We start from the raw sequence: 60,948 nt of genomic DNA on the forward strand, positions 1-60,948 counted from the left end.
GTAACTGAATTGTACTTCATACTCTTTCCACCAGTAGCATTGTCAAAATGAGTATTGTGTCATAGAGACGTTATTGCACCATTGTTCTGTCAGGTTACCCAGTGCGTGCTTGTGTCAGGCCCGACTAACATGGCTCTACACCCAGACCCTGAGGCTGCAGTGAGAGGAGGAGAGTGGCAGATTGTAAGGTAAGGCATCACTCAGCCTTCGGACTGGGAGAAATCTACTCTCTTATGGGACCAAGGTGAATGTGCTAACTGCTAGCACCTGTGATTTGGAGCCTTATCCAGTGTAAACATGCCTTGGGCTAGCACACGCGTTCTTTGGTTTTGTGTGCGAGTGTGGCAGGTTATATGTTAATGTGTCCACCGTTTCTCCCCACAAGCTATTATTAACTGAGCATGTTGGTCTGCAGGGCTTCGCCAGTGTCCGTATGTGGGCAATTATTACCACTATCCTGTGATGTAGACCCTGAAGCGTCCCTTGGGCCACGTTCAACGCCATTGTGTTTTTCTCTGCGCGTACAAAACAGCTCTGCAATCGAGTGCTGTCTTCACCTCCCCAGGTACTTCTCAATGCTCAGTCCACCTGCCCTCTTTGCCACTGCCTGTAATTTTGTCCCTGTTGGTCAAAATAGACGACAAATCTATGGGTAATTACACTCTATGGCTGTGTCTCTAAATCATCTCCAGGGAGAACAGTTTCATTTGAACTGATTCGCTCACTCATAAAACTTTCAATTTACAAAGTGAACTGGGTGGCACCAATATTTCTATATGTAAAAAGATCTCAAGAGACACATCAGGAAATGCTGACTGTGTTATTAAAGTGGCTGTAGATGACTTTTCTCCATGTAGTTGAGCAAAATGTGTCTTGCCTGAGAACAGATATATTCTTGAGACTAGTCCAGATGAAACTGCCATGGTGTGTTTGCATCTCAGCATTTCATTGTCTAAGAATCTGGAAGCACGTCGTTAGCATGCTATTTATTTTTAGCTTTAAGATGGCAGTTAAACTGTGCTCTTGCCTTCTGAAAGTTTGAATACTGTAAAAATCAAGCATAGCATTTAAAGCTACCATCTGTATTTTGATTGGCTGACCCGTCCCTGACCCCGGGCACAGACTGGAGTGGTGCAGCTCTGATGCAGCAGTCGCAAGTATTCTGCATAATTAAGAGTAGCTAAGGCAATCTCAAACCGCATGCTGTGCAGTCCAGTGGTGCTGGCGAAGGTGCTGCTGCTCTCTGGTCCAGTTCAATTACAGGATACTGTGTTGTTTACAGTGGTCATGTTATTACCTAAATAATTGCTGTCTTTGAGATATGATGGAACCAACTCAGATCACTATTTGCATTTGATTGCAATATACTGTGCAGTGCTAATGTCCAGTATAAGTGGCTATTAAGAAGTGTCAGTAAAAACTTAGGAGCCTAGTTGGTATAGTTGGTAGTGGCGATTTTGAGGAAATCAGCTATGTAAAATAAGTACACAAACGGGAAGTTGTTATTTTTTTTATTTTTTCTCTACACACACCTACACACCACTCTGCTCCTTCTGGCGGGGCCCATAGGATTTTCACAGCCTCCATCTGGCTTGGTGATCTTTGGCCCGCTAAGCTCCCTGCGAGCTGGGAATCGACACTTCCTGCCAGTCAAGACAGTGCCTAAACTATATGCATTTAGCCGATAACTTGTCAATTTGTGGACTTAAGAGTTGTGCAATTTGCAGTGTTTTTTAAAGTAAAAGAAGTGAAGAATACAGATAACTGCAGCCTTGTGGTAACTTATTAAACCAAAGCCAAATCAGACTCATTAGACACAATGCCAAAGAACCAGATAAATGATGAAGACCCACTCTCTCAGTGAATATTGTTGTAGCCATGGGCAAGATGTGAAAAATGAATGTAAAGGAAGCGTGGAGCCTTGGAACACAAACAAATAAAGTGTCTTTGTGAGCTAATGGCTTTTACTGTATGCTGAGTGACAATATTTCAAACATGATATGGGGATTAGCTCAGTGCATTTCTTTTTTCTTTTAGTTTGAATCAATGTTCATGTGGGATGGAAGTCTAACAAATAATTTATTATAAAGCATGAATTTATGAATAATACAATAAATGAATCAATCACATTTTTTTCAACACGCAACACAGTGCTCAACAACAAATGCAGTATTTTTCACTTAAAATGAATGACAAAAGTAAGCCTATGCCCTGTGGCTGGCACACGTGAAACTGGGTTGCGCTATTCTGAAGATTAAGGAGGTATAGACCTGGAGATGACTGCTTTAAATGGATGAGTAATGTTCATCCATACCTGTTGAAGTGCCCTTGGAAAGCCAACCAACCCTCAATCACTGCAATTGAGCTGCTCAGTGTCCAGAAATCCAAAAGCAGGTTCACACTGGGCATATACCAAATGAGTTTGTGTGAGAGAGTACCCAGGGCCAGCACCCAAAAGCTGCCTCATCTGGCTCCCTGGTGTACAGCGAATTAGTCTGGTTTGCCAGTCACTTTGGCAACCATTCACCCATGGACTTGGAGAAAGGGGGTGTATTTACTGAAAATCAAGCTGGCTAGCAAACAAAAGCTAGTAATTTGATGTCTATTTCTGGAATTATTTATTGGTTTCAGTACTTAATTAAATACTGTTGGAATAAACAGATTTTCTCCAATGCACACACCGAAACACACAAGGTGCTATCCTCAGAATAATAAATATAAAGTAGGAAGTACTAGCAGGAGAACAACTGCACTTGCTGATTTAGATACTTCTGCTACAAGCTATAAAAATATTCTGCTCTATAATAAAACATAACTGAATATGCTGACTATAAACGCCATCATGCTAGTGTAACTATTATTCATTGATGATTCTAGTTTTAGTATTGATAAGCATCTGGGTATTTATTTTATTGACAATCCCGAGCAAAACATTCAAGTTGATTTCTCCATTCATCAATGTCTGTTTAGTTGTGTTCCCATCTGCTTTTCACTTGTTGAGAGCGTAATGCATTTTCTACAAGTTAAGCGTCCCAGTTCTGGAGGGTCAAATTCACTCAGAGCCTTTATTATACTGCATATAATTTATGGAGGAGCTATTACTAAAGATCAATAGCACTTAAACTACTCCATTGATATTGAAACCTGCTCTGATTTACAAGCAGATAGGCCTCTGTGCATAACTACACACACACACACACACACACACACCTCACACACGCATACACACAAGCATACACACATACACACATACACACAAGCACTCACTGTTTGTGATTGGTCTCTCACAGTACTAAATGTAAAAGCTATTCCCTGTTTATTTTCCTCTAACAGAGACTGCAAACGCATGCCGGCATATAAAGACACAAGCAGTGCTCCAGCAGTGAGCAGTAGCAAGAGAAAGGATATACAACTAATGCAAAAATGTATCTCTGTATCCCTTGCCCAAAAAGTCATAAAAATTCTATATACAGCCAGTCATAAATAGTGGACTTAAATAAGCCAGTTGGAGAAAACCACCATTAGTGCTACTGTATGCCCTCTAGGGACATGTCCGGTATATCTTTCCAGGATCACATTCAAGAAGCATCAAAAGCAGATGCTAGAGTTATCTCTGTTGATATAGAGGAGCAGCAGCTCTAGCATGAGCCCCCCTCCTCTTTATGATGGAACTCCTCTTTCTCTTGGAGAATGGGGGTTGCCAACAGCCTGATTCATCAGACGATTTCACTCCGTGGAAACCATCAGACCTTGCAGCATTAGGATTTGTTTGCTTGAAGGTCGCTGTGTACTTTTTTTTATTTAACCAATTGCTGCTATTTGGTCGAGATGTATGTAAAGTGGTGTCCAAGTAATTGCTGGCTTCACAGCTCTTCACTGAATGGCCGGTGCACGGTCTACAACTTTCACTGGAGAGAAATGAAATTGAATGGCAGCACTAGGTGACGCCAGCTTGGCTAGGTTGCCAATGGGGAGAAAACTAATTTAGATCACTTTTATATGTAAACCTGCCCAGTTATGTCTAGACTTCTCACAATAACAAATTTAGAAGCATGATATATTGCTACAGTGATATCCTGCGATAAACAGTAATATTGGAACTTTTGCCACTGAAAACAATAATGCAAGATAACCCCAGTAAACCATTTAAAAATAGAAAGTATCATTAAGTGACATGAGCTGCAAGAAATAAATATCAGAATGAAACATATATGTAGCTACAGAAGTTACCTTTTCAACCCTCTACTGCTCATATCTTATCATATTACAACAGAAATACTCAAACTTTCTCATATTAGTCGATATAGTAATTCCTGTGACGGGCCTCGTTATGACCCAGAGCTCTAAACGCTATACGCACTAGAACAGAGACTGTAAAATGTTGTCTCTTTATTTTAAAGTACAGGAGCCTAAATGCTGCCAAAAGGAAGAACACATCAATACTGCCACATTTCCAGAGGTCAAGTTCAGTGGCCAACAGTTATGGTCATTTTTAAATTAAAATGTCAATATCTATCTGAGGAAGCTGCAAGGAGCGGTCCAAGTCAAAGTCAATTATGGATGCTTGTATGGGCACAACTGCACTGGGGTCCTTCTTCCTCCAAAACAGCATCACATTAAATTGTATTTGAAATGTCAAATCCATGGGTCTCGACGATTTGCTGATTTATGTAATTGGTATTTTTCAAGACTGTCTCAGCCTTTTTTGCTCGAGGGTCCGCCATCTGCTTGAGTCTCTGTGGGTGTTATTGTTTTTTCCTGGTATGTTCTACAGTGTGTTACTTAATAGAATTATCTCCACACATTACCACATCACCAGGCCAATTTACAGGTCAGAGCTGTGGAGAAGTGGGCCCGCTCACAGTCAAAATGCATGTCTTTCTGGTAGTTTTGAGAAATGAATAAGTACAATATATATTTGTTCAGTGTGGAACAATGTGGAACATACCACGCAAAGCAATAACATCACCATGAGACAAGCAGATGGCAGACCCTCCACTAGTAAAGTTACGCAGTGCACCTTTAAGGTTATACAGCTGGGTGACGGTGTGCATTATATTTGAAAAACGAATGCAGTATAGTGTGTAATAGATTTATGTAGCAGTGCTCTCACAGTTCTTATGTGCAGTGATGGTGAGTGGGCAACCTCAATAGTGTTCAGTAAGGGCTCTTCATGAATCACAATAAACTAGCAATTTCAATATTCTGCGTATCTATAGAAAGCAGTGACTTTTTGAATGTGTAATTCAAAGCGGAATTTTTTTCTTTTTAGTTTTATTTTATACCTGGTCATCTAGATTTAAAAAAAAGAAAGACAAATATTTGAAAACTGAAATTAACAAGTTCTTTTTTATATTCTTTTCTGCTTCTGAACCAGCACTGATTCAGTAGGTAAATCATGATGAGTCGCAATCACTCTAAAATACTGGCTAATCCACTTTTAGTAGTTTATGAATAAAAGTACAAAAATGAAAATGAGTATAATCAAGTACTTTTCTTTTCAAATAAGATTCATGCTTGAATTTGTTAAACCTTTTTTTTTTTTTTTTTTTTTTTAAATTAACTATGCAAAATAATAAGATACCAAGGACCACTACTACTAAATAGGGAAAATATAAAGAGAATCACTTAAGTGCACTATACCATAATAATTAACTTTTCTGGAGGAGAATTCGCTAACTGCTTGTTTCCATAGAGATATTACTGCTTTGAAGTGAACTATTTTGCATTTATAGTTACCGCTTTTAATGCACTAAAATACATTTAAAAACACGCATTCTTACTGAACATGGGCTGCCCTCTCCACAGATCTGACCTGTAACTTGGTCCGGCAGTGTCACCTGCTTGCCTCTGTGGTAATAAGTTAAGTTTAAATTTGTGGAGCATTCCTGGCAGAGCAAAACCATCTCCAAGGAGGCAAGCAGGTGTGGGCCCTCCACCAGAAAAGTTACACAGTGCAGCTTTAAAAAGTAAAAAGTAAGCATTCAGTTGAGCAAATACAAGGGTAAGCATATACCATTGTCTTTAGGAAAATAACTAAAGGTTAGATTTTCTACAGATGTCCTCCAAAGATACTGGTGCTGGGGTTTGTGGAGCCATAAGATTTTGAGCAGGTGGGAGCAAAAGTAATGTAAGAGTTCTAGGATACTATGAACAGCGACCATGATGCCTCTGCAGAAAGAGAGTCACCAAAACATGCTGAGAGCTGAAAGGTCTAATGGGACATCATAGCAGCCCTATCTTCACTTTCCCGTTGGACCTAACAGTAGCCAACCCGTTGCATTGCTTTTCTGTCTATCAAACGTCCCGCTGCAACCCGCCAGCACTGCTCCCCTCTTCACCACCATAACAACACTTTAAGCGAAGGGACCAGATTGAAATTCACTTCACGCTACTGGCACGAACCCCGCGTTTTTTGTTTTTTTTTATTCCCCAGTCGACACAGAGACGCATGCAGAGCGGGGGAGGCAGAGAAAATGTGCTTTTATTAGGGGCTTAAATCGCCGCGCAGCCATCAGCAGCTCGTCCAGACAAGAAGCTGTCTCTTTGGTTTTATCCGCTGTCAGACCACCCAGCCACCCGTCTACCCGTCAGAGAATCCAAAGTCCTGCGTCTTACCTTGAGAGCTTCTATATCCAAAGATGTGGAGCGGTCCATGACAGTGGCCGAGAGTGGTGGTCAAAAGTCCAGTGAAATCAGTCACGTAATCACAAGTCCCACAACAACGGGGAGAAGGAGCAAAGAATGAAGACTGGAGGGGGAAAAGTTGCACACTAGAGTCCAAAAGTCTGCTGCAACATCCCAATTAGGAGTCCAATATTTTAGCAATATTCCAACGCAGCATCAGAAGAACTCTCGCACTTTCATCTCTACAGATGTTTTGTAGAATCACGGCTCCATACTGTATAATTGTCTGCTCAAAATGTAAAGCAATAGGCGATGGTGCCGCTTCTTTATGCGGCTTTTTACGCACCAGACCTATCCAAACGTTCTGTCTAAATCAATTTGTGAAATACTGCATCTTGTTGAAATGACAGACTTTCCTATGGAGACAGTAAGCAAAAATGCAATATTATCCAATGGGCTACCCGGTGTGGCTGTCAGCGGGAGGAAATCTGGACCGGTATCCGGAGTCACACAGAAGATATTCTTCCAGCCGAGCCTGAGCGAGTTCCATGCGGCAAACCGCCAGAGATACAAGCTTCCCCGAAAAGAAGGGAAGACAGAGAACCGAGAGAGGGGAAAAGCGAGGGAGACCTTGTGAGAGAGAGAGGTGGTGCTGAGGAGAAAGAGTGAGAGGACGCGGGGAGAGTTGAGACGATGCGGAGGGAAGGAAGGTTTATGCTGTATATTATCCCCACTGACTGACGCACCGGTATGTGCACGAGGACGGGGAGAGAGAGGCGTGCGCGTGAGTGTGTGTATGGGGTTTGGGCTGGAGGGGGGTGTACAGGAGAGGGGGGTTGCTTACTAATCAAGTAGATGAATGGAGAATGCTGCTCTGCCACTAAGAAGATTTAAACGCATAGATTTTTGGGAAGGTTGTTGCAAGAGCCATTTCTTCGGATGGATTTGTAAGTCATGAATAGTCACTGAGGTGTCACAAGTTATTGACCCCATAACAATTTTTTTTTTTTTCTTGTTTTTTTTCCTCACACGTAACATGTATGATATTTGTATGTATGCTATCCACAATTAGTTTTAATGAGCTGAGCAAACTTTCCTGTGATATCTCTCTGTCCTTCCGTGGCGCAAATTGTCTAGATGGATCTCCTGCATAATGAGGTGTCGCCGCCTGCCGACCAGCAGGGCTCTTTATTATGTGTCACACGGCTCGGGTGAGCAGCTCAAGTGAGCGCTGTGGAGATGAGACTACAGCAGGTAAAGACAGTTTTGCCCATGAAGACAATTCCAGTACATCCAATCCTCCACACTCTCACGGGTTTACTCTCCTGAGTAACCCTCAAGTGATGAGTAAAATCAGAATTATTTTTTACATGTTAAAATGCAAAAGCATTTCAGGAAACGCAAAGAAGCTGCTAAAAGGATAAGATCTGTGGTTCCAAACTGGGAATTAGACTTGGAAACTCTCCAGCCAGGTGAGGTATAAGAAGATTACATTTGAGTTCCCATCCTACAGGCAACACCAACATCCTACAGCATCTGCCAAACCAGGTCAGCCAGTTCCCAGACCGTACAGTTTGGCAAGGTAACTCATATATTTAAATGATATTAAAACTGCAGGTAAGAAATTTGACTGTAAATACATACTTGGGATTTTTTTCTTAACATGACATCATTGCCTCTAAATGCATTGTAAAGGTCTCAACATTTTAACATAGCATGATTTAATTGACTTATTGTTTTGGCCCTGTGGCTTTGTTTTAGCTTAAACCATTTGTAATTGTCTTTTTAGCATACTTGAATAATAGCACACAGTAACACACCAAAATAATGGACATCATATTAATTAATACCAGCTGCTTTTCTCATTTTATCAGACCTTTTACAAAGCCTTTTCTCAGCTCCCATTCTCTCATACACTGAAAAAAATTAAACACTGATTTAACTTACAATTTATATAGAAATCATTTACATCTAAATATTGTAAATTGGTCCAACTATTTTTTTTTTTAATTGTAAGTTAATGAATTATAAATTGGTTCAACAAGAAAACATTCATTACCTCAACACGCAAAAGTTAACCGAGTCAATTTTTAAAAATTCATTAGCATTTATGGGCCAATTTAAAATTTCAGATTAAATCTACCTGAACTTGTTTCTCCTATTTATAGTGGTCCTATAATCTCAATAATTTCACAACACATTGAATTATTTTACTTTTTATTTTTATTTAACAGTGCATAAAAGTGATCACTAAATACAGTGATATGCAAGTAGTTACATAGCAACCGGTACTACTACTAAACAAATATAAGGTAAGCCATCATATGTCCTTTAACTTGTTTTTCAGCTTTTTAAAAAAAAAAACTCTTAACTTGCCTTGGTCCTACAGTGGTACAGTTTGTACAACTGAACAAAAAAAAAAAAAAAAAGTGAGAAGTTCACCTGTGGATTTGCAGAAAATTTCAACCAAGTTTTACCTGTTTTAAAAAAACGTATGAGTGAACAATAAAACTGAAGATACAAAGTTTTGTATGAATAAGTGTGCAAGCTTGAAATATCAACTACTTGTTATGTAGCAAGACACTCAGTTTGTGAACTTTGGGACTTTTTTCCCATCCAGTCCCATAAGAACTTTCTGAATGAACTCAAATGTATGTACACATTTCTTCGGGTACTGCATGTTTAGAGTATATATGAGACTAAACAGCATGACAAAAGCTTGAACCACTGAATTTAGATTAGCCAGGACCTCTTCACCTTCCAACTGCCATTGTCTCCTCCACCACACTGTATTCTTGCTGTACCTGCAAAACATGAGTAGATTAGCACAAAATATAATTTTCAATGCTTATTATCAGTCTGCATGTATGCATCTGTACGCATTCTAAGAATTTGCAAAAGACACTTCATATTCTAAAATGGAGGCCAGAGCACATGGCGCGCATATCACATTCTACTGCTTTATTAGGCAGAGTCAAGTAAGGCTGTTGCCAGTGCTGCCCCCTATGTTAGATGGATTGACTTGGCACAGCGCATGTGCAAGACATGCTCAATGAACAAACATTCATTGGATCAATTAACTATTTAATTACTGTTGATTTGCTTTAGCCAATTAGATGTACGTAGAAAAATTAATACAAACACAAGATTGAATGTGTATTGTTTAAATTGTACCAGCCAATTTCATTTTCTTTCTTTAAGTCAATGGGAAAAAAACATATTGAATGAACAACAGCAATGTTTCACTTTTTTCAGTGTATGTCTGCTTGCTGTTTTTTTGTTAACCATGTGACTTGTCTAAGAGATGGCTAACAGCAAATTTTCAGTAAAAAAAAAAAAATTAATCATGATGCCTTGTGCTTTGGTTTTATTATAGATGATTGTGGTATACTGTGGCCACTTTGCTCATTAGCCATATGCAAACACTGAATGTACTCTAAGGTCAGGCTTTGAGAATAATATATATCATAATTAATTAATAATCCCATATTATGTTTAGTCTCTCTCTTATGGGCAGTAATAGCTGAGAGCTTTATGTATCTGCTCGAATGCAAAGTGCAGCTGTTCTTTAGATGCAGAGTGAGCAAAACCTCTTTGGAAGGTCAGACTTTCCTGACTTTGCTGCTGAAGTCTCCCAGTGTGAATATTTCGCAAGCAGCATTACAGCAAACAAAACAGGAGAAACTAAACAGTATCAGTATTATGCAAAGGAGGCATGTTTTAAATATTTGTTGGGATTATGTAGATTACAGACAATATTATTTACAATCCATAATAAATGTGCTAAAAAGTGCCTGTAAATGTCTTTGTTAGGGTTGAAGTAACACATAAAACATTACACAAAGATTGCATATTATTTTTGCAGCCTTTTACTAGTGTTTTGTGGATATATCATAAACTGCATAAAGTGTGATGTCACCCATAGCGTGGGCTCCCCTCAAATGAAGCTCATGATGCTAAAGGTTACAGGAGCAAATCTGGAGCCAGGCTCTATATTATGAATAGTTTTTTTTTAAATGGACAAAATAGCAAGAAAAAACCCAGGATGACGTAGAGCGGGTTAATACGAATATTTTAAGACCAAAATGACGAGGCTCACTGCAGCAGTCACAGAGAGGGGGGCGACAGTATTCCATTGTAAGTCAGTGGGAGCCAGGGTCAAAAGGAGCCGGGAGAGCCGCATGCAAACTTCTTATTTGTAATGCGGCGGCTATTGTCTAGCTATGTCCATTGTCTATGGGATATACTAAGTTGTAAAAAGCTTTAAAACAAAATTTTCTCCTATCTCTACTTTAAAATGTTATTATTTCGGGCAAAAACATGAAAACATGCATGTTATAAGTTTAACAACATATACAATAAACATAAGTAAATAGCCTGCATAAAAAGTGAAAAAAACTAAAAACAAACAAAATTCAACTTAGTAACAGATTTTAATATCTAAAGAAAGCTATTTCAGTGGGTTTGGGACTTTTTATCTGGGAAACTGCTTTGTCTGAATATGGCTGGTAGCTCCTTTGGGGAGCTCTCTATCAATCTAGACTAGAAGTCTCCAACCTGTAGCTTGGGAGCTACCAGTAGCTCTCCACCCCCTTTCAAGTAGCTCACCAAGGGATTTCTGAATTCTATGTATTGTGGATAAAAAGTAAAATTAAATGCATTACCATTGTAATTGTATCATTTTGATGTCTAACTTGGTGCACCGATAAATGGACAATGGTTCATGTTTAAGCCTCTAACTGTTCCCTTGCTTGCTGTGGCTCTTATATTTACTCAGTTTCTTTGCGACAGCTGAAATTGGTAGCTCTCTGGCATTTTTGTTTTGTAAAGGTAACTTACTGGGGAAAAAAAAAAAAAAAAAGATTGGAGACCCCAGGTCTGGACTGTCCGGTCTGTAGAACTAGAGCAGGACCTGTGTCACTACAGACATTGTCCTGGTTCTGTCAGGACCTCTTCGTTTTTGTTTTTTGTTTTTTTTTTTTATTCTTTGTTTGCTGTTGATACTTTGCAGCTGATGTCATCAACACTGGGATGTGATGCTAACTATAAGCACTGCTCTATCTGAGACTTGTTAGACTTTAATAAAAATAATGAGCTTTATTTAAAATAACTGTGTTATTTATTAATTATTTTAACACAATCTGGCCATAAAGAGCTGACTTATCTGAACTACAACAGGTGAGTTGACTGTGCTGTTAAACAAGTCTCTCTCTAGTAGCATTTCAGTCACATGCTGGTTAGCATTAGCCAACAGTTTTTTGTTCACACTTGAAATCATGAACACTCATATTGATCACAGGCTTCTGAAAATGTGTTGTTAAATCCATTTTGTATTTTGCATATTTGTATTTTGTATTTTTTGACATTTTTTGACAGTGTGTGCGAAAGTGTCCATTGTATCACCATGGTAACTGCTGAACATTCCACCATAGAGATACATGCAGAACACCCAACACACCAGTATCAATAGAGAATGAATGGTAGTTTTTACATGGCTGAGACATGTCCAGATTGTTTCATGGTACATTGACTTTTAGAGTTAATGCGTTTCATTCCCCGTCTGTGCATTATTTGTAAAGGAAATAGAGACCTGGTTGTGTGTGACAAATCCTCATTCATAAATGAATAATATTTCCCCTATAGCTGACTTTTGTTCATTTGTGTGCTTGTCTTATTAAACGTGATACAGCTTTAATGTATTCAAATAGAATCAGTTTTAATTACCTCTGCCATCGAGGTAATGGAAATGCCAGCGTCTGTTTGTTGTTTTATTGTGAGCAGGTCCGACAGCAGGATTACTCTCACTCTACAACACTGATGCGCCTCAAACTGTAATGACACATGAATGAGATATTACAGGGTAGACTGTATTTTGAAAGGAAATCAATATAAAAAGTACACAGCTTTATCTGAAACACATCTCTGAGTGGCAGCTATTTTTAGGAAAGAACTTAGGTACAACACTTTTTCACACAAATCTATTAGACTAATTATTTATGGGTAGTAGATACAGTAGCTTATAGTTGTAGTTTCTCAGTCTAGAAATAGCTGCAGTAGACTACTGTGCATGTTTTAATTTCTTAGGCAGTTTCATGGTATTATCCTAATATTATCCTAAGAAATTCATGATCAAATTAGGCCAAATAGAAGTCAGCACATTTTGTCAGTTACTAAAAAATATATTTAGGCCCATTGTGTTTGTAATATTGTTTAATAATACTGACTATTGCTCCACTGGCATTATCATATAGGCATATATTTACTGCATCAATATTATTTGACCCAGATAAACTACATTACCCATAATCCTCCGCGCTTGGACATTTCTTCTCTGATTGGTCCTATTGCAATCCAATCCCTTCCTCGACCGTGTACTGCAGTTGGAGCATCCTTCCGTCATGGCGTCTGTGTGGGGAAAATCGCTTGCAAACCCAGCGATTTTGAGCACATTTCTTCTTATTTTGCTCTGTCTCCCGCCTGGAGGAGGACAGAAGAAGAAAGAGGTAAGCTCACTTGTCCAGCTTATCGATTGAAAAGCGCTGCTATTCTAAACATTGTCGCAAAGGCTCACTACCGGTGTGTGCGAAGCTGCTGCTGCTACTGACAGATCACAGTCTCTGATCAGGTTTAGGAAGTCATTATAGCTTTATTGAACCCCGCGAATAAAATGTTATATGCAATGACCATAAACCTTTTTATTTAGTTTCCATTACTTTCTTTGATCTCATTGGCTAAACATTGACAGCTAACCAGGATATAACGTAGCCAGCTAAACAAGATGCTAAACACGGATATGCATGCGCGAAATTTAAAGTGCCACTGTGCACTTATTATTTATTTTAGTCTGGGCATTTGACACTGATATTGCGTTAACTCTATCTCAATATTTATTTTGAAATCGATCCTATGAAGTTTTTCTTTGACTGTTGCCTCTTTCAGTTTCAGTAGATGTCATTAATAAAATAGCAATCGCAATTAAAACAGTTGAACATCATTACATTGATTCTTGAGGACTGTTTAGACATATATTTATCTCTTACAATAGGTCTATTCCTCGTCATTACTGTGTGGTGAAGTACAAATAGCTGAACTTGTTAGTTTGAGGAGAGTGATGAGGTAACTCCACCCATCTCTGCTCATAACTATTGTTGGGCCCCTTTTGCCTTACCCTTACCTCACCTATGCCCGCTCGCTTGTGTTTTTCCACCAGTGTCACAGAACATATATTGTGCTTGAGCCTGCTGTATAGTTATAATCTATGACACCCTTGGATCATTGCTATAATCGGCATAGTTTAAAACGTAATATTCATCTAATGACTTAATTAAAGAAACAAGACTGCTGGCTTCCAGGTTAGAAAACTGCTGTGCCCAGTAGGAGCAGATGTAAACATCAGCACAACAAAGAGTCACAAGTCTGATGGATAGCTGCAGATCATGCTAACAAGCAGAAGGTGTTTTTCCTTTGTACCAAAATCACCAAAATCATGATGCCAAATCCTACATGTATCACAATTAAAAAATAGAATTGGAGAAAGAAGTAAGTAGAGAGCAATGGGTGCTGCTGATGGTAGTTCTTGTCAGTGTGGCTTCTTGAATATAAGTGATTGAAGATTGCTCAAACTTGCAACTTCGAGAATGTAAATGAGAAGGGGAAACGACTGGTTAAAAATTCTGAAAATGTCAATTATTACCCAGTATGTTTTAGATCCTATTTTCCAATTGTTCCAAGTGGGTGCTGAATTGCTTCCCCAAAATAGCAGTACTAATTCAAAATGTTTACTTCACAGCCCTTTGTCTTTTCTAGCTAGATTTTTGCAGTGAAACAACACAAGGATAGTTGAGTAAAGTAGTACTGGGTCTATGTGTGCAGTAGGCATGGCACGTCTGTTGAAAATTGCGCAATTAATCTGTTGACTTTGATCTCAAATATCATTGGTGCATCTGGTGTTGTAATTGTTTCATGACTGATCCAGTGTTGTCAAGATACTTACATTTCAATCTTGATTTCAATACTAAGGAATAGACTTGATACTCAATAATGATTCCGATACCAAAATCATAATTAAAACATTGTTTAATCAACAGAATATGTTTTTTTACATTAAATGATAGTACTTTCTTTTATATGACCCCGTGGCCTTATAAATCTGTGTAATCCCTCAATTATCCAGGTAGGTTCTATAGTGGGCGTACACTAGTCTATGTGGTCTTATACTTATGATACAGCTCAAGATCATTCAAAAGCTTCTTTTTTTTTGTCCTGTGAGTGTGAATTACTTTTTTGAATTGATACCTGCTCAAATAATTATCTCATTTCGATGTTAGTTTTAGTAGTGATTAGTATATAATTTTCAATACTTCTGAGAACCTTAGATTGATCTAATGAAAATGGAGGCAAAAATTGACAGTTGAATGTTATTAATATTTCAGTCTGTGTTTATTGGTAAGATGAATACATTAATTAGTAATTAGTCTTCAGCATTTGATTTGACTATTGAATTCTTTGCTTAATGGCATTTTTTTTTTCTTTTCCTGTCTGCTGGAGTTGAAATTTTGAACACCAAATACTGATCATACTAAAATAAAAATAAATCATGTGCTGCATTTGTCGCTACACCCTCGAGTTATACAAGTCCTCCTCTGACTCTTAACTTCGACATTGTTAGTTCCAGTGTCTGATGTGTCTGTGAAAAGTAGATGGCTCTTGGTAATATGGCCGCACACACAGGCGCGCTTTGAATGAGCCACGGGAGGCGTATCGAGAGTTTTAATGTGAGAAATGTACTTTGCCTAGTCTCCAGCCCAGGGCCACTGCAGGGAAGTTAGAGGAAGATGTTATTTAGGTGGCAATGGACAAAATGGTGAAGCAGCACTTTGTATTCACTCCATGACTTGTGCTCTCCGTCTATGCCCTTCATCTCCTTCTCTTTTTTGCCATGATAGCTCTCTGCTCACACCTTTAGCGTCTAGTCCCCACGGCACGACGGTATTTAAATATCAAGTGACCATTACAGCTGTTTCCACTTGCCCATTTCACATCACGGCTGCAGACTTGGACATTTTTTACTTTTATTGCAGATACTTGGAACTGTACAAGATTATTAGGAAATGACTGAAAATATCTACATTTCAGAAGAGAGAGTGAAACTTGCATATGGCATACTGTAGTTTTTTCATATGCATCATTTTGTATTGAGGCCTGTTGTGATAACAAATTCTGATATGCAATATATTGCTGAAGTAAATATCGGTGATAAACAAGAATACTGAAACAAAAATAATTTAGTACCACTGAACCAGTAACTCAAGGGCAGATTTAAACCACAAAAAATATTCTTAATGTTCAATATTGTTCAAAAATCATGACCTAAAAAACAGAAAAAAAAAACAAAACAAAAAAAAAACATTTAGCCAAATGAAACATTTAAGAACTTAGTTTGCATGTATAATGAGTCAAGTTATTAATTTGACCTTTTATGGATTATGTCTTAATGTCTGCCCAAAATATGACCAAAACTGGTAGTAGTGGTGCAAAGTACACATGGTAAATATTGACCATAAAAAATATAGTTCCAGCTTTCATATATTGAACGACAAGTCAATATAGTAATTATTGTGACAGTACTATTTGTATGCATATTTTCAAATGGGAACTAGTTGACAAGTTGATGTATATTTTTTATTAACAAAAGTTAAACTAGCTAGCAGTTGCAAACAACAGTCCTTGTCCTTATCTCGCATTGGTTTACAGAGCAAAGGCAGCTGGACCGGCGTCACACTGGAATCTCACATCAGCACAGCACAGCACAGGTCTTTGCAAAGGTGTGCTGTATTGTTAGAATAGAAAATGATATTAGCCAAAACGCTGATCGGGGCACTTTTATGGAAATGTTATTTTTAACCTATGGAATATGTTGTATGTGCAAAGACTCTGGCTTTCTCTGCAAAAATCAGATTAAATGTAGAGATGGATGAAGGAGTGGAAACGGGCAGTCCGCGGAAGTACGTATTTGATAAAATATAAAAGTTAAATCTTTGAAAAATACCACAGTAACTTCTGTGTACCGTAAAAAAATAAAATCAATAAACAAGGCTCTCCTGGGATCAGAACTCCCATGGAAATTGAGAATGGCTGGTTTAATAAGAGATATAAAAATAAGGCATTTCGAAAAGTCTGAATGGAAATGAGCAAATAAGTAAAACTTTTCAATTATAGATTCTAAATTCTTCTAGACATTGAACTTCTGAGATTGAAATAAGAGAAGACTTTGCATGTCCCTTCATTGTTCATCATTCATGCACTGTTGGAAATTATATGTTGCCAGTGTTGTGATTCTGTCTTAAGGCTGACTGCAGCACAAAGAAACAACTTGTGTAAGCACTTCCTGTTCCCCAGCTTATGGAGTCAGGGGAGCGACCAGAAAAGTCCAGGCCAGCGCGATGGAGAATTATATCAAGTATCCAGAGAGTACTATATCTGTGGAGAAATATAGATTGCAAACTGTGCGGCCATACCCCACCCAGGGACCCGGGACCAGTCAAATAAGTGGATTGGAATAACAAGAGGCTGGCCCCACACACCCAGGCACAATAACCAGCTTAGTCCTTTAGGGCACCTCTGACCACTCGCAACTTCAGAGTCTTATGAAGCTCTGAAGAGGAGCTAAACTGTGTAAGCAATACTTTGGGCTCCAGATTCAACTGAGGACAAAGTGCAATTCAACATCAAGACATTTTTACTGGCTTTGTTCCCATCAAATTATACTAAGACAGGTACAATTAGAATGATGAAGGCTCATCATTAAACTCACCAAAAAAGCAGGGTTATTTAGGTGATGATTTTGTTCCGTCCTTGTAAAGTCCCAGGGATGTTGCTTTTTATGAGGATACACTTGACAAAACATTATAGTGTAATATTCTTCTTTTATTAAAAACAATTTATAAAAAAAAATAAAAATTGCATCTTTCTTAATATGTTAAACTAACATTTACCATGCTAACGGCACACTTCCTGATTCTTTGCCAATGAAATGCTTTATAATTATATGCAGTCAGGACACAGTCGTCTCATTTTTGTCTCATCTGTAATGCAGCAAGACAAATTTAGCTTAAATACTGAGGTAATACAAAGAAGTACTATTTATTCTTATCAAAATTGCTAACACTTGGACAGGAATTTTATACCCTCTGTAATGCCCGTAGACAGTTGTCTGTCTATGCACAATGCTTGGAAAATAATTACTAGAGATGCACCATTATACATTTTTTTCCCAAAACAAGTACGTGCATGAGTACTTCATTTTGATTATGTGAATTCTATAACTTCTATTACACTGGTAAATTAAATTATTTTCATATGATTATTGCCCTCATTTTCACTGGAATACTTTTTTTAGGGTTTTAAATTTCTGTTTAAAATCACTATAGTTAGGTTTAATTCCAAAATAATTTAGAGAAGTTCTTTCGTCTTTGCAGACTGCGCTCTGACTGCAATGGCAAGAAGTCACTTTTAGCATAGCAGTGAATGCTCTCTGATTTTACCACAACCACCCTCTGGATGTGCTATACCTCTTTTAAAAGCTGAACCCCCTCAATTCAGTCACTATATTTGTTTGTCGATTACAATATGTCACAATTCATGCACAAGCTAAGAAGCACCACCACCACTTAGGTACATTAGCCTGCCGCTATGTAAACACAAGCACTGCACTGATATCTTTTGTGAACTGAATAAAACCTTTTAAGAGTCCTAAATATTGTTCATGGGTGGTACTGGGTGGTACCCGATCCTGGTATCTTTGCATCCCCAATAATTACATAAGAACGTTTCACCCATTCACAAACATTCACTTACCCCGCTATACAGGAGACAAGGTTACTGCAAGCATGTGTTCCTCCTCCAATCCCTCACCGCCTCTAAAACCAAATGGAGAGAAAAAAACAGAAATTGATGAATGAATTCATCAAAGTAAATATCACTCATTGTTACCCACCTGTTAACAATTTTCATTTGATTTGAAAGTAATTTTTAAAAACTTTATTTTAGAAAAATGACTGAAAAAGAAAATTTTAGAGCAAACTTTACTTTTCCTCAGTCTGCTTCTCATCCCTCACATTTGGGGCACATATGTTCTTGGAGCAAAAAACAGGATCACAGCAAAACGTCTGGGAGCGAGTAATCAATCAGAGAGGTGTCAAAGGCGTTACCTGCTGCAGTACCATTTGATTTGTCTGCAGCGCTGTCTAACCCAGTCACACATCAGCCCACATCTTTTCTTTCATATCCTTTTTCATGTAGATTTTCTTTTGTTTGTGTCTCGCACTTTTCCTTTCTATATACCTACATTCAATTGCAGTGCATTTAATGATTCTCTCCCTCTCTCTTTTGTGCTTAGTATATTTCCGAGCTCCATTACAGATTGATATAAAGCGCCCCATTTCTTAAACTGCTGCTAAAAGTAGCCATAAAGGGCGGCGTGGTTTGCGTAGTAAGATGTTTCAATGTTCTCCGAAGTGAATTCAGGGGTGATTTGTTTGGATCTCGCTCATTAGCTGTAGTCATCTGAATTATTGATGCGGTGATGTCAGGCCTGCTTTCCCGCTGACGGATGGCCTGTGTTCGTAAGTCATTTTCCCCCCTCCACTAAGTCCCCGGCCCACATTTCTATAACTAATTTTCTGAGTGGCAAAAAGATCTCCATCTCTCACCCGTCATACCACTCCCATCACACCTAACTGCTATCTATTGCAAATGTTCTAAACACCAAAATACAATCACAATATGATAGTAATGTTGTTTTTGCAGTATCAGTTTAATAACCCAGTGTGCAAAAACTTGCCCTTTTTAAATGTGATAATCGTGGTTTAAGATTTGTAATAGACTAAAGACATGGCCTGTACATTGATGAATCAACTAAAAGGAGGGAGCTGACAAAAGATCTCAAAATGACTTTGGTCTGAAACAGACTGCAGCCATTCAGAGAAGTACTAACAACTTGTCATAAGTGAAAAGGCAGATTAAACTGTCCACTCACTCCCAAAACTCCAACCAATTCACTCCATGCTTTTTTTCTGGTCTTAATAAATCGTCTTTTATTTTTACAATTTTTAAAAATTCACTAAGATGCCATCAACCATCAGCTGAATAAGATTACACACAAAAAACAGAAATAACACAGATGTGATATACATACTTATATGTGAGATTACAATTTTGATAAGCTTTTTGATCGCATGTTAAAAGTTGTATCCACTGCACCCACATTTTTCACAGTACCATTGATAATTCAATATATGGCCCAAAACATTTGTGTTTATATGATACTAGCATTATCACAATAATACATTTTCAAACTTTGACTTTAAATAATAGTATTTTTTCATGTAGTCTTCTGTGTGAATTTGACTTTTTTAGTATGAGTACCTGCTCAAATGATATCTATCTGTATATCTACTTTCAGTGCTAGTTTTGTATTGATTCATGTCTGATTTTCATATAGACTTCACTCTTGTCAATAGGGTTTATAAATAAGTAACGGGGTAGCTGAAAAGTATGTCCCTGAATGAAAAAATAAATACATAAATAAATTATTATTATTATTATTATTATTATTATCATTAGCAGTAGTAGTAGTAGTAGTAGTAGCAGCAGTAATGATTTGATTTTGATACATTTTCATAGTTCTTAACCCAAAGCAAAATATTGTTCAATATCTTGACATGAAAATGAAAGTTTGCATAATTTATTCATCTTCATTTTTATATTCAGCCACTATTCTTCAACTATTTTGCTACACTGGTGAGTATAGAGTATAGGTGCTTCTCAGTCTGAACCTGCCTACAGCTACTCTACCAAAGGCACTTGTTTGATACTTCAATGTAACATCATATCTGTATAGTTTGAGCTCAGACTTCTTCAGTACTTTTATCTTGATCACTTGTTTCATCCTATTTTTCACCACACTTGCTGCTGGTGTCTTTCCTCTGCTCCCCCCTGCTGGTCTCCCATCTTCCCCACCAGCCCCACTCTGCCTCCTGCTCTCCAGAGACACTGAATCTGTTTCGCACACTGTGTCCCTGCATGGGCACTTGTGCACTACATTTTAACATCACAACTATCAATATTAAAACTTCAACACAGTCAGTTTGACATTCTGTTGATTGCTGCTAGATTCTTTCGTTTTACTCTGAAAACTGAGTCACAGATGGGGATGTCACAGTATCAGATTTTAGTGGTATGATTATTGTCAGAGGAAACATCACAGTCATGATTATTGGCATCATAACCAACAGCAGCAAAATCCTAATTTTATTTATCTCACTGGCTAATAGATCACCATGACTTTAGTATCTTATAGTAGTATGGCCAAGTAAAGCAAATGGGACATAAACAGCCAGATGATATTTAATATTATGCTTTTATACATAAAAATCCTCAAAAATGGATCAGTCAAAAATGGATTCAGTGGGCCTTTCCCATTAAACAGATTTTTTGCTTCAGTGAAGCAAAAGTCAGAGCCTGAGAGGACTTGGGACTCTGGTCTTGTGTTTGTCCCACTTTCTATCAGGTGCTCAGTCCTGGAGAAACGGCTGTCATATCACCGCCTCAAAGAAAACACTTCTTGTGAGAGGAAGAGTTCTAAGGCAGTCCCCACTTTCCTCGTTTAATCTCCCAAATGAATATCTCGCTCAGACTGAATCCTGTCCACTATGATCAGGTGTTGTGCTGTTGAGGTCATTGCTTTTGAGGTTGCACGTGTAGGACCATGTGTCACGATAACTTTTCCTTTATTAAGGCAAAAGGCTTGCGGTGGGCTCTGGCGCCTGGCAAAAATGTACTCCCAAAGGAATTGATCTGGAGCGCCAGGGCATCTTTGGCGGCACCACCGGACTGCACGCTGTGTGGTCTGAGCTCCTCTCATTACTTTTAATTATTCTGAATACTTGGCCAGAATAGCACCGCATGCAGTCTAAGTCTGTGATGACGCTTATCGACAGTGGGTTTAAGTTGCCAATCAAAATTACTGTGAATTTTTTTGTTTAATTTATAGTTATTCCATAGCTGCTACTGGTCATACATAACTTCTCTGTCTAATACCTCTGAAAAGTAATGGATTTTTGGCAAAAAGTAGGATTTCGGGAGTGGAGGAAATGCCAAAACATTCCTATCATGATTATCTACCTTTAAAAAATCTATATGCCACTTATTTATTGTTTTATTTGATAGGGACAGGTACACCAAAGAACAAGAAGAAATTTGCGGTAGTGTCTGGGCTAATTCTCAACACATAATGCCATTAATTGTAGGTATTTGTTTGTGTTTGGAAAGGCTGCTGGGCTTCCACAGCAGTCCCACGCCTGGCTGCTGTTAGTGTTTGTGTGAGAAGACCAAGTCCAGACTTGTCACACTTTAAAGCTGCAGAATGTCACAGAATAACTCACTTGTTTGGCTTTATTTGTGGGCATATGCATAATAAGTCATCTATCACACTGTCCAAACTGTCACTGTGTGTATATACAACTATTCAACATGGCTGACAGCCTCCTGATTTGCCAAGTTTCAGACTTATGGTCACTTTTCCTGCGCTCTTTCACTGTAGAATGCAATAGATTTTGTGAAATATTATGAACAGCATACAAATAGAAAACGGCTAATTGTAAAATGATATGATGTATCACGTGTTAAAATGAAGACAACAAAAGCCAGAGAATCATTCAGTTCTAATCATTTAGGTAGTCTCACCTTTAATGTTGAGGTTATCTGATAAATAATAATACAGGTAATGATAATAATAAAAAATAAAATAAAAAATTGTGCATTATGTTTATATGCATGTGTACAAGATTCCAAATGAACCACAGCTTTCAGGTTTATTTATTTTAATGTAATCTCTTTTTGGAATCCGAAATGTAATCCAATTTTCTTTAAGGCAGTTTTAATATTGTAACAACAGCGTGTAATCTTGTATATCCCTCTAAGTCCAGTGAGGGCAAATGCCTCCCTAAGCAGAAGCAAATAACTGTGTGAATGGCTCACAGGACTAATAAGCCACCCATAAGGCCCCAGCTATTACACCAGTGTTACCTCCCAGAGGCTAATGAGCCAGCATATTTTGGCCACTTAAACATCTATGTGAATGTGCATTGTAATCATATTCAGCTTTGACCATTAAAATGTAATAAAGCATCCAGATTGGGAATAGGCTGCACAATGAGGTTTTCAAATAGGAAAAGTTTTGATCTGGAGCTTGTGATGTCATGCTCTTCTTTTCAAAAGTCACAACATAAATTATTTACATTTTTCATACAAAACTTTACTCTTAAGCAGCAGATATTGCAGTATTGAAGGACTATATCAGTATGCCTTAGAAAATATTCTATTTGGTTCAGTAACCAATGCAGTTTTGTATCAGTCTTAATCTTTTAGCCTTCAAAACTCACTCATAGACATAGTCTTTGACATCTTTCTTTGAAGTCCTTGAAGTTAATTAAACACATAATTTCTTCCTAATTTGATTTGAAATGATCTGATGGAAGTTGCCTTTTTAGCATTGTGTTTTTATTTTCCATGTAGAAAAAAAAAACATTTAACTCAATCACAAGGTGATTTAATGCCTCCAGTGTTATTTAAATGATGATACCGCAGTGTGTTCAATGCAGGTTACTCAAGTAAGGCTTCTTCCCCTATGTGTTTTTTTCCAAGATCATTCATTCATTTTGTATTCATAATAAAATGTACTGACACAGTTAACATTTTAGTTAGTTTCAAATGCCTGAGTGTATATTCCATTAGTGTTTAGATTTGGACAGAGATGACAGGGGTGAAGTCCTCCCTTTAGACACACAACACACTGCACACGTCAGGCAGAATCTCTGCTTATGCGAAGCCTGACTGCAGCTCATCTGGTCACTGGTGCAGAGTTGAAAGCTGGCGGCTCTTAGTGACTCGACTTTGGAAGTGCCACTGCCTAATGTCATCTTTGCCCTTTGGCGGTGATGATAGAAAAAATGTATCATCATCTACTCTTTAAGTCTATGCTTCATAAAAAGATCCAATTTCCCATCATTTTATATGTATTTTTCTCAAACCGACCCTTCCCTTTTCTGCCTTTATTGCACTGAGGTATATTGTGACCATATGCTCTCTGACTGCTCCCTATGGTGCCTTATAGTTTATATTTTTTAGAGAAGGGATAACCCTGTGCTTGTCCTCCCCCTATTTTTATTGGGATGCCTTTATAACAAAATCAAACGCTGCTGATGCCTCATAAACCCAATTGGAGCGCTGCTCTCCCCTCCAGAGAGCTGGGACTTGCTTGGACAGGGCGGAAAAAGAGAAATAAACTGTGGGGGCAGGTCTGTGCAGAGGTCAAGCACAAGAGGGAAAAAAGCACACTGGAATGCAGAGGTTATTGAAAAAGATGAAATACACTATACAGGAAATGGCACAATGTGAGTATTATGTAAGCCTCCCATTAGCCTGTAAAGACTTCTTTATTTTAAATCTTATAATCACATCTATTGACCTTATTGCATTATCATTACTGTAGGATTATGCAAAGGGCTGTCAACAAATAAATGCATGCTGACTACAATGCTGTTTTCAAGACATCCAGAGTAAGGATGTACTATTGACTCCTTGGAGCACATGGACATTGATCATTTTGCACAAATTAACCGTAATATAATGTTTTAGCTCTATAAAATAATATTTTAGATTTTTTTCTAGTCCTCCATTTAAATGAATGCAGTTCCATCTTAAGCAGAGTAAGCACCTGTAGTCCAAAATGGAAGTGTTGGTTGTTGTCAGCAGAGTGAGGAGGAATAAGGTGCATGATGTCACTGCTTTACCTCGACTGTTCCACATTTATGCATGTTTTTACTGCTCTAATCTCAAATCTGTAATTTGGCCTGGTGGTGTCGCATGCATGTCTTGGAAATATGTTTTAAAGCTTTATTGTGGAACTATCCAGGTAAATTGACTTTCTGAATTGGACAACTCCCAATGAATCAAATGTGAATATAGAAAAGTTAAACAAAGAGACTACTGCAGCCTATGGTTACCAATTGACATTTACTTACTTTGAAAACTTTCTGCACTTGTCATCATAAACTCTGAAACAGAATTGATAGCCCAAGGAGCCTTGTGGAATGGATGAGCTTGACTCTGAAACCGTCAGCCTATAGCCCTTTAGCATTACATTGTTACTTGTCCACGCACACAGTCTCATGTTTTAACAATTATTTTATCATCTGTGGAAGTCGAACCCTTGACTCTTAACAAGACGAGGTGAATATTGAAGTAAAACTGCTCGTGGCTTAGATAGAGAAAGATACGAGGACAATAGCAAGTCAAAATTCATATTACACACTGTTGTTATTGGGTAGATAAGCTGACAAATCTCCCAACTCGACTTGTCACCACTTTGCTGGAAACCTAGATTAAAGGCTGACAAATTTGGAGGTTGTGATATGAAAGTCTGGTTTGATTCATTGGCTGTGAGAGATACAGGAACAATAGTGATGCTCGCGGCAACAGTCAAAGTGAAGGACAGTCACTGAGTTTACATGCCATTATATTGACATTATCTACCAAGGCCTGTTGATCTTTATGTGGATTTGACTGAACCGATGAAGTCAATATTCGGTGCCTTGTTTTTGTCCTAAGATATTTTATATATATTATGCTTTTTTCTGATATTTGAAATTTATTGCTCTATAAAGCTTAATAATAATAGAAACTTGTCTATCGATTTACTGTTCAAAACTGCAAAACTCAGGGCCAGAATTTCATAGTGGCCTTTCACAGTAGCAATCAGTGGATTTTCAACACGTGGCATTTTTAATCCTACATTTACAACCCAATGGGAGACCATTTTTCTTTCTTTTTTTTTTTAACCATTGCAAGTAAATACAGGGTTGCAGGTGGAGATGTGAGGGCACTCAAGCCTTAACTTTGGAACAATCAGGATTTCTCAAACATGCATGAAATAGTCAGCGTTGAAGAAGATAATGTTTATAAGATGTCCATAAAAGTTGATTTTACCTAATACCATTATGGATTTAATATCATGCATGGTCTCACTGTGCAAGTTAAAATAGTGGCCAGTCAATGTCCTAAACACACTTTTTTATTGTTTGGTGGAAATCTTACTTCTTAACTCAAACTCCGCCAGCCAGCTCTTGCCCCAGTGTGTGTAATGTGTGTGCAATAGTGTGTAGTAGTGCATGTGTGAGCTGGGGCTTTGTTGCCGTTATATGAAACCCATTTCCCATAATCCCCTGTTAACAATAGGAGAGTTGGAGGCCGTGTATGCAGCCGTTTAGCCTCAGCAGGACTGGTTCTCAGACACTGGACTGTGTTTAGAGCAAAGACCAGGATTATAGACCCAGCCATTACCATCACAACCTTTTCGTTCGTAGAATGTTCCCAGTTGTCCACTTCAGTTTTTGTATGAAAAAAAAAAACTAAACAAAAAAACCCATAAAAACAAGCAAGTGCACAAGGTGAGTAAGTGTAAGAAGCTGATGGTTCCAAAAATGTTGATCAAGATTATTTTTGTTATACACAGGTATCCATCCCTAGTTTTGAAAGACTGCAATTTTTCCAAGGATCTTCTAAAATATTTTGACCCACTTGTGAAAAAAGTATTGTTCTGATTCATTCATAGTAAAGTGCAGTGATTGGCTTGATGGTCATTTGTGTGGCAGCTGTGAGCCCAGAGCTTCTTTAATAAGAGCTTGACCGCGCTGCTCTTCTCTGACTTATCCTCCTCGACCTTTACACAGGTGTTAATCACTACATGAGTCAGTCCTGCCTCAGACATTTGTCATTTTTTTTCTTCTTAATCTTTTTTATTTTTATGTAATCATCCTATATTTACTTTCCCCCCCAAAATCTTAATGTGTTATTTAAAGTTACACTGTGTAATTTTTCTGGTGTGGTAATCACAGTGAAGACAGTTTTTTATTATTATTTTTTTTTAGCTATAAAACACCTGCAATTGTACAAATGCGAGGGAGATTTGTTTAATTCCCTACTGTGAAACTTTCCAGGTAAAGAAATAACATCTCCAAATATGAAGACACTCAATTTTTTTTACTATGACCCTATGCCCAATATAACTCTTTCAGCCCCTCTCTAGCCCCATCCTTAGATCTTGTTGCCCAATATTTGCCTACCATAATACAGTGTTCACCATTCACAGTTTCCAGGTGGATAAGGAAATGTTATTGCTTAGTTGTTAAAAAGAATTGTAATAAAAGAAAATGTCTAATTGGCTCCATTTTTATTTTATTCTTCGAAGAAAAATTCTAAGGCATCTTAAGTTGGTGTTCAGCAATCTTCACACTTTGTGTGTGTGTGTTTATTTGTGTGTGCGTGTGTGTGCGTGTGTGTGTACATGTGTGTGTGTGTGTGTGTGTGTGTATATGTGTGTACGTGTGTATGTGCAGTTGGCAGAACCAAGTACATCATTAGTGCGTTTGTGATTGGCATCCGGGACTGACAGCTCTCCTTTTGCGCTGAATGCACACTGGAACTAGGCTTGGCAGAAAACACAAATCTAAAGTCAGAGGTGCTGCTCCTGTGGGATTGTCCATGTACAGGTACTTGGGTTTAGTTTGACTACTGTGCTTGAGTAATCCTCTTAATTTAACACGGCCCATTAAAGCAGATGTGTCGTGCTGTCTATCCCTAAAATTGGAGCTCTGGATGGAGTTCTCCCTCTGGACCACTGTGCTGATGGGCTGGTCCGAATGTGTATGTCCTGCCCTGAACACACTCGCAGCTCTACCATGTGCGTTCACTCAAAAATCGTCATATTTTTATTTAGCTTTTACTCTAAAATTCACCAAATGACCAACTTTAAGCATTTATTAATCCTGGTTTAGAAGCTGGATACACAGTTAGAGGTTATATTGTATATTATTGTACTTCGGTAAACCAGTTGCAGGTAGCACAGGATGTAGCCCAGTTAATCCAGTTGCTTGTTGAGTTAGCTGTGACTGTGTAGCAGCTGTGTGGTTTATATATGAGATTTAAGTGATTGTTTTTACCTGGAGTTGGCCTTGCATGGCCATCATCTAGTACCATGGAAAAGAGAAAATGTTGACTCATCTTGGCTGGGTGGAGGATCTGATCTTTATCCTTTTTTCATGGCCATGTTAAGTTCAGCAACAAATACAGAGGTAGAAAAGCAATAAAAAGATAGCTAGATGACAGAAACCATGGTCTTTTAAAAAAGCTTTTGTGGCAAACACACAGGACTTGTCAAACTGTGTGACTGTTCCACAGTAGCCATCCTGCATTGGTTAATATGGGGTATGGATAGGCATAAAAAGACAAAATAGTGATATTGCTATTGGATCTGATAAAGATGGATCAGTGTTTTTATTGCTCTAAATACAATACCTTAAAAACCATGCATTCTTATGAGTGTGAACTCCTTTCCACAGCTCTGACCTCTAACTTTGCCTTAATGTTTTTCCTTTGGTCTATGTCCGCAGCACCACTGACAGATCACTTCAGTGCTAATTAATTCAGGTACTTTCTGGCTAGGTGATGTGGTCATAATCATCATAACCTACTCCATTTTTTCTTTCTTTATCAAACTTCTGATTGTAGTAATTATGAGTATAACTTGCCACTTAGGCAGACCTGCATCTTAACCACATGCACCAATTGTATGACTGTTGAAAACGTCTGTGTTGGCTGCGAGTTTGTTGCTGAATATGAATGGCCTGCTAAATATATATTCCTTCTCCAAATGCTCCTCTCCCTAACTTGCACTGACTAATGCGATGCAAAAATAGCTGTGAATTACAATAAGCCAAGCCATAATTTACAGACAGGAAGAGGCCTGACTCTGCAATTCACAATGGGGAGGTGCATTGTGCAGATGGCAGTCACGCTCGCAGTTGTGTGTGAAATGTGAAAGTGTGTTGATTAAATGGAGTCCCGCTAAGCCAAAAGGTCAGTCTGTGCTAAGGCAAAACTACGCACTGCTATACAAATGCTAACAGTCACAGTGGTAGTGAGTGCCTTTTCAAGACGGAGAGAGCATGATGCAGGAAGTTACGACACATCAAGAATGCTCTAAGCGACCTCATCCCCAGGGTGCCAGAAGAACTTACATTTTGTTTGTTTGTTTTTTAAGTTGTATTTTATCCCTCAGTGGAACTATAAAAGAAGTATTTTAATGTTCCACTTCCGCTGTTACTAATTAATTCATTTTAAAGCATCTTTGTGCAAGATTGCACTGCTCAGTTAGTGACTTCACCTTACCTTGAAATTTGGGCAGCTGAGTACATTTATTACAGTGCTAGTATTACAAACATGTGCCTTGATTATCAAAACAAAAACACACACATCTTGTCACTTTATACCTGTGTCTCTGTGTATGTCCAGAACCTGCTGTCGGAGAAAGTGGAGCAGATGATGGAGTGGTCATCGCGCCGCTCTGTCATCCGGATGAATGGGGACAAGTTTCGGCGCTTTGTGAAGGCCCCTCCCAGAAACTACTCCGTCATCGTGATGTTCACAGCTCTCCAGCCTCAAAGACAGTGCTCTGTGTGCAGGTACTGGAGATCTTTCTTTGTTTCTAATAACTCTAAAGAGGAAGGACAAACTTACTGTTTCAAATCGACACCTATCAAACACAAGGCCGACCACAAAACATTGTGTTGAACAGTGGTGATGAGAGAAGGACTCATAACTGCACTAAAAGGTCAGCACAAGATCAGCTACACCAAACCTGCACACTTTATTAAATGCAATCGGTAAAGTGAAGGTCTGAAACATTTTTCAACTTGCATTTGACGTTCATAAAAGAAAGTCGAATTTTTGTGTCAGGGTCAAATGTACCTCAGTTTAGTGGTAAAAAGAATTCTCTATATGAATCTGCAAACTCCTTTCCTTAGCTGGACCATGATTGATTTCAGCACCACAGAGAGCTCTACAGCAGTTCTTAAAGGCATTTTCCCACAAAGAAGGCAATTTCCAGTCTGAACTGGTCAGGCAAGTTCTAGTGACCATTTTTCTGCGTGTGCTTAGTGTGAATAATGCTATCGGTGCACAGAGGAGCATGGAGGAGGTCGTGGGGGCTGGTTTTTGGAGGATTTGTTTGTAGAATATGTGTCTCCAATGGCTACAGGAGGAGTGCACTTATTGGCCCCATGATCAGTTCTTAAAACTCTAAAATCAAACAACTCTCTGCAAGTATCCTTTATGACTTTACTGCACTACAGTTAGCTTACTTTCATTTTAGTCTTGTGTAAATCCTTTAACCAAAACCTGGAATAATCCAGTTACTGTGTGCTCATTTCGCTTTCAGGACTATGGTTTATTGATAGAATGTTGAAAATTACATTTGTAAAACATGCATTTTGTTCGGTCATTTTGCAGCACTGCAAAACAAGACAAAACAAAACATAGACTACAATCCCATAGATCATGACCGAAAGGGTTTAGGCTGAAGTAGAAGCTTCTACTTATAATACCTAACCTTATTAAACAATGACAGAATTCCAAGAAAAAAAACAGCGTATGAATAGCAAGTTAAAATTTACTATTTCAGTTTTGACTTGCTGTATATATAAGAGACAAAATATAAATTAAAACAAACAAAATTTAATGCATAATTCATTAATTCAGGAGCTCTATATCTTTCAAAACATAACACTTTATACTCTTTTTTTCTTTAAAGGCTTGTACAGTGTTAAACTTTTTTTAAATCATCACTCAGGTTATTCCATAAAGTAAGGTTATACCGACTCTCTCTCTGCTTAAATAACTCCTATAAACAAGGAGGAAGAACATGATTATAGGCCTTGTACATCACTACAGCTGTACTCAGGCCAACAAGATCAAAAAATTAGGTACTTAGTACTAGCTTAACAAAAAGAGGATTTGTTGGTGCACAGTAATTTGCATGATTAATAATCCTAATAACCTTCTTTTGGAGTAGAAAAACATTTATTAATATTTGATTTATAAGTATTCCCCCATATTTTCACACTGTAGTTTAGGTATGGAAGAAATAAACTGTTATAGAGTAAATAAAGGGAATTTTGATTTAAAAGGCTTTACAATAGATAGGGATTCAGTGTAAGATTTTAAAAAAATATAGTGTGCCTTTAATCCCCATTTACAAGTTTGCCGTGACTCACTGCACTGAGTTGGTGAGTTGACCTGCGGCAGTCTGCACATTAAAGCCGATGATCCATATCCCTCGTGTTAAAGTCCAGCTACAGTAGATCATGTAATCAACTTGTGTGCTGTGACCTGCTCTGTAACTATAATCACTCACTCTTCTCCTTCATCAGCCCTCTCATTAGATCCTCTATTTATCACATATGTCAGCCTCCCTGGGCTTCTACCCATGCTCTTCAACTGTCTATATGCACTTGTCTTCCTTATGCATTATGTAATTTTAACTCCCAAGTCTAAGCATAATGTATTCAGGTGCTGTTTATTGCATGACGTTTTGCTCATTAACATCTTTGAAAGTCTCCCATCAGAGGAGAAACGAAAGAGGAAGATGGATGTAATGCAGTGACCTAAAGTAAGCCTAAGAACACTGAAGAGGGGGGTGAGTCACTGGGGTGCTCCATGTCTCATCAGTCTTCTAAACGCCTTTGTTCTACACTTAACTAAATAAAGTATTCTCAAAAAACAGCATGCACTCTTTACAGCAAGTATTACGCTGTTCAGTTGGGTTATGGTTTTGAATGGCAATGTCAGGATGTGGGCAACCAAAATTTACTGCATAGGGTATAAATCTGACATAAAAAATTATTATGCCTTTGATGCAAGTTTGTTTTCCTGCAATTTACTCAAAGATTGTTGCTAAGAAACTGTCGAGCAGAAAACAAGAAACCAAGGTAACAGTGAAAGGAAGCTTAACAAGTTATAACTTTTTATATTATTGATCACTTGTGAAAGAAATATTAGCTTTGCATGACGTTAAACTTTTTTATAAACAGTGGAAGAAATTACAAAATTTTATTAAATATTGCATGGATTAAATATTGTCTGGATCCAGGATTTCACAATTCTGTATTATTGCAATATTATTGTAATATTAACACATGGATTCAATTGGATTCACTTGACATCATAACATGATTGCCTATTGGCATGGGCCACTATAAGTCTATGGGAGAGTCACTGTTTTAAAACTGAAAATAAACATATGTTGAAGCAGAGTATTATTTGTTAGAGTTTCAGCTTCACATATTTGCCATGTTAAATTCCACCTTAGTTTATTTCTGCTGACAGAAAAGACACTAAACTTCAGTTTGTTTTATAGATACCCCAACTTCTTGCATCTCTACTTGCACAGATATTCACCATAAACCACATCAAAATATCTGCATATTTGTTCATTTAATTTAGAAAGCTGTGATGTCATGTCATCACATTTTGTTGAGCTTGTGAGCTTTTGAGAAGGTGAAAAGCCAACTCTGTAGAGTGGGATGATATTGATTTGATTGTCAAATAAGCATTGAGTAAATCCAGACTCACCCTTTCGTTAGCCAATGGAAAAGCTAAAAGTGATTTTTCTTTTCTTAAACTCTACCTGATGTAGCCAAAACAACAAGATAAACACCTTTTTATCACAGTAATTAAAAGTGTATCCACACCTCGACAGTCTGAGAGCCAGTGTAATCCCTGTGTATCTGTTGGCTAAAACTTCAACTTTGTCTCCACTGACTTTTCCAAATGGCAGTCACTTCAAAGGCACTGTGTTTTATCAGTTACCAAGATAACAATGTAAGAGCCATTCTCGTAACAGTAGCTGACGGACAACTGTGTGTAATTAACGTCAGTACAAGGGACTGTTGACATAAAGCACAATGTCACAGCAAGTCGCCACTGACACAAGTCAAAGAACCAGGGGTCCACCAGATAATGGTCTGTTTTCAGCATATACAGTGATGTGATGTAGTTCAGAGAAGACAATGAACCAGATCTATTTCATGTTTTTATTCATTGATTTGTCCGACGTCAAAGCAGAAACCCACAAGGTTCACTGAAGTGTCAAGAAGTCCAAATACTTCACAATGATTTCATATTTTAGTTTGCCTAATCTTTGCTGATCTAATGTTGAGGTTAAAGTGACTGATATATCATTTGGGCGATATATAGGGCAGATATTTGGACTTTTTAGTGCATTTCGTCCTTAAATTTCCATCATAGGCCGATATTTTGTTTTTGGTCAATCTGCTTCCTAAAATTTTCACTCAAAGCTTTATGTTAACATTTTAGTATGAAGATATAGCTACACAAAACATGACTACATTGCTCTCTTATAGGTTTATGGTAGGTGAGTTTGTAGGAAATTTAAATCACATAATTCAGTCAGCCCTAAAATATCAGCAGATCTGTTTTATACCCATACAACATTACAGTTGAGTTTGGATTTCAAAGTTTTGGATTTATTTGCTTATTTGAAATGATTTATTTGTGAAAACTGTATGTGTCATAACAGGCAGGCTAATGAGGAGTACCAGGTGCTGGCTAACTCGTGGCGTTACTCGTCTGCTTTTTCCAATAAGCTCTTCTTCACTGTGGTGGACTATGATGAGGGAGCTGACGTATTCCAGCAAGTGAGCATTTTATACCTTTGTCTCTATGTCTGTACTTGCATTGATATATTATGTGTTTATCAGAGATGACAACTGTTGGGAAATAATGTTCTCTATAGCATCAGAAGTCTAACCCAAAAAGAATATTTCTGTTGTAGCAGCAGTATGAAAATGCAAAAGTAACTTAGAAGTGAACCATGTAACTTTATTGGTAGAGGGTCCACCACCTACTTTGTTTGCCTGGACTACCGTTTAATATGGAATTAAACTCCTCTTCTTGAAGACAAGTAGAAGGCACCATCAGGCGCCATGAAGTTTCTGGTCAAATCTGTGGAGAAGTGACCCCACTCACTGTAAGAATGCTTGTTTATTAAGGTATTTTTTATGAATAAAAATACCTGGAATTAAATTAATGCAAAATGGACAAGTTTAATGGCAAATTGTGGGGCATTCGAAGTAAAGTGCTGACATCTCCACAGAGAAAAGCAGGTGGCTGAGTCTCCACCTGAAAAGTTACATAGTGAACCTTTTAATAACTGCATACATCGACAGCAGGAAATTACTCTCACCGTTGTTATATTATTTGAGGATAGTGATAGTGATAATTACACTGTAGATAAATAAAATGTTATTATTATTATTTTATTATTATTATTTTTTTATCTATATGTCGAGACTAAGCTTTTACTTTACCATACAATATGGGTAAAATCACAACTCTGCCATGTTTATAGCGTAGGGCAGGCCTATTGCATAAAAAGCCATATTTATCTGAAAAGCTCGTAATGAAAGAGGAACTACGCTGTGTTCCATTCTGTCCTTGTTCATTTCGTAGTGTCTTTTTATCCCCCTCTTCTCTATTTATCCGTAGGTATCTGGGGAGAAGCGTAAACCAGTTGACTTATTGTTGAGGATAATTGCGGGGAGCTCTGGGAGGTGCAGCTAAATAGATGTGAAACATGGAAAGAGAAATCAGAAAGGAAGGGACAGAAGATAGATGAAGGAAATTTTTCAAAATGGGATAATCAGCCTGGTTTAAAAATCCCATTCTTTCAGTTACTGCTAATAAGCAGTTGTTTTTTTCTCTGCAAGAAGGGCATTTAATACAAAATAAGGAAGCTATTACTTCTCGTTGTCAGCGTTGAGGTCACATGACTCTTTGTTCTTGTGTGCAGTTAAACATGAACAGTGCTCCGACCTTCATGCATTTCCCAGCCAAAGGAAAACCAAAGAGGGCTGACACTTTTGACCTGCAGAGGATTGGATTCGCCTCAGAGCAGCTGGCCAAGTGGATCGCTGACCGGACAGATGTCCAGGTAGAAAAAACATGTACAAGTTAACCTCATTTTCATATAAACTCAATCTAAAATGTTGTACCAGAGAATTAAATGCTGAAGTGGGACATGCCAGAGTAGTAATCAGTCAACCATATAGTGGAAAAACCCCAAGATTTGCTTTCACTTAATTATTCTTATTATAGTAATTTATACCACAGGGTGCTGTAGGTGTTTTTGTCAGTCACAAGCATGCATGATTATACAGGAATTTATTATAATCTGATATAATAATAATGCCATGATCATATGGTACACATTTTATTCCATGTGCACAGAATCTGTATAATAGTGTGTCTAGGATTCACTGAGTTTAACTTCTAAAATGGATAAACCTTACAATAATAATTAGTTGTTTTTTACTTTAAAGCTCTTAATAGCATGCCTATAAGATAAAAATAGCTGGTGAGTGATAAATCCATTCTGCGGTCCTGTTTCCATATTAGCCCTATTAAAATACTGTTCATAATGGCTTGGTAGTAGTGGTATAAGTAGCATGATTGTCCTTTTTCCATAAGTAATTAACATGTAATTACCTGTACTACAAACACTTGTTTAGTTATTTCTGTTTTATTACCACATTACATAATTACCACAATTCTTCTGTGAATTGGTGCCTAATATTCTATGCTAGAGTTTACACATTCACAATCACCAAATCTGAACTGGGACTAAACCTTGAACTAAATTCGGACTAGAAGAGGACGGACATTTGCTCTCATACTGCTCTCAAACTGCACTCAAACGAGGACCAAAAAGAACCATCAGATGAGCCGACGGATTAACTGAAAAGCTGTCCAGGTGTTAGCATTCATTGTATAGAGGATATATTGGTCCAAACTTTACTAGTCTCGTTTCTGCTAAACATGTCAGAGCCACAGAGGAATGCCAGGCATCTGCTGACATCCTGTTGATTGATCTGGATTCAAATGGCTGCCTTTCAGGAAAGGCGAAAAGGAGCATTTATACTAAGTGCTTGCTTTCAGCCACTTCGATGTGACTGTACCCCATGAACACTGAAGAGAAAAGAACATGGAAAAAGCACCAATACATGATACGGAACAGACAGTGGCGCTCGATGTTGAAGCCTTCTTAGAGTTAGTCATAGAGGCAGACTCGAAGCCATTTGTGGCAAAAGAAATGCTGTTTTGCCATGTCATTGTACACAAGATTATAGCACACATTTATTATATTATATTATTTTATATTATCATTATATTATGATTGTTTTACATAACTTGTTTCCTATTTTTTCCTAATGATGTTCATTTATATCTGACTGAAACTGAACTGGAAACAAGACTGTTTTGTGTTGTAGATTCGTGTCTTCCGTCCTCCCAACTATTCGGGCACTATTGCTCTTGCGCTCCTGGTGTCTCTGGTCGGAGGCCTGCTGTATCTGAGGAGGAACAACCTGGAATTCATTTACAACAAAACTGGATGGGCCATGGCTGCACTGGTAACACATCTTTTTAGATCAGTCCACTGATTAGCTCAATTTAGTGCTTATTTTTCTCTGCTTCTCTGTTTTAGTGTGTGGTGTTCGCCATGACGTCTGGTCAGATGTGGAACCATATCCGAGGCCCTCCCTACGCTCACAAAAACCCACAGAATGGACAAGTGGTATGTTCTAGTGCTGTGTGTGTGCTGTACGCTGTATTGATTCTTTGCTGTGACATCACATGTGGGCCCACATTAGAAAACACAGCCTTATAAGTTTTACTGAAAATTAAAGAAAAATACAAAATAGATATTTTCAGGAACTTGTGATTAGGCTCCCGAGCTAGAACAGATTCTTCCTTCAGCCTGTTTAGAGAAGAGGGAGCAGGGAGCAGTGCAGGTGTGGGGCACCCTGCCTCTCTGTGTTCGATCTCACGCACGTTTGCCTCAGGTTTAGGACGAGCTTTGGCCCTGCACTTTCTCTCTCCTTCTCCTCACCTCATCGCACTTCTGTCCCCTTGCCTGTCTCTCCCCTGCCTTTTCTAGTCTAAATATGATGTTGTGCCTGTTTTTATATTGCTTCCTTGTCATGTTACCTGGTTATACACTTTCATGAGTAATGTGATATGTGAAAACACATTCGAATGCTGTCCTCATCAAAAACATATCAGGAGTTTTGTTTTGTTTCATTTACACATTTAATACACAAATTCTGCCTATTTAAGTTCTTCTCATGTCATGTGGTAATCATAGACTGTATAAAAGAAGTGGACTAAGCGAGTGTGACGTCAGCCATAGCATTCAGCTACACTCAAATGAATCTCCCGATGCTAGCAGTTATAGGAGCGAATTTCGAGCCAGGCTCTAAATTTGGAAATCCGACTGTGAGTATCATAGCAACCACAAGAGCCAATCATGATTGAGGTCGTTAAATGTGCCCGCCCTTCTCACCGGAGAGCAGCAAATAATCTGCTCCGCACCATGCTGCACAAACCGCAGTAGTTTGGTGTTTTTTGTTTTTTTCATCTGAACACAGTGTGATAGTTACATTGGGTTATTATACTACTACACGTCTGTGCAGGTTATTTAACTAATAAATCAATTGCCATCTGTTAATTTTATTTTACTTACCGGAAAAACTGAACTTCGGAGGTCTTCGAAGGTCTATTAGAACAATAAAATCCTTAACAAGCCATGACGAAACGTAAATGAACCTATATCGCTATATTTTTTTAGACTAATAGAACAAATTAAAAAGTACAAGAACCCGAAAAAAAAAAAAAAAAAGTTAAAGAAGTAACAAGTTAAAGTTGTTAAATGCACTCCTTGATGAACAATTAGACCACACAGTTAAATCCACAAACAAAATGACAGGGGTCCACTGATAGTTTTATTAAATACCTTGATCCACTTGTTAAAGGCCCAGAAAAGTCGTACTGTCATTGGATAAATGTATATGTCATTCAAACCGGTCAAAATGGGATGACCCTTCCCAACAGAGGTAGGGGTAAAAAAGCGGGAAGTGGTCTTACTTAGCAACGAAAAGTACTAGCTGTCAGTCAAACCTGTTACTAACGCTAGCGGGAATGACCTCAGGGAATGAAGACATCTGATCGGTCTGTTATTTATGGACAAACTAGTGAAATAAAAAATTCTGGATCATGTAGAGCTGGTTAATACGAACAATTCAAGACCAAAATGACGAGACTCGCAGCAGCAGTTACAGAGAGAAGAGCCACAAGATCCCAATGTAAGTCAATTGGAGCCAGGGTCAGAAGGAGCCGGAAGAGCCCCCTGGCGAACATCCTATCTTGAACGTGGTGGTTAGCGCGTTAGCTATGTTCATTCATATATAGAGTCTATGGTGGTAATACAGGAAGTGCTCCGCTGTGTCTCAATACACCTTGATTAGAATAATTTGGATAATTTCAGCTCAAACAAAACACAACTCCAGGTATGTTTTGGTGAGGTAACAACATTCTAACATAGATTAATATTCTCAAGAGTCAATGTTGCACAATATAGAACCTTTAAACGTTTCATCTATGGCATGCTATTTTTCATATAACACCATTTTGCCATTGACTCACTGTGTGAATAGGTGACTGACCCACCCACTGTGTGCGGCGAACAGGAGGAGGAAGGCAGAGGGAGAGAAGCACGTAACGAGGGTCCTATTTGTAGAGCTCTATCAGGTTTTGGTGCCAGTTCATACAAAAAGCATATTGTACATTGTATCATGTGAGACTGATGTGATAGGCAGAGGAATCTGTATTGACTAATGCATATGATTGTACATACAAGCACAGAAAGATCCGTGGGAGTTGTGTTTCGCTCTTGCTGTGTACAAAAGGGTGAATATGAAGGGCTATTGTGCACATGGAGACTGTAATTTCTACCAAACATGCACATGTACAAATCACTGGGGAACACACACATAAAAGCATTTGTCAAGTGAAAAGGAAAAAGAAATATTCAACACAAACAAAGTGTCAGAGTCTCATCCTGCCCATTCCCGCTCTCCTCTTCCTGTCCCAATCCGCTCCTTTTAAGCGCTGCTTCATTCGTCAGGCTTGGCTGGCGCTGTCATTCTGCTCTCTCTCTGACAACAAATGGCTCCTGCTCTTATCCTTTGTTACTTCATATTGTGGCTCTGAGCTCGGTCCTTGTGTGCTTTGTGTGTGTGTATATATATTTTTTTTTACTAGTTCTTTTTCATGTCTTTTTTCTTTTTTTTTTTCAGTCAAAAACAATAAATTTTATCATCACACAATCAAAGCTGTATTTAGACTAACAAGTTTGTTCATGCAAGTCTTTAACCACAAGATCAAAAGTGGCAGGAGGAAGTACAGAAGGGGGTCTTGCCTAAATGGCTTTTCGCCTGCTCCCATCTATACCTTTTATGTCCCCCTTAAATCCCATTTGCCTCTTTCACAAGTGGAATGGCTAGAACAGGGCGAGGGATATTTGGGATCTTTCTCTTATCTGGCCTGTTTCGCCTTCCCTCTACTCTTTGTGTTACTTCTTCACACCTCCTCTATAATCTCCCTCTATCCCCCTCTTATTCTCAGCGCCTTCCAGACACTGTAATTCCTCTAAAATGATGAGCAAGCGGGGCCAGGTGGACTCTATTGAAGGGATTTGCCAACTGACGAATGGTACAAGCGCACAGATGAAATTGCAGGGAGCATCTCGGTGTGCAGCCAAGGAAAAAGTGCTATGTCATTTTTACCAAGACACACACGGAGAGAGGGTCTAGTGTGGCTTTTTAACATCATGCGGAGTTGTGAAAAGAATGCAGTTTTCTTCTGTTTTATGAAACTCCTAATATGTCTCTATTACTGAAAGAAATATTTGAAAGTTTAATGTTAGTAATGCTGACAGTACTGCAAACACATTTTTCAGTTCAGTACTAAATTGGTTTGCAGTGTGACTATACACAGTAACATTCATTGTCTTTGTGTTTTATTAAGTGGCAATTTATTCATTAGCTAATATTTTATAAGTTATAAGCTGCTAAAGCATACACATCACAATTATTTTAAAGTAACACTGTGGTGGCACATCGCTTGCATTGATTACATAAAAATAGAAAGTTAAAACAGAACTGAACTTCTCTAAGGAGAGAAATGCATTACTTTTTAAAAATTATTTTATAGCCAGTGGAACAAAATTTTCCACGGAGACCAGGCCAACTCAGGGCTGTGGAAATATAAATACGCATTTAAGTTTTTCATTGCAATAATAACACTCAAAATAAAAAAACAAACAAACAAAACAAAACAAAACACATACCTTTATACCTTTAATCCATTTTTTGGCTAAAAAGTTACACAGTGGGGCTTTAAAGGAGCCTGACTTATTCATGTAATATAGTAACATTGTTAACCCCCAGTTATCACGGCTTTGCCTAGTCTTTTCTAGTTTTGTAATTTTGGTGGAGTTTAATCTTATACTTCCTGGTTGGACACAGGCAGTATGCCAAACATAGATGTATGTTACCTAGCAACTATAATACTAACAAGGACCAAAAGATAGATACTTTACTGATCCCAAAAGAAATTCAAACTTGTCAAAATTGAAAAAAAAAAAAAAAAACTTGACTAAATTACACAATAGTTATGCTTTGACAAATTAAAATTTGACAAACAAAAATTTGACAAACAAAAATATGTAATTTGTGTCTTTGTGTATGTATTTATTTAAATGTAGGTCTATCTAAAAATGAAGAGCATGTCTGTTGGTAATGCATTATTTGCAGTCATTACACACAGTTTATTTTCTTCCTCTGATGGCATTTTCACATTTCCAGCAGACTTCACATGCTACTGGCAGAGCCCATCACAGCTTTGCTCCTAACCTTTCACATTTTACATGTTTTTTCACTTTTTCACTGGGCAAATACCCCACTGGCATCTGGGTGACCGTGCACAGTTGGGGAATTATTTTGGACTGGGCCCACTTCCAATCGAAATTTTACCAAGCAGCTAATTTCATGACTGTCCACAACTGTGACCAGATACCAAAACTAGGTGAGGTTGGGAAGACCTTCAGAAGACTTACAGCATAAATCTGTGCCACTCTGAACTATTGGCTTGTAATGGATTGTGCTGGCTCGCTGTTCAAGGCAACAAGTATAGCTCGCCTACCAGTACAGGACCACATGTGCCAACAGTCTGTGTGGTGTTCTGACCCAGTAATACAGGGGATAAAGTAAGCATTATTGAGCAGTTATGACATAGAATATATGTGTGTTGTGCATCTTTAACAAGGTAAACTTAACAGTATTTGTGCCGCTCTCTGATAGAAAAACAGCAAATACAGACATGAACTTTGACCCTTTAAGTAAACAAATGTGTTTACCAAAGCCTGTGAGATTTCTACAGCGGATATTGGGCATGACATACAAAATCTCAATTGAAAAGAGAATGTCATGTTTTTGTGCCCTTAGGCTGCTCGTTTTCTACCACCATAATTCAAAAAAGCATAATTTGTATATTTTCTTGAAGGAATGCATGGTGTCGATCAGAAAGCTAACTGCCACTAAGAACTGGCTGTGAACACTTACACTAATGCATTGTTTTCTAAAGGGACATAATGTAAGGGTTTAATGAACCAAATGATAGATCATTTACTCCATAGTGATGAGGGGCAATTCCCTCTGCCCTCTCTAACTGCTTCATGGAATTTTCATGTATTTATTTTCATGTATTGCAGTGTTCATTATGAGACCCATAAAGGCAAAATGCAAATGAGGTTTGGTTAATTTTACTAAGGCAGTCTCTACTCCAAAAATACATAAACAAAAATAAAAAGACAGGCTTTTAAAAACTGATTTGAAATGGCTTTAATCCACTCCTGTGTAATTAGTCCCAACTCTCTACAGAATGTGTAAACACAGAAGTGCATAAACAGTAAGCCTAATGAGATTTCAAAGCATCACCTGAGTCCCTAAAATAGACCAAAAGAGTGATAAAATATCCCTCATATATGCCCCTACATTATAATATTTTATTTTAACCTCAAAATGATTTTAGTGTTGCATCCATTTTGAGAGACTCACCTTGACCTAACTACAATTTCATTGAGGCATCCCTTATGCACTTTTAAAAAATGACTTCTTGAAAACTACTTTTTTCTTGGTCTGGCGTTCCTAGTCTTACATAACTTAAGCACCTCTCTTGTGTTTTGCTTTTTCATTAGTCCCTGGTCCGGCCGGAGCGCCTCCTGACCTTTAACAAACAAACCCATGTTCTCACACAGAGCTGTTGTGTGATGGAGAGAGATGGAGATCAGTGTTTGGAAAGGTTATCTGGCCCCGGTTACTCCCTGATACCAAAGCAATAGTTTGGTTCACTGTTTGCTCATACAGTGTCTGTCATGGCCCAGCATTCACTTTTGTGCCCATTTAAACTGCCTACATTTAAAAGTATTAAAAGCGACTGAAGGTTTGCATGATCAAAATAAGTCTAAAAGTCATACTTTGATTGATTGACTGTACAAAAACCTGTATTGTTCTGAATGGAGTTGTGTCCTAGTGGTTTAGTAGAACACTGTTTTGCAAGGACAGGCTTATGTGAATAAACTTGTCTTATTTCATTGTAATTTTAGTTCAGAAAAGAGTTTGTGCCTTTTGTTCCATCTGTAAATGTGTGCCACCCGTCCAAATGGATTGAGATGATGCAAACCTCACCTCCGTCTGGTTTATGTCACTTTTTAGGGGATTTTGGGTGGATAGCTCAGTAGCTCAAATATATAAAGTTGAGTTCACAAATTGATAGTGACACCATTGTTTACAAGTGACCAAGTGAATTATTGTTGACAAATTTGTTAAGATTATTACCTGGACTCAAGTTCTAGTTTCAGACTTGGGAAAATTCTTACAGATATGGTCTGGAATGTTGATGTCTGAACTTTTGCCTACTGTGTCACTTCTGTGCATGTACTGAGCATAGTGGTCTTTTGTTTATCCTTTTTGTAAGTGTAAATTCATGACTCATATTTAGTTTCCCTGTAGCATGTTCACATCCCTTCACACTTCACTTCAGAGGCCCCAGGCATTGTGACGATTACTATGTGATCTGTCCATATATTCAGTGTAGTATGTGCCCACTGGTGCAGACATCTGATGGGCTCTGAGCCCTGACAAATTGGCTGCTTTATGCACTAATATAAATACAGCACTTTAATGTCAATATATTCATATGAGGGCATGCACACACGCCTTTTCCCCTTGGTGAGGCAAAGACCTGTTTTAAAATTCAAACACTGATATTTAGGTTTTTGATTGAGTTAACCTTTAAAAATCCATTTCCCAGTGCTTTTGATACAATTGGAGTTTCAGCCCTTTTGTCTGTTTTATTGATTGAATAATGGACAAAATATTTTAATATCTTGGTGATTAAGTAATGCAAAATGATAACACATTAATCAGATTCACTCTGCACCAATTCGATTTGCACAAGTTTTTGTATCGTCACTTTATAATGGAATCTCTGTCTCTCCATTGGCGCTGATTCTCTTATTATTTCTTTCACATTTACATTTTGTTGACTTAGACTTGGGGTGTCCAAAGTATGACGCAGGTGCAGATACTTAGAGCAATATTTGTTGCCCTAAAGGCCATCTGGTAAATTGGCCAAAGTAACTATATAAGTATTACTTTTTCGGCAAGATTAAAAAAAATAAAAATCTGCATCTCCACCACAATCTCAGTAACAAACGTAGTGTGATGCAGATTTAAGTGAAGGTGAGACTTGGTCTGGTCAAGCCTCTGTTTTCTGTCTCTGCTCTTGTGACCCTAACCTTTATTAATAAAAGCATAATCTGAAAAACAAAACTAGAGGTCACATACATTGATGTACATGAGTGGTGTGTGTTAATAACCTATTATGCCATTATGATAACAAACAGAGCCTAAAGTGAAGTTATCCATTGTGAGTTAGCTCCTCCATTCATCTCACATGAGTTTAGCCAGCTGCTATGGACCACCCCTGTGTACATGCACCTAATGAACACACTGTCCTGTGCAGATCCTCTACAAACCTCATTCACAAACACTCTCAGTCCTGTGCACTCCTACTTTTACACACAGTGGCACAGCACACTAATGAATAGAAGCCTGCATTCTAATCCATCAGATTAATTGGAAGTGCCTGGCCTCGGATTGAGAAATTTTTCTTCCCCACTCACTACTCCTACTGCTGCTTTCTCTCCACTGTTCATCTTGTATTTAGCATTATAACAAGCAATATTGGAGAATGTACAAGGGTGCTAGTATGTTTTATTTAAATACTCTATTGGCAATGTTACTTGGCCTCCATATTTTAATTAACTATTTTAGAGTTTTTGGTTGGTTCACATGTGACTGCAGAACTTGTTTCACAAATGTATGTTTAAAATCCTAAAATCCTGACTAAAGAGGGACCCTTATTGCTTATTTTTAATGGTAAGGGGAAATTGCAGACTAAGCAAATTATTCCTAATGATTAATCACAATGTTTAATTGTGATAATTGCCACAATTACTTTAATTATGGAATATATACTTAATATTAAAATTGTAAATACTATCAATCACATTTTAAACTGTAACTAATTTAAATAATTAACGTGATACTAGAATGATTCAGTCTTGTCCCATGTCTTTTCCTCAGTCACGAAATCAAACCTAGGACCTTCTTACTGTGAGCCAGAAGCTTGAACCACTATGGCACCTTATCGCAATGACGGAGCTGCAGCCCACAGAAAGTAGTTTTATGCTAAGAATGGATTCTTGGTACATTGCTGATAACGACTGAATAGGACCCCGCTAATTCTAAACAGCAGGTTTGTTGCGAAGACAAAAGCATCTGTTTCGACCGTTGTAGCCTTTCAAGTGCAAAACTCTTCTTTTCTCTCCACTGAAGCAAGAAAGAGCTGTCCACCCTTTACTCCTCCCTCTTTGTCATTCTCTATTCATCTGCCCATCCTTATTCCCGTCTGATTGAAGAAGAAATGAAGAGCCACGCAGTCAAGTGGAAAGAGCCGCTGCGTGAACCTCCACACTAATAATGTGGAGAGCCTCTATAATGCACAATGCAAGACGTCCCTTTATCTTATTTCCACAGGAGTTGCACTTGTCTTTCTCTGCCTGTCCTCAGGCGCACACAAACTGGGAGTTCAATAAGGTCTAAGGTTTTAATAGACAATCAAGGAAGATGCTTTTTCTAAAGTTTGGCATTTTATGGCTAGATGGCATTTTAATTTGCGGCTGCACGGTTTTTGAAGAATTAAATCTAACTGCGATATGTATTGGGATTGCGATTAGTTTTGCAGTATTTTCTTTCGAAAGTGGGATTGCGTTCAGAGCGCACATTGTAAACAACTACAGGAGCTTTAAAGGTCTTATGTTATGCAAAATTGACTCTTGTGAGCTTTAAGCCATGTTAGAATATAGAATACTGTTACCTCCTTAAAAACATACCTGGAGTTGTGTTTTGTTTCATTCACACATGTTTGAGTAATCCTTTATTATTAGTCTGTCTACATCTTCAAAGCTCAGAATGCTCAGTTCCATCTTGTGATATCATGTAGTGGTACCTTTTACCTTTAGTTTAGTAGAGATTGGCAATTCCAGAGCTGAAATCATCCAGATGATTCTAGTGGAGGTATATGGAGTTTAAAAAGTGGAGTGTGGAGCAGTGGAGCACTTCCAGTATTACCACATGACATCACAAGGTGGAATAGAGTGTTTTCTGTTTGAGACAAGAACTCTAAATGTGCAGGGTTTGTGTGTTAAACATGTGTGAATAAAACAAAACACAACTCCCTGTATGTTTGTGATGAGCAAACAGCATAACGTAGATCAGAAAATAGCGTCATGTGGGCCCTTGAACACTTGAGAGAAAATTGAAATTTGAACAAGACTCATACTCATTTTTTTGTCTAAATAATTGCAGTCTTTGTGATTTGATAATTGTGCTAACTCAAATTATTATTCCGATCCCAATACGATATATTGTGCAGCCCTATTTTAAATCCTTCAGGTCAGTGTTACAGACGGGAGGGGAAAGTTGCAGCTGTACTTTATGGTAAAAGGTTTTTAGTAAGAAATGGAAGATCAAAAGAATGCTGAGGTCTTCTGAGAATGATGAGAATGTTATTACGAATGAGTACATCATAGAGACACAATTTGTGCGTGTCTCAGTTTAGAAAAGGTCCAGATTGAGATGGCCTGGACTTGAGAGAGAGAAGAAATACTGAATGTTGGTATTTGATTGTGGCCACCTACTAGTCAAGACCAAAGAGGAATGTAATTATGGCTGTATTGAAAGAGAAGATGATGCTTGATGGTTTGAGAAAGCAGAAAGAAAGAGACTGAAGATGTTTTTCTTAACCAAAACCAATATATTTCCATGGGTAAGTTAGATAATTGCTATCTATTATTTTTGAATATACATTAAAAAGAACAGTAATTTTTGGAGGTCAATATTTATCATGTGTACCTTTTCTTTGTGCTTCTGGAAAGTCTTGATTAATTTTTCAGTACAATTATAAGATTTAGAATGTCTACAATTTTGTTGTTTGTTTAGGGGAAGGAAACTTGTTTATGCGAGGCATTTGACATTTTCACTGCTTTTATGAGTAAAATGTTTGTTAGGTTAGGTGAGGTTAGGGTGCTTTATACGTACCCATAGGTAAATTTGTTTTGCACATTTGAGAGGCTGGCCCAACATTTCACATTTCATTCATCCACATTATATACAATTACACGTATAAAAACACTTAAAAATAAAATGTTACAGTTCTCCAATGCAGAATGGTTTGTTCCATAAACAATTAGTTAAATTCATCCTTCATGCTTGGCTAATATCACATTAAAATAAATAGATAAAATAAATCACAATAAAATAATGTTTGTGTTTCATATTAACTTTGCACAAGAGGTGGTTTAACAAATGTTGTCGAAGTTTTCAGCTTGTCCAAGAAAGGGTGGAAGTATAAGGCTCGAGACCAACTGAATGTCTTACGCAAGGAGAAGTTTGTTGACCATCAATAATACGGACCTGGGGGGACTGGAAAAGTCAACATAGTATGATCTCAAAAGAGAACATAGTATGATCTTTGAGTGTTCAAACCCCTTTGACAATGCTTCCAGGGTAGGAGGTTTATAAAGCAAGTGACGAGATTATGAAGGCCAGTGGGCACCACTTAATCAGCAATATGCCACAATTTAGATAATGGAATGCCAATTGTATGCCAAGGGAACTTCATGGTGTAAATATAGCTTTTGTGAGTCAATGTTAAACTGAGATGTATGTGGAAGATAAATTACTTAAATTCTGTTACAACAAAGACTTTTAGTACCACAGCCATGATTTAGTCTTTATTTTTTATTTGAACCGAGATATGTATCGTATCGTGGCCTATGTATCGAGATATCGGCAACTTCTTAATGATACCCCTACATATCAGTTCTGCGCAGAGGCAAGCCCACTCACATTAACAATGCAGGTTTTTAGGCCAATAAAAGTCCATGTTATTGAGTAAATGCATGATTGATACATTTACTGCCATACACATTCCAGACAAAGCAACAACCTCTCCATGGAGTCAAGCAGATGGCAGACCCTTCACCAGAAAGGTTACGCCATGCACCTTTAATTGTTGCAATCTGCTGTTTATTTATACAACTCAACAATATTTAACAATATTGTAAGTAAAGTCAAGTCATTTTTTGGGTGCATAATTTTGCTTCATGGTTTGGTTTCAAGATTGTCATTTATCATCTATATTTACTTCAGCAATCTATCAGACTTCATAATTTGTTATCATGACAGGCCTCGTCTTTGCAGATACCATTAAACCGTTCCACTGCACATTCTAAAGCCCAGCACATTAGCTGCAGAGCGCCTGAACATTTAAGCTCATATTTGAGTAAGTGTTTCTGTCGGGTTACAGTGACCTCTCTGCCCACGCCCAAAGTTGCACCTCAGTATCTGCCCACACGCAGACAGGAAGAAGGCTTTATGACTCACAATGGGAACACTCACCTGAGCAATTTGCAAAACTCATGTTCTTCACTGTAGCCTTTTGTTTTTTGTGGTCAACGTTACCGTTAGTCAGAGCATGTTTCTCAAACTTTGCTTCAGGTGTTCATGTGTTTCTGGTTGAGATGCATGTTGTGTTTTCTCTGTTATGATATGCTTTTGATGAGCCCTATACCTTAGCTATTTCTGATTGATCCAAAATATGTGTACAGCTCTTTAATTCATTATTCAGTCTTGATCTTGGTTATTTATTGATTTATTCCAAGATTAGTTAAAGTTGCATTACCCAACTTTTTTCTCAAAATTAATCAAATATGGCTTTACCCAGAAAGAGTATTATAAAAGCTGAACTTTTATAAGCTGCATGCTGTCTTCATCTAATCTGAACACAAATTATTTTTAGTAAAATTGTAAAAAAAAAAAAAGAAAAAAAGAGCAGTAGGAGTCCCTATATGTTGCTTTTGGATGAGAGCTGATTGGCTGTGCAAGGGTGGTCCGCCCTGCTTCACATTTCTGCCTGAAAAGGTGTTTTAAAGCTGTGTTAGAGGCCAAAAACATCATCTTTGTGAAAAGTAATGATTTGCCAAAGGGTTTGTGAGAATTAGAAGTTAGGTAGATAGATGCTTCTTCATTTCACAGTTTGAAAATCAGGTGCTCCAACTTTAATCAAAAAATGAACATTTCTCATTTCCCCAATAAGATAATCAAAATAATGATTCATTGCATACCTTAAACCTGACATTTTCAAATGAGGTAATATTTGTGGTAAAAATAATGAAATTTAACTTTCACTGCAGCAAAGCACTTTATCTTCCTTGTTTTGCACACTGATTTTCAAACTTGCTGTTCTTTTCGGCTAATATGATTCTAATGTTGTTTGGCTTGTTTTTAATTGGATCCAGCTGTGTCGCACTAACATTTGTCTCTTTCTCTTATTCGCAGAGTTACATTCACGGGAGCAGTCAAGCTCAATTCGTCGCAGAGTCGCACATCATCCTTCTCCTGAGTATCCTTTGACCAATTTAAATGTATTTATGCAACATCCAAGTTATGCTGCTCTCATTGGTTTATTGTAATGATCATCATTTTAAAATCAAGTCAACAAATCAACATTGTAATCTTAGGTTTTGCTAAAAAATAGCTAAAAAAATTGTTAAAATTATGTTCAAGTGAAAACAAATAAAAACAAGTAGAAGTAGAAAAAGAAAACAAGTATGTGGCCAAAATACTACTACTACTACTACTACTACTACTACTACTGCTGCTACTACTACTGCTGCTACTACTACTGCTGCTACTACTACTACTACTACTACTACTACTACTACTACTACTACTACTGCTACTACTGCTACTACTGCTACTACTGCTACTACTACTACTACTACTACAACTACAACAACTACTACAACAAACTAGCTATTTGGATATAACATCTGATTTAAGGATTAAATAATGCACATGAAAAAGTAAATATGCACATTATGGAGAAAAAAAAAAACACAAAAGTTAAAAAATACTCTTTTGCTGTCTATAAAACTTTTGCCAAGTTAATTGAATTAGATAAGTTATATTGGTGTTATATTTTTGAACTTTAAAATTAAGATTATTTGCAGAGTTCCACAAGCATTCATATTAGAGGGAAGGCTAAAAATAAGTAATACAAAAAATGCCATGATTTTTCAGAACATGTAAGTTACAGGCACAGCAGGGTTTCTCTTTTAAAACACTGGATTTTATTTATTTTTGTTCTTTGCAGAGGCCATTCTATTACCTAAGCAACTGGATAATTGCACCTTGAGATTGTGATGGAATTGTGATTTTGATTGGGATACATAGTGCAGCCCTAAGCACTATACACCAATGGTATTTTGTATGCATTTGTAACCATTTTTAGCCCCAGCAGTGAGAAAGCAATACTTGTCCATTGTAAACATGAAAGCTGCGTCATCTCTCCGCTCGCTCCATAGGGAATGTGTTTGCCAGACCAAACAAACAGACAATACAAAGAATAGAGATTGTGCTCTTTTAACTTCATCCTGGCTCCTGATTTGTTCCAAATGCCGCCCCTGATGAGAGCGTGTCCGTGTGCGCCTGCCTGTGTACATTGGCACTAGAGCTGTTTGTTTGCAGCTCTGGCTTTTGTATGCGCGCCGGAAATGATAGCGTCCATCCCGAGCTGTTGTGCTGTGCACCCATGGGAAATAGTAGGTCCAAGGTCGCACCTGCTGCACTGCAATATTTGTTTTTTTATTTCTTTTATATGCCCATCTGATTACATCTAAATGAAATGCACACCTGCTGAAACGCCCCTGCCCTTGTTGTCTCTGCAGGAGGTGTAAACACACGTCCTGACCACCGGTGCAGTGCTCCCCGTGGATCTAACCTTGTTTAATTCAACGCCTATGCAAGCGTATAGTGAAGGTGCAATATACACTGTTTACGAAAGGTAGATTTTGTGAAGGTCCTATCAGCAAAATTCAACTCTTGTGAGCTTTAAGCCATGTTATAATGTCATCAAAGACCTTTCAAGAGTTGTGTTTTGTTTCATTCACACATGTTTAAGTAACTCTTTGTCTATATCTCCAAAGCTCAAACTACTCTATTCTACCTTTTGATGTCATCTACCTTTTACCTTTAGTTCAGTAGAGATTGGCAATTCCAGGGCTGAAATGGTCCAAATGATTCTAGTGGAGGATTATGGAATTTAAAAACACAGTGGAGCACTTCCTGTATGACGCGACATCACAAGGTGATGGTGTGTTTTCAGTGTGAGAGAAGAACAAAAGCTATGATGCAGATGCAGGGTTTGTGTGTTAAACATGTGGGAATGAAAGAAAACAAAACTCTAGGTATGTTTGTGATTAGGAAACAACATTGTAACATAGACGAGAAAATTAGTTTAGGCCCTTTAAAGTACTAAAAGGTGCCGTGTGCATTCACTGCATGAAAATGTATATATATGTAACTTTAAAAAAATACAATAAAATAAAATAAAATAAACTCTCCAATCTCTAAATCTCCAGTGCATCATCTAAAAATTTAAGAATTTAGTTTCGAATGCATCTGTACACAAAGCATGTTTCTAAAAAAAGACTTGTAAGAGAAAAATTTTAATACATTCTTCAGCTCTTTTTGCAGCTGACATTGTAAACTTTGAAGTGGCTTGCTCATTAAAAAAAAAAAAAAAAAAACAGAATAATTTCCCTCTTCCAGGCAGATGGATAAACTTCAACAATTTTTCTTTTCTTTTTTTTTTTGTCAGAATGTATATCTTTGGGCTTCGATTCAATTCATTATACATGGATATTTATCCATGCTTAAAGTGCATTCTCTGCATTCACTGAAGCGGTCACTCTTCTGGTGCATAATATTGCCAGGGTTGACTTGACTGCACAGTTGCTGAGGTGTTTAAGAAGGCCACTGAATAAATCATGTATTCTGATGTATTCCTCTGAGGTTAAGGGTTCACTTCTCCACATTTATTTGAATTGATACAGAATTCTAGACTTTTATTAGTTTTGCATTAAAGGCTGCACTTTAACCTTTCTTTCCAGTACAAAAATGCAATACTGGCTGTCATTCCCATGAGCGTCTTGTTATTTTTTATGTATTAACCATGATTTTTTGTGTATATTTTTGTTGAATGCTAAAGTAAGAAGTTACTCATAAACGAGGGCTCATTTTTTTGGTCAGATTGCTCTATAGTGTCCCTGTAAGCGTTAAAAAAAACAAAAAACACAGTAGTTATGTTCAACCTACCCTTCACTCTCTCTTGTATTCGGTGACTTTTTCTTAACATGCTCCAGATGCTGCCATCACTATGGGCATGGTGTTACTGAATGAGGCTGCAACTTCCAAAGGAGATGTGGGCAAAAGGAGAAGTAAGTTTAAAAATACAGTTCACTGCTCCTTGATTGAACATAAATTGCCCTTTGTGCCGTTTTTATCTTTCTTGTACAATATTATGTTACAAGGCAATGCTTTAGTGCAAACTTTGTGAAAATGATACGTTGCCCATACAATGAGAGGTTGATGATGATTGAGACCTGACGCTTTTCTTTAGAGGTGTTTTTCTCCTGGATCAACATTTCAACGGGCTCACTGCAGCAGAATGTACAGCAAATGGTCCAAGTGCACTTCAGTGATTACTGCTAAGGTTGAGCCTCCTGCAGCCTGTACTTCACTGGGACTGAGACCTTATATAATATGTGTCAGAAAGCATTTTGCTCACTTTATATAGCACTTTTTGTACATAATACCTTTTACTTTCACTGCTAATTGTCTCTTCTTGTTTACTTGTTTGCTTCTGCCGACTTCTGCGGAAATCTATCTCACTTATACCCGCTGGATAAATGTTTATGTCCAGCCACCCACACTGGTACAAACAGAGTGTGGCCCAGGGGTATAGTCATGTGTCAGTAATAGAGAGGATTAGAATTGAACACGAGTGTAATCACTGCATGTTAAAGCCGAGCTCCACCTCCATACTGCTGAGGCCAGCTACAGGAAATGATCTTCTGCTTCGTTGGCCATTTCCACAAAAACAGTTTCTCTGCGAGAAGAGTTACTCAGCTAACAAATGGACTTATAGAGTCACTGCATATTCAGGAGCTGGGAGGGAGGGGCCGTGCAGGGGAGAGGAGCGAGCGGGGTTTAAGAAAAGGTCTTAAGATAGGGATTGGAAACAACTTAAAGAAAAACAGGGAAATTGCAAAAAGTGCAATACCAAGTCAGATTGAATGAAGAGCATAGAGTTTAAAATAATGAATATTGTTAACTTTAACTAAACCATTAGCTTTTGTACAAGTAACTGGGGCAGATAAATTGAGATTGTTTAATCATCAGCACTAATTATTTTTGTGACAAAGTCATACAAGCCCTGTACACTTTTATTGGACGATGTTCAGACAAAATTATAGTATTTCCCAATTACAAGCCATGAAGACAATGGAGTGTGGGTAATTGTATCCAGAGATTGAGTCAGTTAATGTCTCTTGGAGGCTGTTTCTAATCAAAAGAATTGCCGTGAAGAACCATTTAGCATCATCATATCTATCCATATTTGTCCCCCTAATTACACAGGCTTAAGTTAATATGTTTATTGGCTTCCCATGCCTGGAGAAAACACATATATTTTACCATGCCAATACATCATGATTTAGTGAGCGCCAAGTCGCCCAGTCAAAGGAGGGATTACCGCCTTTGTCATTGAGGAAAATCATTTTGCTTAAATAATTTGTCGACTGGCCAAGGTCGTAAATCTCTTTGCATATTAGCATGCCTAGCACACGTCTGAGTTCACCGCTGATTATCCCTAGATGCATACTAAGACAGCACTCACTCATAATTGATGTGCTACGGGAAATAGATTCCACTATACTTAATGAAGACACACAGACTTCCTCACCCAGTCAAACGTGAAGGTGTACCTGGGGGGTCCGGGGCCAATGGGGGACACTCTCTGGAGAATAAGCTGCAATCAGTGCTACTCTCAATCAAGTCGATCAGTCAAAGCCACACAAATGAATTTTTATTAGGCATGTCAGAACGGCCATTTGAATTAGTCATCAGCAAGACCTTTACTTTAACCCCCATCTACTCTTTCCTACCTTGTAATGTGCACTGTTTCTATGACATTGTATTGGGATTCTAGGGATGCAACATGTATCCCAGTACAAGTGTCAAAACTCTGTGGGTTGTAGGACAATTGAACTGAAATCGCAACGTGAATGGTCACTTAGCAAATCTCCAACATTGCATTTATTTAAGTTGCATAATTTCCTCTATAAATCAAAATATCATTTCTAATCATGTCTAGAAGTTGATAACCCTGTAGTTTAAACCTCTACATACAAATGAAATGCATAAGACTGTTGTATTAATCCTTTCTCAAACATTACTCCTGAAGTAGGCCTGTCACAATAATGCATTTTAAAGCATGCATGATATATTGCTACAGAGAAATATAACAATAAACGTTAACACTGACACAATAAGTATAAAGCACGATAATACCAGTGAATCATTGAAAATAAAAATAAAAATAATCATTAAAATTCCTGAGTTGTAACCAGTGGCACAATGAATCAATGAAATTTATTCTACCTTCTACAACTCTAATCTTATTTTATTACAACTAAAATACCACAAATCTCAATATTACAAAGAAAAAGTAAAAGTACAACCGGTAAATACTGAGCCCCAAGATATATTGTTCCAAATTCCATGTATTGAACAATAAGTATATATAGTATTTATCGTAATGGGCCTATCCTGAAACACAAAAAACACAAAATCACAAATCTTGTCTGAAATCTAATCACAATTGCAATGCTTATCAAAAAAATGTAATTAGATATTCTTTTCAAAATCTTTCTGTCCTAGACTCTCTTTGCAAATGCAAGTTTTAATATTTATTTTTTATGCACTTACCATAGCTAATGAGCAGCATGGATGAAGTTTGCTTGTACTCCCTGTTGCTGTTGTTTCTTGTAATAATCTACTCCAGATGAAGCAAAATATAGTAGAATGATACAGCTATTTTCATACATTCTTGTCATTCTCGTCCTCTGTATATCTTACCACTGATACATTACTAGTAACTGCTGAGTGGTCCTTCCCTGTCTCTTTTGATGGATTAATACTGAAGTATCATATCAGTTGTTGCCACACAGTTTTAGCTAACCGCAGAGGTTTTGTTGTTTGTCCCTCTGATCTTCCATGTAAATGATATGCTTGAAAGCTGAAGAATGGGAGCACTTTGAGCACAGCTGACAGTGAGTGATGGTGACATGTCCTACTATACATACTAACATCACAACAAACACGCCCACCAAGACGTAGTCACGACACACAACGCAGCAGTGTTTTGATGATGAATAACAACACCCAAACTCAAATTGACAACAAGATTTTGTCCTCCATTTTCCCAGACAGTTCTTGAGTTCTGATACTGCGGTTTTGACACATACGGATGTCTCACTGTTTCAACTCCAGGAGAGGTCCTCATCCTAATCCCTGATTAACAATATCAGTGGGTGGTGACGGTTTAATTTAACACAGCACTTTGTAAAGGATTAGCCAACACATACTTTTCCCCACAGATTAAAGGTCATGTCTATGTATATTTCATTTTAGCCACAGAGGAAATAAGACGATAATGACCACAAACACTACTTGCAAGTTTTGCAAGAAAGATAATGAGAAAGCAGGACAGTGGAGTCATCATGGAAATAGGTGCATATTGTAGGTGTTGAGTTTTAAAGGGCTTTCTATTGCATCAACAAAAAGAGCTTCTTGAGTCTTGAGCCCATCAAATGCACCTGCGGTCTGAAGTGAGATCAAACGGGGACTTGCATCAGACTTTATAATCTACATGAAAATGTTTTTTCACACATGCCTTTGGCCAAATAACTCTCCTGGGTCATTGTCTAAGGAATAGTTCTTATCTATCCATGTGTGGGAGGTTTTGAGTGAAAAAAGCACACATTTGCATAATCTCATTTCTTGTGACTCAGATTTCAGTATGTTTGAAGAACTTAAAAGTTTTCAGTTTTCATACATCAATCGACTGGGGCCATGTGTCATGTACCCTATATACCATAGTCAATCATAGCCCTAAGGTAGAATAAAAAACATAAATTACCAGGAAACATGGTGCGTGCTTTCATGGTGGTCATTTTGAAGCAAGGACACGAAATGCATCTATCACTTGTTATCCCTGTTATCATGCTCTGTTCAAATCTGTTATCATCTTCTTTTGCGTTTCAGCCTGTAGCCTACACGCTATTACTGTTGTGTAACACCATGCCAATTTTGTATTTAGCATGTGTGTTTTTCCCCTTTAAGTCTAATAGAAAAAAAAATATATATATATATATATATATATATATATATGTATATATATATATATATATATGTATATGTGTATATAAAATATATATGATTTCTGCAGTGTGAGTATATGTGAACCACAGAAGCTGCATATCGACAATAGCAATAGCAATCTTATCTACCCCCTATCTCAATAAACCAACACAGGGCCATATAATGTTGTGACATCTGAAAACCAGCATTTATTTTATGTTGGCCTCCTGCAATACATTCTGTTTTTCTGTAGGATTTCTTGTATAACTCTGAATCCTCTAGTTCCTGACCATAATACATTTTTCTCTGTTATTCTTTCAGTCATCTGTCTGGTGGGCCTTGGCCTGGTGGTGTTTTTCTTCAGCTTCCTGCTCTCCATTTTCAGGTCCAAGTACCACGGATACCCCTACAGGTAACCATGGCAACCTGCAGGTGTCCTTTCAAGTTTTGTTGCAGCTTAGTCAACGCTTATTCAAACTCAATAAATGTAAAAGCCTGAAAAGAATCTCAAAATCGCTGGAGTTGACAGAAAGTCATTGCAGAGTTATTGCAGACACGGTGCAAAAAGTGGGGCCAATGCCGCATCCGTTCCCATTATTGCTTTCATCTTAAGACAGCTCCTCGATTGGTAACTGTCCCTCCTGAAAAACCAGGCACCGCAAAGCCAAGTTTTTACTTCTTGTGGGGCTAATCAAATAAACATGCATCAAAACACCCCCATACAGACTTCAAATTTGAACAGTGTCTCTGGTTCTGAGGAGGAGGACGATGTCTGCCGGTCACTTTATCAAAAAATAAGTTTGGACTGTAACCCAAGGTGTAGTGAGCAGCAATTTAGACTCACTTTGAGCTAAAGGTCAGCACTACATAAAGAAGATTTAATGTGCAACAGAAGGCACTTTACAGAAGTGTGGACACAGATCTAATTCACCCATAGAGGTACAATTGCACCAAAAAACAGTAAAGTTCACCTCCAGGAAAAGATGAGATCTGTGATTATAGACGTTTCAAAACCTGATTCAAAAACGTTAGAACACTAGCTATAAAACAGACAGATAGACAGATGTTTTAGTAACACCTGATGTGTTTAGTAAAGATAAAAGACAAGTTGAGCTTTGTTAAAAGACCTGTATTATGCTATTTTCTGCTCTATCTTATAATGTTGTCTCGTCATCAAACACACAGCTGGAGTCATGTTTTGTTTAATGCACACATGTTTAACACACAAACCCTGCATAGTGAGGCTATTCTTCTCAAACAGAAAATACACTGTTCCACCTTGTAATGTCACTGCTAATACAGAAGGTACTCCACTGTGTTCTGAAACTCCATATACCTTCACTAGAATTTTAAGTGACTATGTGACTATGGGAAATGTTCTCTGGTCAGATACACAGTCAGTCAAAAGTTCGGACGTACCTTTTCATTTCCATTTATTTACATGATTATTTACATTATAGTTTCTCCAAATGGGATAATTTTAGCCCTGGAATCAACAGTCTCTACTGTTTCTAGCTGTTACCTTGAAAACGACCCCTTCATGATATCACAGAGCCATTTTGAGTTTTGGAGATGTAGAGAGAGTAATAATGCAGGTTTACTCAAACATGTGTAAATGACACAAAACACTACTCCAGGTATGTTTTTGTGGAGGTAAGAACATTCTAACAGGGTTACAAGCTCAAAAGAATCCATATCATGTAATAAAGGACCTTTAAATGAAAACACAATAAAAATGATTAAATGAAACAACTTCAAGTCAGTAAGATTAGAGTAGAAGCTCTATTAATATTGCATGCTCATGATAGTCAGACCCTAAGATCTGACACTTGTGCAAGTCATTTTTATTGAGCTCTACACTGGCTATAAATCATTATCTACAGCAACATTGGAACCATTATTCCATACCTTTATTTTCATGTAAAACATCATGTGTCATTGTTCTTTTAATTATTTTTGTATTATTATTCTTTAATTAAAGGTCCTATATTACACAAAATTGACTATTGAGAGCTTTTAGTTATGTTAGAATGTTGTTACTTCCTCAGAAATATACTTAGTTTTGTTTTGTTTCATTCATACATATTTGAGAAATCCTGCATTATTAGTCTGTCTACATGTGATGACATGAAGTGGTAGTATTCTGTTAATAACTACCTTTTACTTTTACTTCAGTAGATGAAGTTGACAATTCCAGGTCTGAAATTATCCAAATGATTCTAGTGAAGGAGTTTGTAAACACAGTGGAGCACTTCATGTATTACCACATGACATCACAAGGTGGAACAGAGTGTTTTCAGTGTGAGAGAAGAACTCAGCCTAAATATGCAGGGTTTGTGTTTTAAACATGTGTGAATGAAACATAACAAAGTCTGTGTATCTTTTTGATAAGGAAATAATATTATAAATCAGAGACCAGAAAATAGCGTAATTTGGGCCCTTTAAATAATAAATTCAATATAAAAATTCTTATCTGAGATATCAACATATTTGTTTTAGTTTTGTCTCAATACATTGGAGATTTGATCCTGCACAAATAATGGTCATGGACAGTTGTGAAACCCTGTAATGAATTCAATTTGACTCAAAGAAGATTAAAAAGAATACCCTGCACAGCTCCTTCTAACAGTGTTCAAAATCAGGCTCACTATTCAGGCGGTTTTAGTGATAGCTGCATATCAAGTAATATTCATTAACAACAGGCGCTGACGGCAGTGTCTGTTTGACCTCCACTGAGATTGTTTTGCTGTTGAAAAAAATAAATCGTTATTGACATTCATTTGTTCTTATCACCTTGGTTTTGTTTTTCTTTTTGCTCCTCTCTCCATCTCTCAGCTTTCTTATTAAGTGAAAAATGAAAGAAGATGAGGCCAAAGGATGGAAGCAAGGGAACTCATGAGGAACTTGAAAGAAGGCATTATCCATTGGGTCCATTGTGTGTTTGTTTTTTTATTATCACTGTCACTTCTGTGGGGTAGAATAGAAAGTAACTTATTTCTGAATACACTGGAATATAAAGCTTCTGTTGTATTACAGTTGGGCATAGCTCTGTTTTCATGAATAATATACAACCACACATTTCCATATGTGGTTGCTTATGTAAAGTAGCTTTTTAATGCATTTGTGATGCTGTTGAGAGATTTGGTTAAAACTTGACATTTAATAAATAAAATATTTGGTGAACCTTAAAGTGTCATTTATTTCATTGGTCATAAAATATTATGTAGAGTATCTATGATATTATGAAGACAGTATTAAGAGAGAAGTAACTCTATTCTAATTTAGGGCTGCAAGATCAGTCAAAATTTGACCAAAATAGGGTCAAATGAATGGAAACAGTTTGCAAATTGCAGAGTCTGTTATTTTATTTATCACAATTTTCTCCACAAATGAGAAAATATCCTTATTCTGCATAAAAACTAGGACCTGTAATTTTAATGTGTACCAACATGTTTTGAAAGGGGATTCTGTTTTCTTTTTGTCAATTATTTTGGACATGTTTAAAATGTAAATGTTGTAGAATAAATTGTGGTAGAGTTGATGGAAAGAGGCATGACGTTGAAGTTCAAACACAGAAGAAGGTTAGTGACCCTCACAATGGGACCCAGTCCCCAGAGAAATTCACCTTCAAGACATTATGATACATTCCTTTACATTAGCCCATTACAGTCTCGTACAGTCCAGTCTGGCTATGCTTCTGTTGTCGGGAGTATTATACCACTGACGACGTAGGCCAAGATGAGACTCAGCTGGCAGTGAGTGCTGCACAGCAGTGTAATTTCTCTACAGTAAGCAGAATCTTATTAATAAAACATAAATTGCAAATCCAACCACAATACTTGTTCAAAAAAAACAAAACAAAAAAACACACAATTTGATTTTAGTTTCAGAATCCACCAGACTTATTCTAATTTATAATTCAGATTTTGGCTTGTCCTCTAACTTGTAGAAACTGATGTCCGATGCAAAGCTATATGAACTGTTATATGTTGAAAGTGAGAAGTGAGGGTCATTCAGAGAGAACGTGCATTTCTAATTCATCCACTGCCCACTGCTGCAGTGAGTGGGCTGCAGCTCCACACTTTATATAACCTTTACTTCTTGTGGGAGGAAGGCAGCAGTTGTTCATTTGGGTTTGGATACAAATATTCACTAATAATTTAGTTTTGCAGTCAGTGGTTCAAAATGACTTTGCTCTTAGTTTTGAGACCTCATGAACCATGATCATACATTATCTTTTAGCCTATGAAATCACTCTTTCATGAATAAAATGCTCAACAAGTGTATGTTCACATGTTTACATACTTACATATTTCAAGAAATTTGCTAGTCCACTTAATGGACTTAGATTTAAACAAAATTTAAGGGGAAATTACTTGGACACAGTAGCTCACATATCACAGTACATTATATTATATAACAAAGATTAAAAGATATAAATGGTAATAATACATTCTAAATAAGTAGCACAAGAGATGGCGTCAAATAAGGCATAATTAAATAAATAAATTTGTACAAGTCACAATCAAATAAGTTTTTTTTTTTTTTGTTTAGTTTAGTTTTTTTTATTAATATATAGCGTTTTTCACAGACATTTGTCATAAAGACACTTTACAGAGCATTATTCATTCACTCCAGACCTTATCATACTAGGCAATGTGGGTGAAGTGCCTTGCCTAAGGACACAACAACAGTTTTTGTCACTGGCGTCCCCCTGTGGCACCTGATTTTCCCAGCAGTCTCCCACCCAAGTACTAAGCAGGCCTGGCCTTGCTTAGCTTCTGAGATCTGACGGGATCAGACTTTGACAAATCAGTATGGCTTAAATAGAAAAGTAATACAAATTCTCAGCTATATACAAGAGGCCATAAAGAAAACAGACAAAAATGATATGATGACTGACAGGACATAGGGTTATTTGTTACATAAAGGGGAGCTGTAGGGAGTATTATCTATTACATAAGGTTAAGTTGTTGTCCGGTTCTATGGAGTATGGTATGGATGTAGTCCTGTATCTCTCAGTGTTTGAGCGGAGCTGTAGGAGCCTGTTGGAGATTAAGCTTTTCTGTCCCTCTACAGTCTGGTGCAGTGGGTGAGCAGGAGTGTCTATGATGGAGAGCAGTTTGTTCAGTGTCCCCCTGTCCCTCACTGTGACAAATGTTCCTTTTAGTGCTGCTCCCCCGGCAGACCATAGAGAAGTACAGGGTGCTGGCCACCACAGACTGGTAGAAGATCTTCAGTAACTTGCTGCACACACTGAAAGACCTGAGCTTTCTTAGGAAGTAGAATCTACTCATGCCCTTCTTGTACACAGAATTACAGTTGTCCCTCCAGTCCAGTCTGCTGTTCACATGGACTCTAAAGTACTTATAGCGGTCCACTATTTTCACATCATGGCCCTGGATGGTGACAAGCTCCACAGGTGTCCTATTTCTCCTGAAGTCAATCACCAGTCACTGGTCTTGTCAACGTTCAGGAGCAGATGGTTTGTCTGGGACCACTCCACAAAGATTGCAATCAGTGTCCTGTACTCCAGCTCCTGTCCATTACTGATACA

General features: G+C 37.7%; 1 protein-coding gene across 1 annotated transcript; it reads left to right on the plus strand.

The window, feature by feature from the left end:
• The first annotated feature begins 12,998 nt into the window (after positions 1-12,998).
• Positions 12,999-58,581, plus strand: tusc3 (tumor suppressor candidate 3). Its single transcript, XM_020931423.2, has 10 exons — positions 12,999-13,130; positions 29,038-29,207; positions 33,122-33,239; positions 34,394-34,534; positions 35,871-36,011; positions 36,086-36,175; positions 48,465-48,528; positions 51,332-51,406; positions 55,713-55,803; positions 58,227-58,581. Exons 1-10 carry the CDS (start codon positions 13,026-13,028, stop codon positions 58,240-58,242), a joined length of 1,011 nt encoding a protein of 336 aa, XP_020787082.2. The 5' UTR covers positions 12,999-13,025; the 3' UTR covers positions 58,243-58,581.
• Positions 58,582-60,948: the final 2,367 nt, after the last annotated feature.

The sequence above is a fragment of the Boleophthalmus pectinirostris genome, unplaced genomic scaffold (genome assembly GCF_026225935.1).
Source record: "Boleophthalmus pectinirostris isolate CB_2022bp ecotype Guang Dong unplaced genomic scaffold, ASM2622593v1 HiC_scaffold_22, whole genome shotgun sequence".
NCBI lineage: Eukaryota > Metazoa > Chordata > Actinopteri > Gobiiformes > Gobiidae > Boleophthalmus > Boleophthalmus pectinirostris.

Coding starts and splice junctions, on each gene's coding strand:
- tusc3 (XM_020931423.2), top strand. CDS start 13,026: ATGGCGTCTGTGTGGGGAAAATCGCTTGCAAACCCAGCGATTTTGAGC. Junction 36,176..48,464: donor ACCCACAGAATGGACAAGTG/GTATGTTCTAGT, acceptor TCTTATTCGCAG/AGTTACATTCACGGGAGCAG. Junction 51,407..55,712: donor AGATGTGGGCAAAAGGAGAA/GTAAGTTTAAAA, acceptor TTATTCTTTCAG/TCATCTGTCTGGTGGGCCTT.